At 38.9% G+C, this 72,089-nt stretch overlaps 2 protein-coding genes and 1 long non-coding RNA gene across 3 annotated transcripts in view; all 3 read left to right on the plus strand.

Annotated features, from left to right (window-relative positions):
- LOC118489683 (probable receptor-like serine/threonine-protein kinase At4g34500) overlaps positions 1 to 4,745 on the plus strand; it is a 13,780-nt gene extending 9,035 nt beyond the window's left edge. Inside the window, exons 2-3 of the mRNA XM_035987211.1 lie at positions 3,469 to 4,368; positions 4,599 to 4,745. Coding sequence (XP_035843104.1) covers positions 3,469 to 4,368; positions 4,599 to 4,739 — 1,041 coding nt within the window. The 3' untranslated portion in view covers positions 4,740 to 4,745. The remainder of the gene's footprint in view (positions 1 to 3,468; positions 4,369 to 4,598) is intronic.
- A 12,958-nt stretch (positions 4,746 to 17,703) lies between these two features.
- LOC118489684 lies at positions 17,704 to 22,917 on the plus strand. Its single transcript, XM_035987212.1, has one exon. The coding sequence runs from the start codon at positions 17,704 to 17,706 to the stop codon at positions 22,915 to 22,917; it is 5,214 nt and encodes a 1,737-aa protein (XP_035843105.1).
- Positions 22,918 to 52,582: 29,665 nt separating this feature from the next.
- Positions 52,583 to 53,789, plus strand: LOC110891452. The gene is made up of 2 exons (XR_002565356.2): positions 52,583 to 52,905; positions 52,999 to 53,789. It is a non-coding gene; the product is annotated as an uncharacterized LOC110891452 (long non-coding RNA).
- Positions 53,790 to 72,089: the final 18,300 nt, after the last annotated feature.

Consider the following 72,089-nt stretch of genomic DNA (forward strand, 5'->3'; position numbering starts at 1 on the left):
ATCGACGGTAAATCCACAACGGCTGGATGTCAGTTCTTAGGAAATCGCCTAGTTACATGGCAGTGCAAGAAGCAGACGTGTGTAGCTACATCAACATGCGAAGCTGAATACATTGCTGCCTCAAGTTGTTGCTCCCAAGTTCTTTGGATCCAACAACAAATGCGGGACTACGGTTTTGAATTCCTAACTACTCCTATTTACGTTGATAATTCTGCTGCTTTAGATATCACTAGAAATCCTGTGCAGCATTCAAAGACCAAACACATCGAAATCAAATATCACTTCATACGTGATTGCTTTGAGAAAAGGCTAATCGATGTTGTTAAGGTCCACACCGATGACCAACGTGCCGACTTATTTACCAAAGCTTTTGACAAATCTAGATTTGACTTTTTATTATTGGTAAACGGCATTAAGGTCAAGCAAGAGTAAAACCAACATCGGAAAATCATTTTTGTAAATATCTTTGTGTGTTTTAAATTTGTCTTAGTTTATTGATTTTAGGGGGAGTAAATCCAAAAATCGGAAAATACAAAAACATCGAAAAATTTCAAAAACACAAAAACAATAGAAAAACAAAAATGAGTTTCCTGGCGAGCAAAAGAGAAAATGATAGTACATCAGTGGTCTATCCAAACTTCCTTAAACCTTAAATGAAAAACGATAAGCAGCTCTATATAAGATGTATCGGTAGGCTCACAATCATTTTAAAGTGTGCAGGGTGATATAAATCTTAATCGACTGAAGACCAGGTGGGAACCATTCATTGGCATATGGTCTTAGTACCGAAATTTCGTTTGATAGATTGCCGAGGTTCTGAGATATTCGGTCTTTATGCTGCTTATCATCTGGGTATCATGGTTGTATCTTTTACCGAAAAATAACGGGGACGCAAGTCTAGATCTTCCATGATACTATACATACGTGTACATATTGCATACTGCATTTGACCTCAATAAGTGATAAACAATCACATGTCCATATCAAATAAGTGATAAAATATCACATTTATCCGGGTGTCAAGTTCGTCTCTCTGCTGTACGGAAGTACTGACCTGTTCACGGACTTGCACCTGTGCCCTCATGCATATGAAAATCAAGTTCCTCATCAATAAGTGATTATATCACATAGGGCTTGTTTTCAAATCAAAATAAGTGAGTATCTCACAATTTATACGGTCAAACAGATGATAATCGGTATACTCACCGGTTAGATGAACTCTCGTGCATACCTTGATACGGGAATGTGTCGTGATGTGGATGAACACCGGTCGGTAAGTATAAATCATACCTTAACGTATCCTCTAAACATGATTACATCTGATAAGTTGAGCTTAAGTGGACAACAATACCGATAATTGTTATAGGATGCTTATCTTAATATTAACTAACTGAACAACAAGAGTGTTTTGGCATGACCGTACACTGATATGATTCTCTTACCCTCGAAACTCGCAAAAAGAATGTTTGTATATATTTATTTACTGCTTAACTTTTATTATTTCTTTTAAACAGTTTCGTCGTTTGGTGCATATCAGCACGACATTAGCGGTGATGTCGTTTGATAACACTCAAAGGATTTTAAATTGTTGTCTTTTAATTCCAAAAATACCAAAAAGATTTTAGGCTTGTTTTAATATAAACTTTATAAAAGCCAAAAAGATTTTCTTTCTACTTTATTTTCGATCGTACGATGTTGGAGCTCAAGTCTTCGTTACCTGAAACCTGACTGAAAACCGAACTGACTAAATCTTCATAAACGGTCAAAATTTGCATGTTTTGAAAGTTAAAATTTAAAATTGATAAATTTGAAAAACTTTCAAACTGTCGGACGGTGTTTGATTATGACATGGTCATTCGTGTGTCATGTGTTTATGTTAACTATATTCCAAGCAGTTGTTCTCATTATGCGTTTAGATTTCTTGCATGTGCAGATTCTAAAGGCTAGGAGAACATGGTCGATGACAAGCTTTGGAATGAAGACACGACGAGAAGGCGCTCAAAAGATGAAGATGATCGAGTTGCCGCTGGCCATCATCAACACCTCAAGGATCTTACTTCATAAAGTTAAAGTATTTCACGAGCATAACTCAAGGGGGAGCTTATGTTAAGGGGGAGTTTTTCAACACACTTCCTACATGATACGGGTAGTTTGTTGATACACTTCCTGCTTTCAAGACGTGAAGACTTTGAAGATCCTCCGACATTGAAGACATGATAGGACATCAGAGTCTTGAAGACCTGAAGACCAAAGACCGTCGAAGTTCAAGACGAGTCTACACTTTTAGAAGAACAAGACGAAGCTTAGAGATCAAAGACAAAGCTACAGCCAAGGGGGAGTTTGTTGGTGCACTTGTGTCTGTACTTTGTCTGTTTTCGGTCTGTATGTAAACGATGTCCATGTCAGTACTGTAAGTTGACAAAGTCAACCATCCTCCGGTTTGACTTGGTCAACAGTTAGAAAGATGTTTGTCTGGATCGAAGGATAGCCTCGAAGGATACAACTGATCCTTCGAGATGCTCGAAAGATATGGTTCGACCATTAGACCTCGAAGGATGATCCTTCGAGGTCCATGCTGATCTTTCGTGTAACATGTGGTCGACAGATGATCCTTCGGACCATCTGTCGAATCCTTCGGACATAGCATCTTGGGCTGGGTATAAATACCCATGCATGTGTTGAGTTTCATAGGACACATAGACAGAAAGACAACCGAGAGATAGAGAGTTTCTTTGAGAGCTTTCTGTCGGAACTCACACACACACACTTGAGAGTTTACATGTTAGATTTGTAAACATTGTGCTTGTAACCGAAACCTTCATTTGCATTAATACGACTAGTGTTAATCGGTGAATCTTTGTGTGGTTGTGTTTATACTTGTCTCATCCCGGTTTGCCTACTAGCTTGGATTCCGCACTCGCTAGTGGGTTGGTATAACAAGGTATAGGTTTGTTCTCGATCCTCCGAGAAAAGGGACCTACATCAATGCCTAGAAGTAATCTGTGTGATGGTTCACTGTTATATAGAAAACAAATTTGAATGCTTTATGAGGTTGGGTTCAAATTATATAAAATTCATTGTTAAAAATCCTTTCCACCTTATAATGTCTAGCATCAACCTATCAAGTTTACTTTTTAGACATTGTGGGAATTTATCAATCCTACCTTTTTGAATATTAAGTTAGGACCTTGCTAGAATTGCTTATACGTAAGTATAATAATAAATAAAAGTTCAATCCAAAACATTTAGAAAACACAATACAGTGCATATTTATAAGGGACATTTATCATCATATTAAAATCATGTTGTTCAGTGTTTGTGATCAATGATGTGACCCAATTATCAATTTACTCATCATTTATAGTTTTTCATAATATTTAAAAAAAGATAATACCAATTTAGTTTTCTATTACCACTTTATTAAAGTTATTAATATATTTATTTTATTTGGTGTGTCATGTTTGACAGAACAACAACAAGGATAACCCCAAAATATCACTTGAAGACATAAAACGGGCGACACATAACTTTCACCATGACAATTTCATCGGTGGGGGAGGATTTGGTAAAGTCTACAAAGGAAACCTTCAAGATGGAGATGGAATTAAAACCATTGTTGCAAAGCGATTGGATACAAGGTTTGGTCAAGGAGAACAACAATTCTTTAGTGAGCTCCAAATTCTTTTGGAGTATAATCATGAGAATGTCATTCGTCTTGTAGGCTACTGTGATGAAAATGATGAAAAAGTCCTTATCTATGAGTATTTGTCCAAGGGAAGTCTTGATAGGTATTTGAATGATACTTCTCTTACATGGGTGAAACGACTTAATATATGCATTGATGTTGCAAGAGCGTTGGATTTCCTACACGGAGGAGTAGGAAAACAAGCAAAGGTGATACATAGGGACATCAAAACTGAAAACATCCTGTTAAAGAATGATTGGAAAGCAAAATTGGCTGATTTTGGGCTTTCGCTAATATGTTCAATAAATCAGGAAACTGACTATATCATCGATCATGCGTGTGGCACAAGAGGATACGTGGACCCACTTTATAGACAATCGGGATTCCTAACCATAGAGTCTGATATTTACTCGTTTGGTGTTGTTTTATTTGAGATTTTGTGCGGGAGATCAACGTTTGCAATCCACAAACATGAGGGTCACTATCTACCGGATTTCATTAAAAACAAATTTGAAGAAGGAAAGCATGCTGAGGTGGTGTTTGAACAAATCAAGGAACAAATCGTGCCGCAATCGTTGACTACATTTCAAGAGATTGCCTACCAATGCCTACATCTTGAACGAGAAAAACGACCGACCATAAAAAAAGTTTTGGTAGAACTTAAGAAGGCATTGGAATTTCAAGTAAGTTAATGATCATAGTTATCATGTAATCTAGCCATGTTTGTTTAATGCATAAACCAAAGCTTTAACTTCTGTTCATGTAATGAAATAAAAATTATGTCTGGTAACTTTTTATACCATTATCCCAATCGAATTAGAAAGGCCAGACAAAGTTTCCTGGGGCTGCCAATCCTATTCCGTCATTTTCTAATCTCGATTTTAATTTTTGTTTGGCTTTCTCATTGCCCCAGTTGAATTCGGAGGTTTCCATAATTGAGACACAAGTAGTTGAGCTATCCAGTGAATTGAACGATATGAACATGACTGGCAAATCTGAAAATTCTGAAATACATAACAAGGAAAAGATGTTACTTGACCAAACCGATGACTAAGCTGAATCTGACTGTTGTAAGTTTGCTTTGTTATAAATATTTAAAATGATTTTATCATGTGGAGTTTTAAGCTGCTGACAACCTTGATATGTGAGTTCAGGAAGATTCTTAGGAAGACTGCTACACCTTCTCGACTGAATATCTCATGAACAAATGCACGTATATGAAAAGGAGGCTTAGTTGCAGGTATTTTTCGTCACTGTATTAGGTGGGGTGGGTTGAATAATAGATTCGCGTTCATATGGGTCTTGTTTCATATATATGTTTAAACAGGCAAGTTAGATTGAGTTGCACACTTGCACTGTTTTTTTTTTTTTTGTTTTTTTTTTGTTTTTTTGCATATAACTTAATTTGTTTGTATAAATGAATGTCATGTTGATGCTTCTTTAGCTATTGTTGGTGCACTTGTGTCTGTACTTTGTCTGTATTCGGTCTTATGTAACGATGTCCTGATTTGTATTGTAAGTTGACCAAGTCAACCATCCTCCGGTTTGACTTGGACAACATTTGAAAGATGTTCAGATCGAAGGATAGCCTCGAAGGATACACCTGATCCTTCGAGGTGATCGAAAGATATGGTTCGACCATGGTTCGACCATTAGACCTCGAAGGATGATCCTTCGAGGTCCATGCTGATCTTTCGTGTAACATGTGGTCGACAGATGATCCTTCGGACCATCTGTCGAATCCTTCGACCAGACATGCTGAGCTGGGTATATATACCCATGCATGTGTTGAGTGTGAGTTAGTTCTGGAGTTCTGAAGTTCTGCCATTTGCACACCCGAGAGATAGAGAGCATTGAGAGCATTCTGTCCAGAACTCACACACACACTTGGAGAGTTTATAGAACACTTCTGTAAACACTGAGCTTGTAACCGAAACCCTCATTGCATTAATACGACTAGTGTTAATCGGTGAATCTTTGTGTGTTTGTTTCTCTACTTGCCACTAACTCGGTTTGCTTGCTAGCTTGGATTCCGCACTCGCTAGTAGGTTTGTTTAACAAGGTTTAGGTTCGTCATCCTCCGCGAAAAGGGACCTACAAGTGGTATCAGAGCTTGGCTCTTTACCTTGTTTAAAACCGGGTTTTTACAAGTTTTGGTGTGTTGAAACACTTGGTTTTGCACCTGTTTTTACTTGGTTTCTTGCATTTTCTTTGAGTAAAAACGTGTCTAAACTAACCGGGAGTGTTTAAAGTGGGGTTGGGTAACTTGAAAAATTGTTTTAAGTGATTTTGAATTTTCCGGCTATATTCCGGTTCAAAATTCCGGTGACTGGTGTTGTTGTCATTTTTGGCAAACTTTCAAAGTTGGTGGTGAAAGGACAGCCTGCACATCCTTTCTGCCGAAAGTTGACTTACCTACCCATCACCTTTTCACCAACCCGTCACATCTGTGTCAGTGTGTCAGTGCCCATTCGAAAGATATCCTTCGACTTCGAAAGATATCCTTCGACATCGAAAGACCATCCTTCGATCAGTGACAGCTCGATAGATAAACATCTTTCGAGTAGTCCTTCGAAGTTCGAAACATATCTTTCGATCAGGGAATCTTTTCGAAAGATAGTTGTTTTATCTCGAAAGATAAGGATCTTTCAAGTGTGAATCTTTCGAGATTTTGAGTCTTTCGAAGCCAGTGCTCGAAAGTCAACAGTGATCCTTCGAACACTGTTGATCATTCGAACAAGTGTGATCCTTCGGAAGTTAGCTATTCGAAAGATAAGTGTCCGAAAGATAGGGATTTGACTCGAAAGATAAGGATCTTTCAAAAGGGAATCCTTCGAGTTCTTGAATCTTTCGATATTATTGTTCAAGACTCAACAGTAATCTTTCGAGTACTGTTGATCCTTCGAACAATAGTTGATCTTTCGATTGTGGTCAGTTTATTGTTAACAAGTTTCTGTGATCTCAGATCTTGCAACCAGGATCCTTCGGCTGTGTGATCTTTCGGGTGGCTATTATCCTTTGAGACATTGATATAGTTTTCATTTTTCTGATCAAAAATGAATCCAGCATGGGGTAATCCGTCAACTGCAGAGAGCAGTACGTTTTCTGCAAGATCCAGTGTGCCATGCAATTCTGATATGTATTTTGGAACTTCCAGTACTTCGTTTGCAAGACCCGTTTCACATGCTCCATTAAAAACGGAGTACGTCACAATCACAGATTGTTTTGGCAATCCAAAACTAGTTCCTGTAAAGCCAGCTCCCACCACAGACATGTATGGAAATCCATTACCCCCAGTTGCCGTGCAACACCATTATTCTACTGTAGAATCGTCATTTCTTAATCCCAAGAACAGTAGTCAGACAAAAACGGCGTTGTATGCTGAAATTGTCAAAGATGTCAGCAAGGGTGGATCCTCGGGGAATGATGACAGTTCTGAACATGTTAGAAGTTCAGGTGAAGATGTTTCAACTTCAGTGGAAGGTGATACAACTTCAAGTTCAAGTGAGGATGGATCTGAATGTGAATCATCAAGAGAGATTGTTGATTCTGATGCAGAAAGGCCAACACCTGAGAGTAATTCCAGTCAGGTATGTGTTGATGAACCAACTGCTGTAGATTGTGATAATTGTGCTAGATTAAAGGCAAACATGTCTGAGTTGCAAGGCAAACATGATGCTTTACAAGCTAGTTTGTTTGACTTGCAAGACAAACATGTTTCATTGAATGTCAAGTGGTGTGAATTGCAAAGCAAACACGAAGCTTTGCAAGAGAAATATGATGTGACATTTATCCACAACCAGAAGTTGACCGTGGATCTTTCAAAATGCACAGAAGCCAATATGTTTTATGAAAACCATGAAAAAGAATTTAAGTCAATGATTGAGACGTTAAAGAAAGATAAAACTGAATTGACTAAAATGGTTTCCAGAAAACAAACGGAAATTAATTTGTATATCTCACGTCTTGAAACAATGCAAAAAGAAATGGCTTGTGTGAAAACCGAAAGTGATGCGATCCAACTTAAGCTAGATAGTTATTTGAGCTCTAGCTATGTGTTGGATCACATCATTGACGTTCAGAAAGAAAAACGGGATGTCACATGCATAGGATATAAGAAATGTCCACCACCTGTGAGACACAATTATGATGCGATGCCTGACGAGGAGGATAGAGTGTTCTTTGAACCATCTGTTCCTCTAGATGTGAAGGAGTTTGCAGAGGGACTCGGATACAAGAAAGATGTATCACCAGACTCAGATACTTCAGCAGATGCCTGTGTGTCTTCTGCTGAACTGAATCAGGATTCTCCAGTCATCATTGAGGATGCTGATTCTTCTGATGATGAATCTGATGATACCATCCCAGCAAAGTCTGATGCGGAAGTCAAAGTTGGGAACATACCTCTCGAGAATTACATTCTATGTGATCCTCCTGCAAAACCCGCTAAGACTGTTGCAATCGAGTCCTCGTCTGCAAAAGAGTCGGAGGGTGTGAACTTGCTGTACACTCTCGTTGGTGATGATAAAATCTACTCGGACAAAGATTTTCCTATTAAAAATGTTAATCAATCTTTAATAAGTAAAGTCTTTGAAGATTCGACAAGTAAATTTTTGGGAAAGACAGGACCACGTGTTACAGTTACACAGTGTCCTCCTATTCCAAAGGCTGAAATTCGAAAACAATTTGGGAATAAGAAATTACCAACAGTACAAAAACAGCAAAATCATGCCAAACCTAAAGGAAAGGCACCGACTCAGGGTCAGAAGAAACAGACCCAAAAGAAAAACAAGAATGTGAACTTTGTGAAATCTAAGGGAACGGACAAAATCGGAACTTTTGAGAACAAATCTAACTTAGATTTTGTTAAACAAGCAACAGTGTTGAAAAGAAATGATCCAAACTGTTCAAAACCTAGTACCTCGGGATCACAAAGTTCATCATCGTCGGCAAGACGATCACATGATGCTTCGGGGATTGTTGAACGAAGATATTGTTTTGAGTGTGGAACAATTGGACATATCATTCGAAATTGTCCATATCTTCATAAGCTGAAAGCAAAGGTTGATGATCCCCGTGAACAAAATCATGCCGCCCAAGAGAATAGTAAAGGCAAACAGGGCGAAAACAAGAAAAAGGTTCGGAAGATAAACCTCGTGAAATCAAGAGGGACTGATAAAATTGATACTTCCAAAAACAAATCCAATAAGGATTTTGTTAAACAAAGTAAAATTTTGAAAAGAAACAGTCAAAACAACTATACACAACACACAAACGGTTGTGATGTAGGACCAAGTACCTCAAGATCACGAAGTTCATCATCCGGCTATTGCAGTTATGATACTCCGAGGTTTGTTGAGCGGAGATCATGCTTTGAATGCTGTGAGTATGGGCACATCATTAAGAATTGTCCATATCTCACCAAAAGACAGACAAAAATTGATGCCCCCCATGGTAACAATTACCATAAAAGATCTGTTTCACCAAAACAGGACCCTCGTCTTGTTAAACAACGAGCAAAGAAACAGAAAAAGAAACAAAGAAAAGAAGTTGAAAAGTTTTTAAAACCGGAGATTATCCAAACAAAATCTGTTAAATCAGATGTTAAACATGAAAAACAGAAAGAGATTTGGATACCAAAACCGGTAACTGTTTCAGGGGGAGCTACATCAATTCCGAATCATCGGGAAATGGATGTTACAATTCTCGATGATGACGGACGACCCAAGTCTGTGAAGGCTTGGGTCCCACTCTCCAACTAATCTCTGAGTGAGTGTGCAGGAAGTTCCAGGAGGAACTATTGATAGTCTTAGGATTGTTGATAGTGGAATGTCCTTGCACAAGATAGGCGACAGAAGAAATTGTTGCCTTTGATGGTGAGAGAGAAAAGAAAAAGAAAATGTGGCTGAATGAAGATGCAAAGTCGACCAAATGAAGAACGTGCCGAAAATTTGGTCTTTCTGGTTTTGATCGGGTCCACAGGAACGAATAAAGTGAAATGTGTGTCGATGCCTTGGAATGCATTGAACATCCGCACACCATTTCTGAAAGAGAAAGTCAAAGACCTTCGCTGGTGAAATGTGGAAGACCAGCCGGACCCGGAGGTTTATGAGCTTATTGCTGTCAAGAGACTTCTCAGCAGTTGCAAATTCGATCTTGAAGTCCACACCGGGTGGATATCCAGTTGGGAGAGTGCTTAGATTCCTTGCAATGCACGGAACAGTTGCAGGATACGCCTTTAAATTCTTAATCTCTCCTATACTTGTCGATATTTTAGCTGCTTTGTGAACTGTTATTATCTCATACAGCACTCTTTGACCTGACACGTTGATCTCGGATATCACCTCACACGTGATTGTTTCAATATGAAACTCATCAATGTTGTCAAGGTCCGCACCGCTTACCGACATGCCAACTCATTTTTCCAAATTTGTTAAATCTTTTCGGATAAAACTTAATTTTGGTAAACGGCATTAAGGTCAAGCACAAAAGTAAACCAACATCGGAAAATCATTTTTGAAAATATCCTTGTGTTTTTAAATTTATCTTAGTTTATTGATTTTAGGGGGAGTAAATCCAAAAATCGGAAAATACAAAAACATCGAAAAATTTCAAAAACACAAAAACAATAGAAAAACAAAAATGAGTTTCCTGGAGAGCAAAAGAGAAAATGATAGTACATCAGTGGTCTATCCAAACCTCTTTAAACCTTAAATGCAAAACGATAAGCAGCTCTATATAAGATGTATCGGTAGGCTCACAATCATTTTAAAGTGTGCAGGGTGATATAAATCTTAATCGACTGAAGATCAGGTGGGAACCATTCATTGGCATATGGTCTTAGTACCGAAATTTCGTTTGATAGATTGCCGAGGTTCTGAGATATTCGGTCTTTATGCTGCTTATCATCTGGGTATCATGGTTGTATCTTTTACCGAAAAATAACGGGGACGCAAGTCTAGATCTTCCATGATACTATACATACGTGTACATATTGCATACTGCATTCGACCTCAATAAGTGATAAACAATCACATGTCCAAATCAAATAAGTGATAAAATATCACATTTTTCCGGGTGTCAAGTTCGTCTCTCTGCTGTACGGAAGTACTGACCTGTTCACGGACTTGCACCTGTGCCCTCATGCATACGAAAATCAAGTTCCTCATCAATAAGTGATTATATCACAAAGGGCTTGTTTTCGAATCAAAATAAGTGAGTATCTCACAATTTATACGGTCAAACAGATGATAATCGGTATACTCACCGGTAAGATGAACTCTCGTGCATACCTTGATACGGGAATGTGTCGTGATGTGGATGAACACCGGTCGGTAAGTATAAATCATACATTAACGTATCCTCTAAACATGATTACATCTGATAAGTTGAGCTTAAGTGGACAACAATACCGATAATTGTTATAGGATGCTTATCTTAATGTTAACTAACTGAACAACAAGAGTGTTTTGGCATGACCGTACACTGATATGATTCTCTTACCCTCGAAACTCGCAAAAAGAATGTTTGTATATATTTATTTACTGCTTAACCTTTATTAGTTCTTTTAAACAGTTTCATCGTTTGGTGCATATCAGCACGACATTAGCGGTGATGTCGTTTGATAACACTCAAAGGATTTTAAATTGTTGTCTTTTAATTTCAAAAATACCAAAAAGATTTTAGGCTTGTTTTAATATAAACTTTATAAAAGCCAAAAAGATTTTATTTCTGCTTTATTTTCGATCGTACGATGTTGGAGCTCAAGTCTTCGCTACCTGAAACCTGACTGAAAACCGAACTGACTAAATCTTCATAAACGGTCGAAATTTGCATGTTTGAAAGTTAAAAGGCTAAAATTGGCAAATTTATTAAACTTTCAAACTGTCGGACGGTGTTTGATTGTGACATGGTCATACGTGTGTCATTTGTTTATGCTAACTATATTCCAAGCAGTTGTTCTCATTACGCGTTTAGATTTCTTGCATGTGCAGATTCTAAAGGCTAGGAGAACATGGTCGATGACGAGCTTTGGAATGAAGACACGAAGGCACTCAATGAATGAAGGTGATCGAGTCGCCGCTGGCCATCATCATCACCACAAGGATCTCACTTCATAAAGATAAAGTCTTTTCACGAGCATAACTCAAGGGGGAGCTTATGTTAAGGGGGAGTTTGTCAACACACTTCCTACATGATACGGGTAGTTTGCTGATACACTTTCTACTTTCAAGACGTGAAGACTTTGAAGATCCTCCGACATTGAAGACATGATAGGACATCAGAGTTTTGAAAACCTGAAGACCAAAGACCGTCGAAGTTCAAGACGAGTCTACACTTTTAGAAGAACAAGACAAAGCTTAGAGATCAAAGACAAAGCTACAGCCAAGGGGGAGTTTGTTGGTGCACTTGTGTCTGTACTTTGTCTGTATTCGGTCTTATGTAACGATGTCCTGATTTGTATTGTAAGTTGACCAAGTCAACCATCCTCCGGTTTGACTTGGACAACATTTGAAAGATGTTCAGATCGAAGGATAGCCTCGAAGGATACACCTGATCCTTCGAGGTGATCGAAAGATATGGTTCGACCATGGTTCGACCATTAGACCTCGAAGGATGATCCTTCGAGGTCCATGCTGATCTTTCGTGTAACATGTGGTCGACAGATGATCCTTCGGACCATCTGTCGAATCCTTCGACCAGACATGCTGAGCTGGGTATATATACCCATGCATGTGTTGAGTGTGAGTTAGTTCTGGAGTTCTGAAGTTCTGCCATTTGCACACCCGAGAGATAGAGAGCATTGAGAGCATTCTGTCCAGAACTCACACACACACTTGGAGAGTTTATAGAACACTTCTGTAAACACTGAGCTTGTAACCGAAACCCTCATTGCATTAATACGACTAGTGTTAATCGGTGAATCTTTGTGTGTTTGTTTCTCTACTTGCCACTAACTCGGTTTGCTTGCTAGCTTGGATTCCGCACTCGCTAGTAGGTTTGTTTAACAAGGTTTAGGTTCGTCATCCTCCGCGAAAAGGGACCTACAGCTATAATAAATTTTCATTTAGTAAAAAAAGCATCAAATTTCGTTGTAGGCCCCGAAATAGAACTGGACGCCCCTGAACTTGCTCATAATAATCTAGATTTTATCAGTGAATGTTTTGCCTCATAAATGTAGTTAAGAAATATGTAATCACGTGTAGATATCAGAAGGTAGAGGTGTACAAATCGTTTTTTTTTTTTTTTGAAAAACCGGTTTTTTTAATAACCGGTTTCGGTTACTAACCGGTTTTTCAAGTCCAAAACAGTAACCGGTGTAACCGGTTGGGATCGGTTTTTAACTGGTTTTTGCCAAAAAAAACCGGTTTTAACCGGTTCTTTTTTAAACCTATTTCGGTTATTGACCGGTTTTTCAGATCAAGAATAGTAACCAGTCACAAACCGCCGGTTCGGTTCGATTCTAAAACCGGTTTTAAAAAAAACGGTTAAAAAAACGATCGGTTTTTTTGTACACCTCTATCAGAAGGTGATTGAGCTTCAAGCATAAGTACTTTTAGAAATTGAAAGTCAACCAGGTCCGACACATATAATGAGTGTATTCTTGTGAATTTGAAACTTGTAATAGTTACTAAAGAACGGTGAGAATACATATATCAGAAAATTTCTAATATATACTGCTAAAATATACTGTAATTAATCTAGACTAACATGTTATTATTATTATTAGATACTATAGGTTAAGGGAATTATATAACCAAGTGCTTCCTCCAAAGCATATAGTTGAGAATAAAAAGTAACACCAGTGTTTACCTACAATAACAAAATGGGTTTTTAAGGTTTGTTTTCATTGAATCAGCCTCCCCTGGTACAATTATCCTGAAAACGTGTCAGAAGCCAGTTCTGACCTGAACCAAAAGAACCCCTTAATTTAAATAACCGGTTCCAACCTGAACTCAACGCAGCCCCAACCCGTTCTGACCTGTCACTGCACCTCACACGACCGTCCGTTTTCCTAGATTTAGTTTTATCCACAAGTTTTCAATTTCATCAGGATCCATTTGTGGGTTTTTATTCAACTTCTAATATGAGAATTCCCTTGAAATCAAATCGATTTTCAAGCCCTATCCAATATCCATACAGAACAACTATGTTATCGCGTTTCTTCCTTTTACTCTTGTTGATTACTGGATGCAAACACAATGTTAGTGAAGATTATTGTTTAACTACAGGTGATGCTCATTAGCCTGTTAACTTTGATTTTTTTTTATTGCAAAGCCTATTAACTTTGATTTTTTTTTTTATTACAAAACCGCATAATTCATTTTTGCGACAAAGATCAACTGATGCTCAACTTCATTTACATTCACTTATTTTGTTTAAGTTGATCCAAAATGTATACAAATTATGCAGTTGAAATCAGAAAACAATTTATCTATTTTGACTTATCTAAGAGTTGACGTATCTTTAGTCCACTTTGGTGAAAAGGTTCCCTCTTCAGCTATGGGGGTGTGGTTCCCTTCCCCACCTCCAGATCACCTCCACCTCACCACTTCTTCTTCCCCTTCCTCCATCAAGGGGTATGGTCTCCCCATCCATCCCCTTCCAATAATATTAAAAGAGAGAGAATCAAGAGATAAAATTTGATCGGGGCAGACGGGAGGAGATCCCGTGGGCACCGAAATTGGAACGGTGGGCGTGGTGTTCCCCGTTAGGGAAGCCTTCAACCTCAGCATCCCGAGGTCCTCCCCGAGACCTCACCCCTTGGTCTTAGCTATGAAAGTCTTCAGGGGAAAGTTAGTGACATGCACTGGACCAAGTAAAAATGCAAAAGAAAAATGTATCATGTGAGAATTGATAAACTAATTAGAAAACAAGTACTCCATTGTAAATGGTTGCCGCCGTATCGTGCGGGTTTCCCACTAGTTTACTCTAATGTATAAGAAATTGTTTGATGTGTAATTTGATTGTATGAAGATCATAACCCAATTCATAAAGATTAGGGTTCCAAATTCCAATTGCTTATAATGAATTTCTCCTTATTTTTGGGCCTGAAACGTGTTGAGCCCAACATGAAACCCCATCTACTATTCTCCTCCGTCTTCAGTTAACTGGCTCAACACATATTCAGGCCCAAAAACAGTGGGTGCATAGTAGCCAACATGTGTAAAATATCTTCTGAATGAGACACTTCTTATCACCATTGTAAAGTATGATTTGGTTTATTCATGTTTAATTTTCAATATTTCATTAATTTATAATCATGCACTGATGCACACCACCTGTTTGATTAAATGCCTTTGTGAGTTCTTGCTTCACATTTGGTTCTACTTTTCACTTGTTTCCTTAGAACGGGTCATATAAAAGTTAAATAATTAATGGATGTGAACAATGATGAGATGGATTTAAAGTTCAAAATTTGGTTGTTGCACTTTCGGAAGTCAGACAGGTTTCATACCCTTTTATTAACTTTTGGTGAATTGTTTGTTATCAAGTCAACCGTTAGATAGTCTTTTGATTTTGTCTCCTGATTATATTGGTAATTTTGTGACATGGAAGTGGTTAAGGATGAAGCAACAAATAATGTCCTGGTTCCAATATACAATAAACTTGGATTACAACTTCATAGGAGAGATAATCACCCCCTCATTAATGCAATCTATAAGTATTTTGAATCCAACAATAACAATAGGTTTCATATGTTTGATGATTTGTGCCCTATTGTTACCACTAAACAGGTATGCCCTTAAAGTTTCTACAAAGATAATTTATACTTTTTGAGAGTGTTGGAGTATGATCACTTAAATGAGAGAACCATTGATTTGCAAAAGATTTGGGATCCTTTATAAAGTTATAAATTTTACCAGGGGTACTTCCCCCTTTACCCAAACAAATGTAGATACACTAATTTGCTAAAGATTTGGGATCCTTTATTTCAAGCATTGCGAGGCCTTGTGGTCCTGATTGATTCTAACATTCTTTTATCTTTTTTCAGATGATTAGATTAGCTTTTGTGCATTTTGTGTTTAAATGGCATGGGTTCTTCGATATTAATTATGTCAAAGTGATAATCTGCTATGCGCAACATCTCTTTGATGAAATGCTTGAATGAAACCCACTTCAATGAGATATGAAGTATCGATTGTTTTGTTTCGAACCTGTTCTAAATCTGCAAAATGTAAAATTCTTGATTTTCTGTGTAAATGATTTTAGGAACCCAGAAATGCTTTGTAGGTTAATTTCAATTTTTTCATATCATATAGCAGAATATACATATATGCTTCTGTTTGAGGTATGGGTTTTATGAATTTTAACAGCAACTACTTAGGAATTGTTTATCAGCGGGGTGGTAAATACTGAATACCCGGGGCACTTGTAATTCGTCGGGTATCTTATATACGGCCTCAATCTGCCTCTGTGAACATACATTAGCAATCAAACAAGTTGGAATTATGGCTTAATTGGCAACTTCATGACTTTTTATCTGATTGCCCATGAGTCGATCTGTGTGACCCTTGCCATGCTGGCAATCAAACACAAACAGATCTTTAATCCGAGCCATGCGCTCGTTAGTGAGGTGGTTATCGATACGTGATGATGGATGGGATGTTAGAGATGGTTATAATAGATGTCATTTGTAACTAACTTGTCGGGTTTAGAGGAGACAAAATTAACAACAGCCATCAAGATAATGAAGACCTGCTGAATATAAATTCTGCAAAAAATTAAAGTTAACTTTTGTACAAAGTTAACGTTGACTTCGACGAAAAAAGTCAATATAGTCAACAACAGCAAAAGATGTTTTTATAATATGCTACAAGCACCCACGTCTCCATTACCACTACGTGCAACTTTATTCCATTTTTATTTAAGCATGTTTAATGCAGTTGTTTTCAAAGCTTTCATAGTTGTACTTTCAGCATCTTCAGTAGTACTTTAATTAGTTTCAGTTCTTAAAGGTCTTTTACCAGGACGTGAGCAGTCAAGATCTCCTATATGCACTAAGCAAAGTTGTGACGACCTTTATTGGTGAGAACTTAAAACTTCCAAGCAAGGCCCTATAGCGAAGTGATGAGGGCAATGAAGGACGTGAAGATTGGTGAATGGAAGAATGCAGTGAAGTTGTTCGACGTAACGCCCAACAAAAATAACATCATGTCTTGTCATTGGAGGGTTTCTGCAAACTCGGGAATTGGATCAACCGCACAGCAAGGTGTTTGTTGCAGACGACTGGGTCAACACAACATGGTGTTTGTTGGTTTAGGCCCCAAAATCACACACTCAAACTCACAAGTAAATTGCTCTCAAATATAAAGAAAAGAACTCTACGAGAACTTGTAGAAATGAAAAGCTTCTTTATTAAAATGTGAAAGATGGATACATCACAATTGAGATAATACTACTATTTATAAAATAAATATAACCATCACATGCAAAAACCAAGTCCACTTTCTCCTTAAAACCAGCTAACAACTCAAATGTTCAGCTTGCTCCACACGTGCACATCTGTTTTACTCGGTCAAGCTACACCAAGTTTGCAACAACCTAACTGAAGACACATGTCCGAAGCCGAACATGGTCCCAGAGACGAACCGGACTACACTCGAGCGGACATCCACAGCATGTCCACCCACACCAGAAGACTCCGAGGACGAGCCCCCGTTCAAGTGCGTCCAGACGGATGACGTCATCTCAGTTGACTACTATAAATACCCCTTCAAGTACAAATCCAAGTACGATTTCTCTGAACCTTCGTCCCTATTTTCTCTCTCTATTTTCTCTCCCTACCAATACTTATCCTCACGCCGGAGGGTGGTCGCAGAGTGGCCCTCCCATCTCTGCGGCGAGCCTAACGGTTTTCTCTTTTGCAGGAAACTCTCTCAACCTTCAACAAGATCCAGATCTTCATTTACAGGCTTCGGCCTGAACTTGACTTCCTGGTTCTTCAATTGGCGCCATCCGATCTTAAAGCTCTTAGTCCTTCACTCTAGTGAACTTCTTGAGCAAAGAACTGACAAATGGCGGCCCCAGGTTCTTTGAATTTGGGATCTACGGCTGTTAGCACGCAAATTACTGCACCAGCAAGTATCGTCTCTACGACCTCAGCTACTTTAAGCTCAGGTCCGGGAACAACCTTGCCTTTCATCTTACTCCCTACTTCGCAAACGTCAGAGTTCGACGCAGAATTTCTCGCCAAAAACGCAAGTCTTCTACGAAGATTAAAAGCGCAACAGGCCAGAGATGAACAGATCCTCGGTTTGCGAACCAGGCTCTTTCATGACGAAGCACCAACAGGGACTATGGGCCCGACAATGATCACTCCTACATTTTCCACAGTCGTTACTTCGGAAGCCTATACTGGATACGTACAAGGTTCCTCCGGACCTTCACCAGTAATGGCCACGCGAAACGATATACAGATGGATGTAATTGGCGATCCGGAACTCACCAAGCCGTACCATCCAGTTTCTATGACAGCCAAGTCAAAGTTTAGTGCTCGTATAACACATGCCAAACTTCCTCCAAAGCTCAAAATGCCAACTACGGTGAAAAAGTACGATGGCACAACTGATCCGGATGATCATATGTTCGATTTTGACGGAGCTGCACGAGTAGAACAATGGCCGATGCCAGCATGGTGCTTTATGTTTGCACAAACTCTAACTGGAGCCGCACGAGTATGGTTTGATGCGTTGAATGAAGGTGAGATCAACGACTTTGAGGAGTTCCGAAGATTATTCCTCCAAAATTTCAGCCAACAAAGGCACTACTCTAAGGAGATTACCGAAGTCCACAACATCCGGAGAAAAGACGGAGAGTCTTTAGACAGTTTCATTGACCGGTTTAACCGGGAAAGCATGCAGATCAGTGGGGTAGTTGATCAACTGCGGATCTCCGGATTTTGTCACGGCGTTCGGAATAATCAGTTAGTTGAGAAATTGCACGAAAATCTACCGAAGACGATGGAGGTACTAATGGAACGGGCCAGAGCTTTCGCTCGAGGCAAGAATGCATGTAATCCTACTCCAGAGTCGGATCACAAGATGTCTTCATGGAAGAAAAATGGTGGATCGGTGTTTGATAAGATTCCACCAGGGAGCAGGGGACGATCACATCCTTACGGTAGAAACGACAGACCTCCAAGAGGGAAAAGCTCCGGATCACGATTTTACAATTTATCGGATCTCTCCAAAACTCCCAGTGAAATTCTCAGTGCGGAGGGGATGAATTTCCCCGCCCCACCAAAACTTCGGAACCCAGGAGACAAAAATTCAAAGAAATATTGTGACTACCATCATGCTCGGGGTCACAATACAGATGACTGTTGGTCTTTGAAGCAAGAAATAGAAAAGGCAGTACGGTCCGGGAAGCTATCGCACCTAGTCAAAGAAGTAAAGGAAGGAAAATCTTCCGGAAATTCGGGAGAAAATCCGAATAATCAACCGGCAATTTGCATGATCCGCAGGGCAAACAACCAAGGCATCAAGCGGACCAGTCAGCATTTGGCCGCCTGGATGCAGCAACCCATTGGTTTCCCACCTGTCAGCTTGGAAGATGTCAAGGACGGACCGGTCATAGTGTCCGCAATCATCGCAGGACACAAGGTTCGGAGAGTATATGTCGATAGCGGAAGCGCCACCGAGATTATGTACAAGCAGTGCTTTCAACAATTAGCCCCACAGACTAAGGCGAAATTGCTTCAAGTGTCAATGCCTCTGGTTAGTTTCTCCGGAGAAGTGGTTCAGCCTTTGGGCCAAATCACTCTTCCAACAACGATGGGAGAAGGGAGTTTGGTTCGAACTGTCAACTTGACGTATCTAGTGGTTGAAGCACGATCCGTTCACAATGTCATACTCGGAAGACCTGGTATGTGCGCCTTCGGAATGATCAGTTCAACTATACATGGAGCGTTAAAATTCCCCACTGAAGCCGGAATAGCAACACTATACTCCGAATCAGCAATCGGTGTAGCTGAAATACGACAAAGCGAGGGTAATGCCGAACTTCCTAATACTCTCACAGAAGAATGGGCCATACACCCACATTTTCCAGAGCAAAAAATTGCAATCGGAGCTCAGCTTCCCAAGCAAACTAAGAAGAAGTTGTGGAAACTATTGTCCAATTCACTTGATGTGTTCGCCTGGCAAACCTCTGACATGGTTGGAGTTCCCCGGTGTTTGGCCGAACATAAGTTAAACGTGTCACACTCAATAAAACCAGTAGCCCAGAGAAAAAGAAACATGGCTCCGGCTCGTAACAAGGCCATCTCCGAAGACGTACGAAAATTGTTGAGCGCCGGTATTATAAGAGAGGTGCGTTACCAAACCTGGGTCTCTAATCCAGTAATGGTAACCAAGAAGGATAAAACATGGAGGATGTGCGTTGATTTCTCGGACCTAAACAATGCGTGCCCAAAGGATTGCTATCCTCTACCGGAGATTGATTTGAAGATAGACTCCCTCTCAAGTTTCCGTCTCAAGTGCTTCTTGGATGCGTATAAGGGTTATCATCAAATCCAAATGGCTTCAGAGGACGAAGATAAGACCGCGTTCGTAACAAACGAGGGACTGTTCTGTTATACCAAAATGCCATTCGGTCTAAAAAACGCCGGAGCCACATACCAGAGATTGATGGATAAAGCGTTCAAAGCTCAGATCGGAAGAAACTTGGAGATCTATGTCGATGACTTGGTCATAAAAAGCCGAGAGGAAGACGACATGATAGACGACATACTCGAAACCTTTACAAGGCTTCGGAGTATCAACCTCAAACTCAATCCCAAGAAATGCTCTTTCGGCTTGGAAGAGGGAAAATTCCTAGGGGTATGGGTCACACGATCCGGAATCCAGGCGCACCCGGATAAAATCAAGGCAGTAGTCTCCATGCAGTCTCCTAAAACCATCAAAGAGATCCAGTCCCTAAATGGGAAACTCGTCGCTCTCCATCGTTTTGTTTCAAAAGCGGCAGACCGCTCCATCCCTTTCATGAACGTATTAAAAAAGCGAACGGCAAAAGGCCAAATAGAATGGACGCCAGAAGCAGACTCGGCATTTCAGGAGTTAAAGGTATGCCTCGGGTCCCTGCCCACTTTGACCGCACCATCTACCGGAGAAACCGTCACGGTATATCTATCTGCGTCCCACTTTGCGATAAGCGCAGTACTCGTAGTACACCGGAACCAGGCACAAATCCCGGTCTATTACGTAAGCCGCATCTTGAAAGACTATGAAACTCGGTACCCGATGGTAGAAAAATTGGCACTCGCCTTGGTACATGCTTCCAGACGCCTCCGAAGGTACTTCCAAGCTTTTAATATAGAAGTACAGACCGATCTCCAGATCCAGCAAATCCTCAAGAAGCCAGAGGTCTCCGGGCGTCTCACCAAATGGGCAATAGAGCTCAGTGCCTTTGATATCACCTATCGTACCAGAGGTCCAGTAAAAGGGCAGGCAGTAGCTGATTTCCTCACAGAGGTCCCGACCGGAGAAAGCATCAAAGGACAACCCATCTTACCGAAGGTATGGAACCTGTATACGGACGGGGCTTCCAGCAAAGAAGGGTCGGGAGCAGGGTTAATTCTGATAGATCCGGAGGGAATAGAGTACACTTACGCATTGCGTTTCGAATTCAAGACGTCAAATAATGAAGCAGAGTATGAGGCTCTCCTTGCAGGCTTGCAAACCGCAGCCAAAGCAGGTGCAACCTCCGTATTAGCTCATGTCGATTCATTACTGGTAGCCAATCAAGTCAGTGGCGAATACGAGGCACGAGAAGATAATATGGTTCGGTATCTACAGCAGGTCAACAGTTTAATCTCCTCTTTCGATTCTTGCAAAATAGTGCACATACCGAGAAGCAAAAACAAAAAAGCCGATGCTTTGAGCAAACTGGCATCCGTAGCATTCTGCCATCTATCAAAAGAGGTTCTAGTCGAGACCCTGCAGACTCCGGCCATCCAACAGACGAGGCCGGTCATGTCAGTTTCCGTGGCCGAAAAGTCTTGGATGACTCCGATCGTGGATTACTTGAAAAATGGTACGCTCCCAGAAGACAAGACTCAGGCACGGAAGTTAAAAGTAAAAGCACTGCAATATCAGATACACGATGGTCAGCTCTACAGGAAAACCTTTTTAGGCCCGCTCCTAAAATGCCTAACCCCAGAGGAAGCAAGTTACGTTATAAGGGAAATACATTGGGGAATATGCGGCATCCACGCGGGGCCAAGGATGGTTATTGCAAAAGTCATGAACGCTGGGTATTTTTGGCCAGGAATGCATCAAAGCGCAGTAAACGAGCTCCAGTCATGCGAAGACTGCCAACGCCACGCTCCTGTGAGTCATCGTGCCAAAAACAATCTCGTACCTGTAACCTCGGCTTGGCCATTCCAGAAATGGGGAATTGACATCGTAGGTCCTTTCCCCGTCTCCACCGGAGGAGTAAGATTTCTACTGGTCGCCATCGACTACTTTACTAAATGGGTTGAAGCTAAGCCCCTCCGGACGATTACAGGAGACCAAGTGCTGAGGTTCGCATGGGAAAACATAGTGTGCAGGTTCGGAATGCCTCTTTGCATAGTGAGCGACAATGGTAAACAGTTTGCGGAGAAGCCGTTTAAAACATGGTGCCAAAGAATGAACATCGAACAGAGCTTCGCTTCGGTGGCCCATCCCCAGGCCAACGGGCAAGTGGAAAGAACCAACCGAAGTATCGTGGAAGGAATTAAAAAACGGTTAGGGAAGGAAGGCGTTTCATGGGCAGACGAACTTCCGCATGTCCTATGGGCACACCGAACCATGCCTAAAACAAGCAACAAAGAAACTCCTTTCAGCTTGACATACGGCACCGAAGCTGTCATACCCGCAGAGGTAGGGATCCCCACGCCCCGCATACAATTAAGCCAGCAAGAAAACGAAAGAGAACTCCGTTTAAACCTCGATTTAATCGAAGAGAGGAGGGAACTCGCGGCAATCCGGGAAGCCAAATATAAAAAAGAGTTGGAAAAACACTACAACTCCAAAGTTAAGGAAACCCGGTTCAAGATCGGAGAATATGTTATGCGGAACAATGAAGCAAGTTTAGCTGAAGGAACAGGGAAGTTAGCCCCCAAGTGGGAAGGGCCCTATCAGATCAAAACAGCAGGAAAAGACGGCGCATACACTTTAAACAAGATGGATGGAACCTCCGTTCCGCGTACTTGGAACGGAGTGCACCTTAAAAAGTGTTATCTTTAGAAGGTTTTTAAACAAATAATTGTAAAACGGAAGCTATGAGCTCCGTCATATTTTAATTTTCCTGTAAAGCAGATGTTTTTTCCCGCACCAGTTAAATTACAAGAACCGCGGAGGGTAGTACCCGCGGATTGATTAAAAATATTTCTTACTTTGCATCCATCGGAAAAATTCAAGTTCCGAACCTAATAAATAAAATGTTAAAAAGTTGCAACTCACAAACACTCATCGGCCGAACCCAGGGATCTAACCCTAAAAGGAAAAGACGAACTGGCATTGTTCGTATGACCTTCAAGTTATCCTTAATAAGACAAAATCGGATCCGCATTTAACAAAAGAACGTTCTAGAAAAATTCAAAATGTACACCATTAACATGGACGCATGTGAAAAGTAGTTACATCAAATATAAACCGGACATAAGCAACCGGAATAAGTTTTAATACCATTCACAAAAGGATAACAAACAAACAAAAGTAAGAACATCATTACAAGTCCAGAAAAGCAGGACATCTGTCAAAACGCTGGACGAGCTTTACATTCATCTGGACTACCTAAAAAATATCTAAGGTGCATACCCCAAAAAACCGGGCATGTCCACCTCATTCATTCGGCAAGTCACCGCTAGCAAAGCGAAGGGCCTTCTTAATTTCAGGAAGGGGCGCGTCACTAAGCTTCGGAAGGTCTTCTATTACTGGGAACTTGAGAGTATCAAAACAAGCGACCGCCACCTTCAGCTCCTCCGTAGCATTACGATTCAACAGTGGAATCTCTTTGAAAGGAGTCTTTTTCTGCAAAGCATGAACGTAGCCGGAGTGCAAGCCCGAGTTAATACCAACCGCGCTCATCGCATTATTAACCCCAGCCACGGCAGCAGTCATCTCCTTGCCTTTGTGAATATTCTTCGCTAGAAGCTGGGCACCTTCCGTAAGCATCCAAACCTTCGTCTCACGGAGGTCCGTGACTTCCGTTCTCAGAGAAGCATTCTCTACCTCCATCTCCTCCAGACGACCCTTCAAATCAGCTTCCCCTGTTTTGAACACATCACGCTCTGGGAAAAAAGTTAGAGAAAATAGAAGAAGTAAGAATTTAGTAAAACGGAAATACGAGCGTACCAGCCATCATACTCTCGTACGCAAGACGGGCACCGCTGAGAGACTCCTCCATCTTCACCAAAACCGCTTTGTGCTCTTCATCCTTCTGTTTCATGGACTCAGAAAATACCTTGAATTCCGAAGAGATCTTATCCCTGTCCTCAGCAGCGGCCGCGGCAGCCGCCTGCGATGATTGATTCTGAGCCATCAAAGATGCGACCTTTTCTTGTTGAGTCCGAAGGTCTTGAGTTAGCTGGGCTACCTTCTTTTCCACCTCCGGGCTCTTAAGAACTTTACGCTTCAAAGAACGGACTTCCTTCTCCAAATTCTCCCGCACAGACTCCGCTTCAACCCACCTACGATAAAGTTCTGTCACGAATATGTTAGACTGAGCTTGGTTAGTCAAAACCGCGGCCCCTAGATCCGGGTTTTTCATCTTCCGACTTCGAACATGGTCCATCGGAGTATTTATGTTGAAGAGCATCATCTTAGCGGTCAAAACATCCAGGACCGTATCTTTGTTCCGAATGTCCCAGTCGGGTATAAACTTCTCCTCAGCAGTGGATGGGTCAATCTCCATATCTTCTGAGAACAGATCTGCATATCGAAAAAAGGACATCAACTCAGGTCCGAACCAAGATGAGGGAAGCGAAGACACTTGATCTTCCTCATCATCCATAAAAAAGTCCGGACCCAGAGAAGAGCCCAAGTGCGTACCTGAAAAAGTGACCACCTTCGGCTCACTATGGGCTTTACCCTTATCCACGCCCACCGGATTCTCCGTCTCCATACTCTCCACCTCGCTATCAGGGACAAAACCACCTGAATAAGCCGGAGTCGGTCTACTGCGGGCTAAGGCCGCTTCTTCCCTTGAACTCTTACCCCCAGAAAGATGTTCATCGAGCTCCTCCATAACAGTGCCTTCAGAATAGGAACTCCCCTTCGACTTCTTCAATCTTGGCATGGGGAGAGAATCAAAAGAGCGTACCTGAGCCGATTCACCCTTTCTCTTGCGGGACCGGATCACCAGATCAGTGTCCGCTCCAACATTTTTACTCTTCAGAGATAAAGGCTGATTCAGAAGTGCCTCGTCCAGACTGCGTATCTCCGGATCATCATCCACGTCGTCAAGAATGGACTTTTGCCCAGCATGAGATCCGGACGAACCTCCCGCCTCCTTAGAAGATGCCGGCATATGAGAAACCGCTTCAGCAATGGCTTGTTTAGAAGAGTCCTTCGGAACAGAAGAGGTCGTTTCAGCAGCAGACGATACGGGTATGTTCGTATCCGCCTGACCACGAACGGGATGAGCAGAGGGTGCTACCTGCTTCATGAACGGAACGTCCTCTTGCTGCTCAAAATCAAAGTCGAAGGAGTCCATGCTCGGAACCTTTAAGGCATCAAGAAGCGACATCGCAGCACCTGCATTTCCAAAGTAAACAAAGAGTTAGCAAAACCATCAAATAAAAGAGCCGAAGGGGGTATAAAGAACCAGAACTTACGATCACTCTTCCGGCGTATAATCGGCCAATCCTTATCCCCCCGGGCCCACGAAAAACTGACTCGACCTAACCAAAGGAAATGCTCGGGAAGAGGACGAATAGGGGACTGATGCTCAATCAAAGCACGGACTAAGCTTTCGTTAAAAACAAAGTTTTCGTCAAGGTCAAACGACATAGACTGGTCCTTAAAACGCCACCTCATGTCCTCCGGAAGACAACGGTCGTCTAACCAAAAGAAGTTATCTTTCCAGTTTTTTAAACTAGACCGCTCGTTGGAAGACGGAGATGGGACATTCTTCCGGTGTGCAAAAGTGTACCAGTCTCCGGCCGAGATAAACTCATAAAAGTACCGGAAAACGTTCAAATCCGGTTTCTTATCGAGGGCTCGACAAGAAATCTCAAAATGGTTAACACGGCTAAGGCCGAATGGGTTAACCTGACAAACGTGAACTCTAAAAAACTGCAAAACCCTAATCAGAAAACGCGAAAAAGGAACCCTATAATTGGCAAAGTTACAGACGCGGGTGTAAAAGGGGAATTTCCCTTGACGAAAGGGGTATATGGCTTCCGTACTAGAAGAGAGGACCGGATGTAGATCTAAGGGAATCCTATATTCTCTAATAAACTTATCCAACTGACGTTGGGTAAGCACGCTCACACTCTCCGAAAGGTTCTCCTTACCCGGAGCCATAACTGTAAAAAGTAAAAAGGAACAAAGACGCACCTTTTTTCTTTGGAGAAGAAGAAGATACTAGAGAGGGTAACAGCAGAAGAGAATGAAAAAGAGAGGAAAAAACAGTAAAAATGAAGTGGTGAAAATTGAATTTATAGAAAAATGTAAGTCGGTTGGGGCCAGTCACATCAACCGTCGCTTCCCACGATTCCCAACAAGGGTTCCGTTACCGTCACATGTAGGTGACCGACGGCCCAAGTAGAGAAGGTCACCCACACCATACAAAACACGCCACGTAACCAATTTAAAACTACTCCAACCGTGACACGTCATCTGAACGGGATAAAAAAGCTTGGAATAATAGTTTGTCAAAGTCTTCATAAAAAGACTTCCCAAACTAGGGGACTTGAAGACACATGTCCGAAGCCGAACATGGTCCCAGAGACGAACCGGACTACACTCGAGCGGACATCCACAGCATGTCCACCCACACCAGAAGACTCCGAGGACGAGCCCCCGTTCAAGTGCGTCCAGACGGATGACGTCATCTCAGTTGACTACTATAAATACCCCTTCAAGTACAAATCCAAGTACGATTTCTCTGAAACTTCGTCCCTATTTTCTCTCTCTATTTTCTCTCCCTACCAATACTTATCCTCACGCCGGAGGGTGGTCGCAGAGTGGCCCTCCCATCTCTGCGGCGAGCCTAACGGTTTTCTCTTTTGCAGGAAACTCTCTCAACCTTCAACAAGATCCAGATCTTCATTTACAGGCTTCGGCCTGAACTTGACTTCCTGGTTCTTCAAACTCGGGTTTCTGCAAACTCGGGAATTGGATCAACCGCACAGCAAGGTGTTTGTTGCAGACGACTGGGTCAACACAACATGGTGTTTGTTGGTTTAGGCCCCAAAATCACACACTCAAACTCACAAGTAAATTGCTCTCAAATATAAAGAAAAGAACTCTACGAGAACTTGTAGAAATGAAAAGCTTCTTTATTAAAATGTGAAAGATGGATACATCACAATTGAGATAATACTACTATTTATAAAATAAATATAACCATCACATGCAAAAACCAAGTCCACTTTCTCCTTAAAACCAGCTAACAACTCAAATGTTCAGCTTGCTCCACACGTGCACATCTGTTTTACTCGGTCAAGCTACACCAAGTTTGCAACAACCTAACCGACCCGTTAATGCTAAACTCGGTTTTGACCCGTACCCTTCACCCAACTTTGACCCGATCAAGATTATACCCAACAGTGTTGACCTGTTTAGCTAAACGTATTCACATAGTTGACACAAGACTAACCCGAACCAGTTTAGACTATAAACTAGTCACTAACCCACCTATTTTGTAATGGATTCGTATTTTGTTGTTTTGTGTCAAGAAATTACTGGCCTTAATCTGAAAAACTAAAATGCAAATTTTGTTGAAAAAGGTGAACCAAAGTCGGCAACTAATAGCCCAAAACTGAGTGATTCGGTTCATTTCAAGTCAAAATGAGTGGCTGCTGCAAAAAAATAGTTTTCCATCACTTCTTCATTTCTCTTCCTTCATATGCATTGTTGACATTGGTCAACGTTGGGAACTACATTTGACTTCCCACAGTTCACTTTTGTTTTTTTTTTTTTTGGACGGCAAAAAATACTTTATTCAATCACCATAACAGTACATACAAAATTTGCACCAGCAAGGTGCTAGCACAAAGTTACAGAACACCAATTTGCCCAGCTTAAGCCTTGTTCTTTCGCCCTATGCTTCATCCACATAAATGGCGTCGCCTGCGTTTCCCCGAAAATCCGATCGATTGATGCCCACTTGCCTGAGAATATTAACTCATTACATGTTTTCCATATCGCCCAACATGACGCTATAAAAATCAGTCTTAGCAGACTACTTTTGTGACCCGTAACATCGCCGGCCTTGTATAAATTGAGCAGATCCCTTACATTAGAAATTGGATTCCAAGGGACCTTGCACCAGGTGCACACCTTATGTCTCACCACTGTAGCAACGTAGCAAGATACCAAAAGATGGTCCGCGTCTTCCTCCGCTTCACCGCAAAATCTGCATAACGTCGAGCCACAATGAACATTACGTCTTTGCAAACCTTTAAGTGTCGCCAATCGGTTTTGTTCAGCCCGCCATGCAAATATGTTGACTTTCTTTGGGGCCCATTTAACCCAATCGAAGAGGGCAAACGAGACCGAAAACCTGCACATCAAATCTCTGCACGACGAAACCGAGAACATACCATCTGAAACCCTTTCCCAGACCCGGCGGTCCTTATTATTGGTAAGTAAAACAGATCCCAAAACAGTGTTGAGCTGGCCAAACTGATCCACTTCCACAACAGTCAAAGGCGCCCGCTTCCAATCCCAATGAGACTTTCTCACAGTTGACTTTTGTTATCTTTTCTTTTTGGTGCCACTGGTGTCATAAATGATGTAGGCTAGAAAATGTCAGATGTTGCTACATTTGACTTCCCACAGTTGACTTTTGACTTTTTTTTTGTCAATTGTAAAGTTTCGGCATCAGTTGAAGCTATAGTGAGCACTGAAACAAATATATAGATATAAACAAGATTATGGCTGTTGTTGACCTTTTTGTTGTACTATAACTTGATGTTTTGAGCATTTTTTCCAACTTGTGTGCACCAAGATCCTCCTTTTCACTCAAAACTGAATCGGCTTCTTCATCAATGGATTTGGATGCACCAAGATCCTCTTTTTCAGTCAAAACTGTGTCAGGTTCGTTCAGGCTTTCCTACAACTTCATGGGTGTGATCGATTGATTGTTTTTCTCAAACTGGGGTCCCCCAAGATCCTCCTTTTCAATCAAAACTGCAATGTGTTCGTCACAGGTTCTTCGAACCTGTTCTCTTGAGCCTTTTTCTAATTCGGGTGCTTTAGGATTCTTTTTTTTGTTTTCGGTCAATACTGCAACAGGTTCCTTGGCAGCCTCACGAATCTGTTCACTTGGTGCACCCCTTGAATGATTAATTTTGTGCTTGATATCTTCACCGACACCCCTTGAATGATTAATTTCAGATCCTTTTACAACTCCTCTAGCAAATTTCATGATCCAATTCAAACTTTTCAGTCTTCATTCTTCAACACTTCGGAAACACGTTCACAATCAGAAATGATCTCCTGCCTGATTTTATCACTAACCTCTAGCAAGGTGTTTGTTGCAGACGACTGGGTCAACACAGTCTGGTGTTGGCCCGTTTAGCTAAACGTATTCACATAGTAGACACAAGACTACACGAACCCATTTAGGCTTTAGACTAGTCACTAACCCGGATATTTTGTAATGGATTCGTATTGTGTTGTGTCAACAAATTGCCGGTTCTAATCTGAAAAACTAAAATGCAAATTTTGTTGAAAAAAGTGAACCGAAGTTAGCAACAAAACTGAGTGATTCAGTTCATTTCAAGTCAAAATGAGTGGCTGCTGCAAAAAAAAAGTTAGCAATCCAATTCTCAGGAATAAAAAAACAGTAGAAGTGTGCCTTATTTCTGTCTCCCACTATATCTAGGGATGTTCATTGGTTCGGATATCATTTTATAGGGTTTACAAACTTTTTTGGGCCTAACTAATAACGAATCGGAACTAGAAATGTGTCCAACCGAACCGAATTCAATTTCAACTGATTAAACCGGTTATTATTTGTTGTACTCGATTGGATAAGCAAGATTTGTGGAGCTGATAAGCAAACCAAAAACTGAACAAGCAATTTGGCTACGGTTAGGATCCAAACCGAATAAAGCGCATTATAAAGCCCCGAAACCAAATCTCGATTATTCGTGCATCCCCTTATGTTTAGATACCATACGACTCCTATAACATGTCAGAATCGTTCCCATAAAAATAATTGTTCAAACGTTGACCAAAACAACAATCATTAGTGAAGAGAAATACAAATAGGAATTTTCTTTTGATCTCACACTTAAAGCAAACATTTAAGACAAATTAAAATCAGTAAGATGGATCATCTAGCTAATATTCATCATCATCATCCTCATCCTCCACATAGTATGCCTCCGGGTTAACCGGCTTGAACTTCTTTCCAACCATACTCACTCCGACATGCTCCTGTTGTTGATTATCATTATCCGCCTCAGCTTCATCCGATTCTCCCTTGTTGCTCTGATCTCGTTCAACAGTAGGGGTGAACGTGGGCGCTTTTGCTTCACTAGCAACTTTGCTGGCGACTTCATTTGCAGACATGTTATTGTGCACTTCACCTGAACGCCCCGGTGGTTGACCATAACTGGTTGAATTCAACCCACTGTCGCTAATTTGATTAGCTGACTTCATCGGTTGGCGTACATCTTCTTGTCCCGGAGGCACCAAGCTCTGACTAGTTGCGGTCAACTGAGGTTCGGAGCGTCCATTATGAACAGATGAGGCGGTCGGAGCTGTTGGCTCGGATGCGTAGCTGACGTGCTTCGTGGGATCGATGCTGGGCGAGCGTTCAAATATAGCCGAGGGAGCTGGAGAGTAGCCGCTGTAACTCATTTTTAGCTGGAGAAGAAGGTTTTCCGATGATGTGGGGTGTGATGAGTTTAGATAAGTATGTGTATGTGTATATATGAGAAGTCAAGGTCAACTTAACGTGTTTCTTTTTATATTTGAACAATTGAAGTATTTACAAGAAACTTCCTACATGTTTATGTAATCGGTTATATAAAATAAGAGAAAACACATAAATATTTTACTTGGTAAGTGGTGTATACATGCCATAATTTATAATATTTTCCTCATCCTCTCAACACCCTTTAATTTTGTATTTCTTCTCCTCGAATAAGATTTCTACATTAGTGTCTTGCTAATTTCATGATGTGCATAAAGTACGACACATATATTATGATTATGTCGCCTTGTGTTGAGATATATTTTTATGGATGAAAAACACCAGTTTCATTGGTTTTTCTATGGATAGTCAATGTGCTCGGCGTTTAGACTCGAGAGGGGCTATTATCCCATGGAGTTGGGGCAATTTCACCAATTCTATAAATAATAAATAAATAAATCCAGATTGATAGACCAAACTTAGTTATCCCCCACTTGTGGCTTAGTGGTAGGAGGCTTGAGTTTTCCAATCGAGACTCTCAAGTTCAATTCCCACTTGTGTCATTAGGGCTGCAAACGAACCGAACGAACACGAACAAGACTTTGTTCGTGTTCGTTTGTTAAGAAATATATGTGTTCGCGAACCGTTCACGAACACTTATCGAACGAGATTTTATGTTCGTGTTCATTTGTTAAGGAAATGAACTTGTTCGTGTTCGTTTGTGTTTGTTTGTTAATTTTAGGTAACGAACAAAAACGAACGTTCACGAACAAAAATGAGCACAAACTAATGTTCATGAACACAAATGGAAATAAACAAACACAAACAATCGTTCATGAACAGAATATATAATACACTGACACTTATTAGATATTTAATTTGTCATAATTTTGAAGTATTTAAATAAATATAAAAACTAAAAACACTAATGAACTATCGAACACAAACGAACACGTTACCGAACGTTCACGAACATAAACGAACGAACACGACATCTGTTCATGTTTGTTCATTTAACTAAACGAACGAAATTTCTTGTTCGTGTTCGTTTGTTTAATAAACAAACGAACACAAACGAACTTCCCGCCGAACGGTTCATGAACTGTTCACTGAACGTTTGGTTCGTTTGTAGCCCTATGTGTCATATTAGGGCGGATATAGGCAATAAAGGATTTGGACTAAGCCTTGTGTGAGGTTGTCAGCTCGATTCCCGAGCCCAACCGGGTTTTCGTCCAACCGTGTGTTGCGTCAGAGAGTTCTGCTTGTGGTGGCACAACGACTGTCAAGTGGCAGCCGGCAGTATGGTTTCCTGGGGTAACGCCCAAAAAAGCCAACTTTGAAGGCAACGTGGGCCCGGTTAAGATAACATAGTCTAGACATAGTGGGGCAATACGGGACTCTCCGATTTGAAGAGTTTGGTAACCTTATACATGAAGTTCACTGTTCAAAAAAAAAAAAAAGACCAAACTTGAAACAAGTAAATACTTAAAATAATAATTAAAATGTTAAACGACACAAAGTAGGGGTGTGCAAAGTCGGCTAACCGCCAGTTCGGTTAACCGCTGGTTCGGTTAATCTAAAAGTGTTAACCGTATCCATAACCGATAGGTGGTTAACCATGGTTCGGTTAATTGGCAGTTATGGTTATTTCGGTTAACCGATAAGTTTTTTTGGTGTTTTTAGATAAAAAATATGATTGTATTCTTGTATATGGTTTATTGATGTTTCAAGAAATAAAATCTAATTATGTTCTTATGCAAGCTATTTTAGCTTATAGAGCGTGTATTTTACACTGAAAAATGAACTACTTAGTTCATAAGTAACTAATATAACCATATTTTGGATATAGATATTTAGTTTGCTAACGCAATAAATAAAATAAAGAGACAAATAAATAGAGACAAGAAACTAAGAGAAAGATGATAAAAGAAATAACTCTGATACTTTCTAAACATTTAACTTCGATCGTAAATATAAAAAAGAATCACAAATAAATATAAAAAAACAAGGTTCGGTTCAGTTAAAATCGGTTAATGAAGATACCTTAACCGTAACCGAAAGGTCGGTTAATTAGATTCACCTAACCATAACCATTCGGTTTGAATGGTTTCGGTTAATTTCAATTAACTATTCGGTTTCAGTTGTGGTTTGTTTTTTGCTGGCCCCTAACATAGAGTAATTAAGCGCAAGTTTACATTTCTAAAGTTTGGACCTGGGAATGCATGCTGATAGAAGATAGAAAACCACCCAATAGAAAATCATTTGCGTATTTCCAGTGCATTGTCAATTGTACCTTCTGCTTCACAAGTTGTACCCAAAGTGAAAAGCAGTTTTCTTTATGCTCTCACTCATATGGCAACATAGTAGAATTCCAACTTTGACTATATAATTCATGTTGTTTTGGAGTGTTTTCTAGCATTGACTTCTCATGCTTCAATTGTTGACTTTTGACTGCATTGACTTCTTGTTGACTGTGGCCCACCTTTTAGAAGCGTTGACCAAATCCAGATGATCAAAACTCAGATATGTTCTACATTCACTGCCCTGATCAGGGTCATTCATCCCTAGTCCGTATTTTACTTTCAGATAACTTATTAACCTGCTTCTCCCTTTACCATTTTCATAGCAAACTTTGACCCAATAACTCCCATAAACTTGACCATTGACCACAAGCATTTGACTTCTATTTTTTTTTTACCTTTGACTTGAATTGACCTGCTTAAGTAAGCCAATGTCACAAGTAAAATAGTAGATGGCAATCTGAAAGAATTCCCAACCTTCATAACGTAGCCAGAGACGCTAATGAACAAATATATAAAGCGCCAGTCTTTAAAGCTTTTACTTGATGCAACACCGCCATAACACCCCTTGGCACTATCCATTTATCTATTTAGCACGGTAAGTTAAACGTGCTATGAGTATCATAAACGGGTTGAACCCTTTTGGATATGTTTTTCATCTTGGGAGTAATGTGTGGTCCTAAACCCATTTACCCCAAACACTAACCTGTTTAAGCTTGCAGCTCCGACCATATAATTAATCAAACACTCACATGGGGTCCTGAAACGTCAACAAAAGAAACGGGAATTTCCAGTAGCACATAAGTTATTTTTTCCTTGTATAGCATGTAGCAATTTGCCTCTTATGATTATCAAGTTTCATATAAGCAAAATATGTAAGTAGAAATATAACACGTATGACAGAAAGATAAAAGTTGTAGCAACTAATATTCTGCATACTAAAAGGTATGAATGTTAAGAAAAAATATAACACGTATGCAGATTCTACGACATACTTAACAGCCACTGTTTGATATATATTTAAGAAACTGCATAACTTCTGTTTCCCAATGACACATAGTCACATAGAGCTAGGAAACAATGGGTGGAGGGCCAAAGTCAACAGCAGTTGGAGTATAAAGTTTGTAGTAGTCAAAATCAGATTGCTGCTAGCCAATATCTGATGTATATGGCAGGAAATCTAAATAATGATATGGTAAATTCAGGTCATAAGCAAAAGTCAACTAAGAAATCAAATTGGGCTTATTATCAGACGTTTTGTCGCATTGTGCAAATGGAACCAAATGATTACAAGTGGATCAAGTTTGGTATTTTTATGACAAGGGTGTCACACTTCTATCTAATGTTATTTTTGCAGAACACTTTGGTGTGTTAATAATTTTTTAACTGTTACAGTTACAAGTACTTGTAGGCAACTACAACTGAAATGTTGATTTAATGGATTGAATACCAGTTGTTCCCTAACAAAAGTGTTGAATAGGCTGCCTCATGAGATGATTGATGTTAGAAACCAACATAACTTGCGTGAAATGGATCTCTTGAAAAGAAACGAATTGCCTCCCTAATGATCTTTAGGTTCATTTTGTGAAAACATACAAATAATTTATTTTATATTGCTTCGTTCAAATGGTAGTTTTGTGATACAGATCCTCCTTGACCGGGTCAAAAAACCACCTCGTCCATGCTTCCATGATCACAGATTACCCACGTTTCCATTGAAAATCCTTTTTATTTTCATTTACGGCAGTTAATCATGTGGTGGGTTAAAGCATTAGGTCCATGTTTTCATTTCTGTCATGCACATGCACGTTTCCTTCTTGTAAGCCTATATAAGACCTTTGGTTTTATTGAATGTTAAGAAGAAAATTGGTAGTAAAAATGTCTCTTCTTCTTTATCTAATTTTTGGCAATTAAATTTGGTTAAGTAATGTTTTGGTCCAAAAACTGCTGGGTGGAATGGTGGATAAAGGAAAGTAGAGAAACATGTTTACATGTCAAAAACATGATTAAAGACAATAAGAGGAATGGAAACTAAACTCAATCTAGTACTCTGTGTGCTAAGGATAATAAGGTTAGTTGATTCCATTGTACTGTTTTGCTGATACCCGGTTTTGATATTCTTGAAATACTGTAGACGTTATACGTATTTTTTCTGTAGCAGACTGTGCACGAACCGGAGAAAGAGGTATCAGACGCAAAAAGAAGCAAATCAGATGAAGAATGGAAAAGGACAAGAAAAGGGGAATCAGAAACCTACACTGGAAAAAGCAAATATACGAAAGCCGCCAAAGGACTTAAGCAAGAAGGGTCATCTACCTGTCGCCGTCGGTGCCACCACAGCAGTAGCCATACCGCCATTGTCACTAACCTCCGTAAAAACAAATATAGCACGGTAACCCACTTTGACCCACCCCGTTTTGACCTCAATCCATTTGACATGTTTTTCTAAAAGCTGCCGATTCAGAGACCCAACCCAACCCGTCCTGACAGTTTGGACACATTACACAACCTGACCTAACCCACCGTTTGCCAGTCATATTAATGACATTCTAAGACATGTAAAAATGAATTAGACCTTAATCACACCTTACACCTATTCACATAACTGTTACGAACTACCATGCTGCACAAGACTGACCCGACCCGAGACCTCGAATGACGTGGAAATTGGAAACGAGAACCGGACCCATTTTGTAACTTCGCTGACTGGTAAAGGACCGTGACCAATAAGGAGCTGCCAAACGGTGTATGGAGCAACAGTAGTGAGCTGAATTATTAGAATTCTATTGAATTGAGCTTCTGCACGCATACCACCTGTTTGATGAAAATCCTGTGAGTTTTGACTCCACTTTAAATTAGCATTGCTGGGTAAGCAGTTTCTGTAACTTTCATTGAGGGATGTGGGTAAGAAGTATGTGGCTTGGTGTTACGAACAGTTTCGTAATAACAGTAGATGATCGAAAGATAGAGAAGAAGAACACAAGAGAAGAGGAAAACTCAATTCAATCGATGGTTAAGTCTGTTACAACGCACACACTATATAGCCACTAACTACCAATAACCCCCTAGACTATACAACAATTACATATAGGCCCCTTTACTTATTTTGACCCGTAACAATACTCTCCCCTTATAAGACTTTTGACCTCAAAAGTCAAAATAATAATAAGATACCCACTAATCACAAGTATCAAAAACAAATGCATGTGCTTTATTCCAACAGTGAAGACCACAACAGTATCCGCCGAAGGTAATGCAGTATGAGTTGTCCAAATAATCCGTCATGTCTTCACCTATATTTTGCTCCAACTTCAATAGCATTTGACATTGTTGCATAAAGAATATCATCTTAATAGCTTCCCTAATCCACAGTTGGAGCACAAGCACACTCAAAAGTTGCAACAACAAACTGATCACTCTATCATTCAAAGTCAAGAAGCAGTGGTAAAATTTCTTCACTGTCATCTTAAAACAGAAATAAGTACCTATAGTACCAAATGAACACAATATACCAGAAGTTCCAGAAATGTATAGAATGACCACACTGATGTCATCTCTATCTAACGTACCCACCAGATACAAAAAAAATTTCTTGATTTCCTTGAATTTAACATAATTCCAGACCTCATCACATGCCATGTTTACAGTCTTCAAACTCTTTTTGAACAATGAAAGCTGGGTATTGAATTGAATTTGGAAAAGAAATGCCTGTAACTTTGATTCCGGCGGCACCATCATGAGCTCCAAGAAGAACTGTTCACACTTGCCCGACAACTCCTTGTCACCTATATAACTCCTCATTCTTCTCTTCCTTTTTAGACAGCTCTTTGAACCAATTTTGGGCCACACCCATCTGGATTTCCATTCATGCCACTTTTGCAACATCCCAGTTACAATTTCCTCATCTACACCTTTTACTTCTACATTATCACCAACTTCCCAAACCATGTTTTCATCTACATATTTAAAGCACGCTTTAAACTGAACAATCACACCACCACTACATTCCCTATTGTAAACCCAACCGGTATCAGTCCAATGTAAGTGTTTCTTTATTCTACTCATTTTCTCCTCATCAACGATACATACATATGTTGATTCATTCACCCCTTTTGTTTGATTTAATTGCTCAGATTCCCAGCCCACATCTGCATTTTCATCATCAAAAATTACCACCGAAACTGACCCACTATTGAGTACTAACTGATTTTCTGGTTCTTTTCTCTGGTATATAATATTTTTGTTATCTACTTCACTTCTAAACTCACCAGGGCTTACCAATTCAACTTCAGAATTTTCCTCACGCATTTCAACAAACACTTCGTCTACAATCGTTTCTTGAACAATACCAACTTCTTGAATCTTCCCATTCCTAAAAAACTCATTATCCATCATTAACTCATCAAGAGTAATTTTAATATCAAACTCCAATCCTTCAATGTAAAAAGAAGACTTGGGATCGAATGGAGAAAAAGAATCATGCAGATTGTTGGTATCTATTTTCAAAGCCAAAGATATTACATCTTCCACCTTAAGATAGCTATATTGATGCCATTCGACAAAGATATTCCTAATTCTTGGTTCTAAACCACATATGAACAGGTAGATAGCATAGAAATCAGACATTTCTTCAGAGTTTCTAACCTGATCGAACAATAAGAGGAATGAATCGCAATAATCTCTGACAGTACCTTCTTGCCGTATTGACATAATCTTGTCCAAAGCCAATTCCATGTTGTTTCAATAATTTCTTGATTGCTGGACACTGTTGTGAATCACCAGAATCGGTGGTTGAACCGTTTCTTGCCCTAATTCGAAGTCACCCACATCTGATTGTTGAACCCTAATTCGATTGCTGCAGTAGAACACCGTTGTTACCCGAATCTTAACCCACGGTCGTGAGGAAAGATTGCTCTGATACCATTGTTACGAACAGTTTCGTAATAACAGTAGATGATCGAAAGATAGAGAAGAAGAACACAAGAGAAGAGGAAAACTCAATTCAATCGATGGTTAAGTCTGTTACAACGCACACACTATATAGCCACTAACTACCAATAACCCCCTAGACTATACAACAATTACATATAGGCCCCTTTACTTATTTTGACCCGTAACACTTGGGCTCAAAATAAAACAGAATCCGATTATCTTTGGTGGGCAAAGGGTCTATGGGCAGCCCAACATTAAGCCCCATCTGTTCTTTGACTGGCTCTACATGTTTTTAGGCCGAAAAACAAGGTGTGCGTAAACAGCCTACGTGCGTAAAATATTTTCTGAAATCTGACTAATGAGACGCTTCTTATCACCATTGTGAAGTATGATTCTGTTTATTCATGTGTAATTTCTAATATTTAATTAATATATAATCATGCATACCACCTGTTTGATTAAATGCATAGGTGAGTCATTGGTTCCCATTTGATGCGCAAGACTTCAAATGCTTTATTTTTTTAAGATTGTTTTATCTCTTGTTTTGATAACTAGATTAGATTTTGTGCATTTTGTGTTTATAGGGCATGGGTTCTTCGATATTGACTATGTCAACGTGATAACCTCACAAACCCTGACAAAAACATATGGTCCCTAACTATGATTCATAGATGTCCCAAATATAAAACACGTCCAATATATGTTACAACCAAGCTCTTCTACTCACTTTATGACTACTTCACACTTCACAATTTTGATTAGTTGATAATGTTGATTAGTTAATTGCACTCCTATTCACTTTGATTGCAAAAGGGCTCATATATATATCAGGAGGAACTAAGTGATAAACTCAGCTCAATTCAGCTCGGCTTATGAACAACCCTAAATATATCTTCCGACCTCTAATAAAACATGTTTTAAGAACATTTCCATATATTTACGTATGATCTCCATAATGAAATCATTCCGTTGTGTATGGTGTATGTTACTGATCGTTGAAGCATATATCTGAACCTTCAATTTATTATTATTATTATTATTCATATTTTTATTTAAATTTGTGATTGCAATTGCAAATCCTATTGTCTGCATATATAGCCAAAGTAGGTCCTGTTGGAGGAAAATTCCTAATAACCCCCAACTATACAAATAAAACCAAGAAAATGTAAGCATCAGCCAAAGATTCCATAACTTTAAGTTACAATCAATGCAAATAAAACAATGAAATGTGAGCGTCTGTGAAAGATAAAATTATTTATACATGGATTGTGACCGGTGAAGCAATTAAGAGGAGTTAATAGTATGTGGGCTTGCAAATGTAAGCATCGGTGAATGATAAACTATTTATGTGACTAATAATGACGTGTAATACTATATATTGTTAGTCCCTCCTTGATTGACTTATCTATTTCTGTGCATGTTTATCCTTTCTAAACAAACGTCCCTACAATATTGTTCTATCAATTGGTCATCATAATATATACTTCTTGCAAATATGTATATCAAGTGAACAAACAGATAGATTTTCACAAGATCCAGGTAGGGAAGTTAGGAAGATAACTGATCTATGATCTATCCAAGTCAACCTTAATGTTTTCAAGATCAAGAATCGTTATAGTGAACTTGTTGAATGCAATTTCAAGTCCCAAATGGTGTCTTCATCTATAAGTGATGTTTTGATATATGTAATTAAGATAACTGCCTATGCCTTATGTAAATTACATAGGATTTAACGTCAATTGAATGGCTAATCCTTCTAATTTATGCATGTTATAAACAAATTATTATATAAAATAATTGTTATATAAAATATTGTAGTGTGTGTATACATACACAGAGGTAAAATATTAGAGGTTCCCCTTCAATGAAATTTCTTTGAAACACCACTTAGATTAAAGGAAGAAAAACGACACAATGTAAGTGTCACTGGGATATAAAATTAATTCTATACCTAACCACATTAACGATTTAAAAATTTGAGTAAATTGTTTGTATTAATCCATACGTGATATAATACACTGAAGATAAAATTACTGTATACCTAATCGCACTAACAATATAAAAAATAGTGACTTTCAAAAAATTCTGTATATATATAATAGTAAATTTGTTTGTATTAATCCATAGGTGATATAATATTACTCTTTTTAACCAGAAAACAAAACATATTTATCTATGTCTATTGTATACTTACTATATAATAAATTAAACTATTTGGTGACACTTATGGGGAGATCTCAATTGTTTTTTTCTGGCTAAATAAATAGATAGTATTAACTAATTTAAAGTCACTATCCATAAGTTGGTTGAAAACACAAATTTTAGAGATAAGAATAACTTCTATATATTATTTTAATCTTAAACAATTTAAATTTACTAATTTAAAGTCATCATCTCTAAGTTTGTTGAAAACACAACGTTTAGAGGATAAAAATTAACCCCTATTAGGTCTATATTTTTAACTTTCTGTGTAAGTGATTTTAGGCATCTGGAGAAGTTTTGAAGTTTCATTTTACCTTTTCCATCTATTATAGCAGAAAATATATACCAGGAAAGGATATTTGTTTTTTACATTCACATATGCTTTAGTTTTAATGTTGGGTTTTGTGGATTTTAAAATAGTCTAACCAACATATATAAAGACACCGGAGAAGATTTTGTGCATGTATATTGTATGGTAAATTTCATATCTGGATGAAGTGATCAACATCATCAGATTTGCATGTTACTTTTTACAGTGTAAGAGTCCATTCTTATGCTATGTTGTTGTTTGTGTGATGTTCTTACAAGGACGGTTCAACCTTCTGAATTGGATTTTTTCAGTTTTATGAGATGATATAAAATGTGTTTTAGATTTTTGCATTCTAAATATTTCGTTTTGTCCTTTTAAGTGTAATAGTTGAGTTGAAACTGATTCTTAGATTTAACTCGATCATCAAGACTAAGAATAATGGGACGCTACGCTTTTGATTAAGATTTTTGACTTCTCTAGATTTTACAAAGTTGTCTAGGAAGGTATAATTAATTACCTCTTTAAAGGTCTCATAGAAATGTATGTGTTTTAAACATCATCAAACCATCACTAGTGCTCTAGTGATGGCCACAGGTGTGACAACCCGAACCTTACCGAACTTTATAAGATAGTATCGTTGTCTTAACAATCTTAAGATCTTCATCGTTTTATTTCATTATTCACTATTTCATTATACGTACTAACTTGAACCCTCACATGTGAATTGGGCCGAACACTAATTCATGAACATTGGGCCGATAACCAGCTTACACGTATAGGGCCTTCATATAACATATTCATGTGGGCCGATATCTAGTTTAATCATGTATGGTGTCTTCTTTTAAAGAACCGGCCCAACTCTTATAATAATCGTTTAGATTGATTTAATCAGCCCAACAACCCTTGCCCCTATAGGAACGTGAATACGTATCATCATCTAAATCAAATCCTGTTAGTTTAAAAAGCATAACAAACTCTACTCTCTATCTCTCTCTCTCAATCTACATACGGCGACAGGAAACCCCCCCCCCCCCTCTCAAGAATACGCACGGCAGTAAGGATATTTCCCCTCCTCAATCGAGACATCACCCTATTGATCGTGGATCTTGGTTAGCAAATCTATATTCGTATTAATTTCAATTTGGTTGTTCCTTAAGTGATCATGAATTGCTAAACGAATTATAATATGTTGATTATTCATTGATGATGACCATGCTATACGAATAATGTATTGGGTTGAAAACCCGATTATTAGTTAATGTATATCAACTGAGAAGGTCTATTAGTGTTGGTTGTGATGGATTGATAAAGTATGATGGAACTGTGATTGTCAGGACTATATTAATGTGTACATGTATGAATGTGATGGTGATCTTAATTGTTACCAGTCATCTGTCTAATATGTGAATCATTAAGTATTTTGATATAATAATCGGTCCAATAGAATAGAAGTTAGTGGTTGAAAAAGGTTTGGTAACCTTGAATATGCAAGTGGCGGCTCATGTGTGCTGATATTGTTAATGATGAGTGTTGTCATGGGGGTCCAATGAGATTTAGGTTAAAGATACAATTGGCGGCCATGTGACATCTTGTTGAGTGAGTAGAGTGGCCATGTGTTGATTGTTTAGTCGACCAAGCAAGGGTCCAATGGGGGGCGGTTTGTGTGTTGATAATTGTGATTAATATATTAACTTATTGAATGATTTTGTACCATTGGCTACTATAAATTCATATTAGGGGCTTACTGAAAGAATGGTTTATGTGTGTATGAATGATAATTCATTAGGTTAGTATGTTAATAATAGTGATTGTTGCTGAAACAAGTTGACAAATGGGCCGATATTTGATGAGGTTAGTTGGGCCGTATAGTGAGTTCAACTCTGATCCTTTAATTTCTAAATCGATGTGGAGTTTTTATATAGTTATGGCTGTGTTCTCTTTTTATTTTATATAGATGTCTTGTTAAAAATTATGGATGTTATTGTATTGGAGAGGCATGTTAGTTAGTGAAACTGTTATACAAAGTGTTAATGGGTTTGATGATATATGATGATGTATAGTGAGGTATGGTCATAAACTAAGGTTATAGAAACAAATGGAGTAATAACTCGGACTGTACATGCTAATTGGGTCAATTGAACACAGGAATTAAACACACTATTAGATTGGGCTCCTTAATTTAATCAAGTGATACCTGAATGTGGTGGGGCCGCATAACAGGCTTCGAAACAGCCGGACTCCCGAAGAGGGCTGGGCCTGGGTAGGTCAGTCGTTCTTTTGAGCCCTGATGGGTTAGCCATGTTCCTTGGGTTCTTGACAAGTTTTGGTTGTAAGTTACAGTGGGCTATGACAAGTCTAGATAGTAAACTAGAATTAACATTGAGTTATGCTATAAATTGAATCTGGGTCGTACGCTATAAACGGGTCGCACACTAGGGTGCAGACCGTACACTCCCTAAATGGACTATAGGAGAATGGGCCGCGCATTTATAGGGACTATAAGATGTCAGTAGACTGTTAGGGTATGTGATTAACTGTTAAAACTCGTGTGAATGTCAATACGTGCATTTCTTATACGCTACTTGTCTAATGTGTGTATTAAATACGTGACTACTAGTACGTAAAACTGATTTCCATTGGTAACTCTTTTAGGACGTGTTTGATTAACTGATAAAACAAGTACTTGATCTTACCGAGCAAACCAAAGGTGAGTTCATCTCTTGAGCATGCGTCCCGGTGGTTGGGACAGTCAGTGGGAATCCTGGGAAGGGATAAGTCTTTTGGGTAAAACGGGAATGTTGGATAATATACTCTTCCTATCACCTTTAAAGTCCCTCCGTGTTGTTTGGTTACCTGGAAGGTAACATGGTATTAGTTAGTAGCGCTACTTAGGTTTGGCAACCTCACCCCGTATCTGGGAGAACGGGTGTTGAACTAATGACCTAGTCATGACCAATGCTTTGATAGGAGCATTGGAGAAAGGGCAAAATAATCAGAAGCCGTCTTGTATTGGGGTATTATCAACGTTATTTTCAACATTACTTTCGGAATTAACTGCAATGGATTAACTAAACACTTGGTAACCAACGTTTTCGTAAAACTATGAACTCACCAGCGTTGTCTGATACACTTGTTGCATGCTCGCAGGTCGTTGGGTATTTTGGATCTGGGAACTTGCTGTCTGCAGTAGCTGGAGTGGTCGTGGGTCGACAGGAAAGATTTATGTGACTGATTTCTTGATACTATACTTTGGTTTTGAAACAGTTTAATTTCGTTACCTAGTTGCTTCCGCTGAACTTATTGATTTTCGTTTAAACTTGTTGAAGATGTTTTATTAATAATGGGGATTTTATTTATAACTTGTATGGGTTCAATGTAATTGGTGGCTCGTTATTGGTATGTCACACGCCTAACAGGGACACTCCCTATGTGGTAATTTGGGGGTGTGACAGTTTGGTATCAGAGCCATTGGTTATAGTGAACTTGGTTTTAAAACGTTTTCATAAAACCAGACTATAACCGAACAGTACCGACATCGACCATGACACTCAGCTCCAGACTGCAAGGTTCGTTTCTCATTTACGATTACATAGTATATCTAGTGTACACTTATGTATAACATTACACGTGACTGCACACTTGGCACAACAGTATGAGCCCTTATATTACCAACCTCTGTTAATTGAACTGTTAGTGTGACACTACCCTTGGACTATTGTGATTCTTGATCCTGTAAAAACCTTTTGTTGCTATTTGAATGTGGGGAACCTTTTAGGGCAAGTTAAGAGGCACTGAGATAAGCATGCAAATCGCCTTATTATTATGGGTGCACACATAATAATAACGCGGGGTGCATGCAAGTCCCAGTGAGGCTTAACGAGCGTGGGAAGGGTTCTGCCCTATTGTGTGTAAACTTGATAGATTGTAGGTTTCAACGTGATACTCGACTTTTACCTCATTTCGACCCTTAAGATTGTTCCCTTCTCTTATATAGAACCATGAGTGGACGTGGAGGAGGCCGAGGTGGTGGACGTGGTCACATTGCTATGACCCAGGCCGAATTAACCGACTTGATCAACACTCGTGTAGCTGAAGCCCTAGCGGCTTACCAGGCTGGTACGATATGTGCCAATTACTTTCTATCCTTGTGTCGTATACTCGAATCTTACCGTGCGTCTTACTTCCTTCGTTTTAGGTCAACCTGCGAATCAAAACCATCCACCCGCTTGTACGTACAAGATGTTCATGGATTGTAAACCACAGACCTTTAGCGGGACTGAAGGGGCTGTGGGACTCTTACGTTGGTTCGAGAAGGCTGAATCGGTATTTGCTATGTGCAACTGTCCCGTGGGGGACCGTGTGAAGTATGCTACAGGCACTTTGGAGGATGGTGCCTTAACCTGGTGGAATGCCCAAGTGCAAATGCTGGGTATTGAGATGGCGAATGCAACTACCTGGGATGATTTCAAGGAGTTGATGCGAGAGGAGTATTGTCCTCGTGATGAGATTCAGAAACTGGAGAACGAGTTCTACAATCTGAAAATGGAGGGATCTGAGATTGAAGCATACACTAGGAGGTCTAATGATTTAGCAACCTTGTGCCCTAACATGTCTCGACCCCCATCTAGGCGAATTGAGTTGTATCTCAAGGGTTTAGCACCAGCTGTTAAGGGGTACGTTACTGCTGCAAACCTAGACAATCTGCCCCGAATCGTTCGTTTGGCACATAAGATTACTGACCAAGAGGTCGAACGTGGCAGCCTGCCACCACGTGTTTCTGCTACTACCTCGACTGCTACAGCTACCACACCTGCTAGTGATCACAAGCGAAAATGGAACGATACTGACAAAACAACCAGTGCCAGCCAATCTCAAAAAAGGGCAGACAACAGCACCCACCGTAGTTTCAGCCAGACATCCTCTGTGAACCAGAATCAGAGCAACAATTCAAATCAGGGTTCTTACGCGGGAAAGTTACCAAAGTGTGATAAGTGTATGTTTCACCATCGCGGACCGTGCACCCGAGTATGTCATAGGTGCAACAAGGTGGGCCATATGGCCAAAGATTGTAGGGTCTGGCTCCCAAAGCCGCCGCAGCAGCAACCACAGCAGCAGGAGAGGCAGCAGCCCCAACAGAATCGGGGAAATCAAAAGGGGTGTTTTCAGTGTGGTGATGAGGGTCATTTTAAGAGGGATTGCCCTCAGCTTAGTCAGAATGCTGGCAACAACAACAATACTGGGAGCGGCAACAATGGGAACAATGGTGGGAACGGAGCACGTGGAGTAGTGTATACTATTGGCGCTAGGGGAGACTCGCAGTGATGGCGATACCGGTACGTCTTCTTTGAATGATCTTTTTCTGCTTCTGTTTTATTTGACTCTTGTTTCGATTGGAGTTATGTGCCTTAGGGTTCAGTCGTCAATTAGGACTGACTCTCACCTTCCTTGTAAATAAGCATGTCGTAGAATTAACTGATAGTAAATCGATAGAAGCTTCACATGTTCTTTTGGTTGTAAACTTGATCTCGTGGGTCAAGTGTTCGACATTGACCTACTTCCCAATACCCTTGTGAGTTTTGAAACCCAACCCTACAACACGCGGAGCATCACTTCTATTCGGGAGTACCGATGATACAGCGATATACCATGATGGCTTAATTCAGAGTCCCAGTTACACGCGTCTGTCGTTTTGGCAACACAAATCCTTACCCACCAAACTCTGTTTTGGACAAATGATACACTCGCGCGACCGCAATGTAACAAACTTCCCTGTTGTGCCATGCCGCCATGTACCACTACTGGAAATTATTCCTAGACAACAAATTTGCTGGCCAAATCCTTCGGATGTTTAACGGACCCCTGTTTCGCTCGATTCCTCGTACGAACCTCATTAATTCCCTGTTTCTTGATTGGCAACTGATATAACAAAACGCTAACCACCATACCATGATCTCCACCGATCACAAGATTAGCCCCTCCCAGGCGTTGTAAAGTATCTATAGATCGAGTTCGTCGGAACTCACTTCAAGCCATTGTTTTAGATCAATTTTCGGGACGAAAATTCTTTCAAGTTGGGGATGATGTGACACCCCGCGAAAACGCTTAACAAAACTAGCTTCCTCAGTGACCGTTTGCTAAATTTCGGGACGAAATTTCTTTCAAGTTGGGGATGATGTGACAACCCGAACCTTACCGAACTTTATAAGATAGTATCGTTGTCTTAACAATCTTAAGATCTTCATCGTTTTATTTCATTATTCACTATTTCATTATACGTACTAACTTGAACCCTCACATGTGAATTGGGCCGAACACTAATTCATGAACATTGGGCCGATAACCAGCTTACACGTATAGGGCCTTCATATAACATATTCATGTGGGCCGATATCTAGTTTAATCATGTATGGTGTCTTCTTTTAAAGAACCGGCCCAACTCTTATAATAATCGTTTAGATTGATTTAATCAGCCCAACAACCCTTGCCCCTATAGGAACGTGAATACGTATCATCATCTAAATCAAATCCTGTTAGTTTAAAAAGCATAACAAACTCTACTCTCTATCTCTCTCTCTCAATCTACATACGGCGACAGGAAACCCCCCCCCCCCTCTCAAGAATACGCACGGCAGTAAGGATATTTCCCCTCCTCAATCGAGACATCACCCTATTGATCGTGGATCTTGGTTAGCAAATCTATATTCGTATTAATTTCAATTTGGTTGTTCCTTAAGTGATCATGAATTGCTAAACGAATTATAATATGTTGATTATTCATTGATGATGACCATGCTATACGAATAATGTATTGGGTTGAAAACCCGATTATTAGTTAATGTATATCAACTGAGAAGGTCTATTAGTGTTGGTTGTGATGGATTGATAAAGTATGATGGAACTGTGATTGTCAGGACTATATTAATGTGTACATGTATGAATGTGATGGTGATCTTAATTGTTACCAGTCATCTGTCTAATATGTGAATCATTAAGTATTTTGATATAATAATCGGTCCAATAGAATAGAAGTTAGTGGTTGAAAAAGGTTTGGTAACCTTGAATATGCAAGTGGCGGCTCATGTGTGCTGATATTGTTAATGATGAGTGTTGTCATGGGGGTCCAATGAGATTTAGGTTAAAGATACAATTGGCGGCCATGTGACATCTTGTTGAGTGAGTAGAGTGGCCATGTGTTGATTGTTTAGTCGACCAAGCAAGGGTCCAATGGGGGGCGGTTTGTGTGTTGATAATTGTGATTAATATATTAACTTATTGAATGATTTTGTACCATTGGCTACTATAAATTCATATTAGGGGCTTACTGAAAGAATGGTTTATGTGTGTATGAATGATAATTCATTAGGTTAGTATGTTAATAATAGTGATTGTTGCTGAAACAAGTTGACAAATGGGCCGATATTTGATGAGGTTAGTTGGGCCGTATAGTGAGTTCAACTCTGATCCTTTAATTTCTAAATCGATGTGGAGTTTTTATATAGTTATGGCTGTGTTCTCTTTTTATTTTATATAGATGTCTTGTTAAAAATTATGGATGTTATTGTATTGGAGAGGCATGTTAGTTAGTGAAACTGTTATACAAAGTGTTAATGGGTTTGATGATATATGATGATGTATAGTGAGGTATGGTCATAAACTAAGGTTATAGAAACAAATGGAGTAATAACTCGGACTGTACATGCTAATTGGGTCAATTGAACACAGGAATTAAACACACTATTAGATTGGGCTCCTTAATTTAATCAAGTGATACCTGAATGTGGTGGGGCCGCATAACAGGCTTCGAAACAGCCGGACTCCCGAAGAGGGCTGGGCCTGGGTAGGTCAGTCGTTCTTTTGAGCCCTGATGGGTTAGCCATGTTCCTTGGGTTCTTGACAAGTTTTGGTTGTAAGTTACAGTGGGCTATGACAAGTCTAGATAGTAAACTAGAATTAACATTGAGTTATGCTATAAATTGAATCTGGGTCGTACGCTATAAACGGGTCGCACACTAGGGTGCAGACCGTACACTCCCTAAATGGACTATAGGAGAATGGGCCGCGCATTTATAGGGACTATAAGATGTCAGTAGACTGTTAGGGTATGTGATTAACTGTTAAAACTCGTGTGAATGTCAATACGTGCATTTCTTATACGCTACTTGTCTAATGTGTGTATTAAATACGTGACTACTAGTACGTAAAACTGATTTCCATTGGTAACTCTTTTAGGACGTGTTTGATTAACTGATAAAACAAGTACTTGATCTTACCGAGCAAACCAAAGGTGAGTTCATCTCTTGAGCATGCGTCCCGGTGGTTGGGACAGTCAGTGGGAATCCTGGGAAGGGATAAGTCTTTTGGGTAAAACGGGAATGTTGGATAATATACTCTTCCTATCACCTTTAAAGTCCCTCCGTGTTGTTTGGTTACCTGGAAGGTAACATGGTATTAGTTAGTAGCGCTACTTAGGTTTGGCAACCTCACCCCGTATCTGGGAGAACGGGTGTTGAACTAATGACCTAGTCATGACCAATGCTTTGATAGGAGCATTGGAGAAAGGGCAAAATAATCAGAAGCCGTCTTGTATTGGGGTATTATCAACGTTATTTTCAACATTACTTTCGGAATTAACTGCAATGGATTAACTAAACACTTGGTAACCAACGTTTTCGTAAAACTATGAACTCACCAGCGTTGTCTGATACACTTGTTGCATGCTCGCAGGTCGTTGGGTATTTTGGATCTGGGAACTTGCTGTCTGCAGTAGCTGGAGTGGTCGTGGGTCGACAGGAAAGATTTATGTGACTGATTTCTTGATACTATACTTTGGTTTTGAAACAGTTTAATTTCGTTACCTAGTTGCTTCCGCTGAACTTATTGATTTTCGTTTAAACTTGTTGAAGATGTTTTATTAATAATGGGGATTTTATTTATAACTTGTATGGGTTCAATGTAATTGGTGGCTCGTTATTGGTATGTCACACGCCTAACAGGGACACTCCCTATGTGGTAATTTGGGGGTGTGACAACAGGTATTTAAGTTTCACTTATGGTGGGCCCGGGTGAGTTTTACCCTTCAGGTCTAAGTTCGAGTCTGGGTGATAGGGGTTTAAATTAGAGATCTATTGTACGAGGGGGCTCTCTAGCACGGACCCGATAAAGACAACGTATGCTAGACCTCCGACATTCGCGAATAATTCACACCTTTAAAAAAATCAAATCTCACCAAATCAAACCTCTTTAACCTCGCATCATCTTTTGAATGCGATTTTAAGTCTTATAGTTTTGAATGGTGTTGTCATTTATTAGTGACGTTTATTTTGTGGTATATGAAAGTATATTTAGGATTTGTCACTTGAATGGTTAATATCTCTAATTCACATGTTAAAAAAGTATTATACACAGTATTGAAGCGATAGATATCTATGATTATATATTAGCCTGAGTAGGTACTCTTGAAATAAAAGTTACTAGAAACCCTTAGCCCACTCATCATGATTCCCACTTTTAGACAAAACGAAGAAAACAACAAAATGTAAGCATCACTAAAATATAAATATTTTTGATTGTGACCCGTGAAGACATTGATTATGAAGACCAATTTATGTCTTGCAAATGTAAGCATCAATAAATGATAAATTATTTATGCATTGATTATGACTTACAATACTATATTACTTGATTGTTTGTCCATGTCTGACTTGTTTGTTTTGTAAATTTCAACAAAAAGGGCATGTGCACCATAGTTGACCATCTGGGAGCCAAAGTTACAGCTTTTAAACCAAGGGTTAGTGTGCATATCAAAATTAGGGTTTGTGTTCCACATATCACCCGGACAGATAATAAATGATTGTTAAGAGAAACCATTTGAGATCTAGAATGTGTTTAACCAAAACCAAAAGATTATGCAATCGAGAGGAGTATTCCACTAGCAATGGTTTCATGAATGGAATTTATGTGAAATGTGCCAGGCTAACTTTAAGAATTATGTTTAATGGAATAAACAAAACTAAAAAAATTTAAATAAAACGTATACTTTTTGACACATTTCATTCGTCACAATTAAGAGAATTGTTGTAGCTCAAATAAAATAGTAAACGCAAATGCCTATTTTTTTCAGTGATAAACATGTGATATTAAATCGTATGCTACCACTAACCATTTATTGTGTAAAAATCATCACTACTTGATAGATAGGAATCTCTAGTCGATTATATATGCTCTTTTACTTTCATCTTATTTTTTTTTTTTTTTTTTTTTTTTACTATTTAGGTGATAAAAGATTAGACTAATTTTCACTACGGATCCATGAAAGATCACGAGAATACAGTTTGAAGATAAAAGTTCTGGATGACTTTCTTTTGAAATGTCTTTGTATTTCTTAAAATTATAAACCAATAAAACGAATCACAGAACAATACTCTTTAAAAACTAATATAAATAAACTCACAAGTCATAATAATTTAAGACTTCTTAGTTTCTAATTACCTACTACACGGAAAACATTAAAACAAAAAATGTAATAAAAAATCATGAAAAAACATTGAACTTTTCATTGGTTTCACAATAAAAGAAAGTGAGCGGTGGATGGTCAATTTATAATATTTCTGAAAAAAAAAGTAGAAAAACTTTTTGGTGGTTGATTAAAACTTAAGCCATTTATAATATATTACCCTGATAGGTTGAGCCAAAAAAGCAGATGTGTCTGAAAGTGTCTAATGAAAGATTAATGACATCAACTCACAGCATATAAAATTATAAATCCAAAGAAACAAGGAGGAATTTAAATTGATATAAATCAAGATAAACATTACAGTAAGTTAAAGACTTAAAAGTACACTAACTTAATTTTGGTTTCCTATGAGTGTATTCCTTTTAACGCATAATAATCATCGGTAGTGATCTTGAATGCAATTTCAAGCCTTCTAGTCCTGAATGGTGTTGCCACTTATAGGTGATGTTTATTTTGTGATATATGCAATTATATTTATGTTTTAACCTCACTTGTAGGATTAATCTTTCTAATCTACACATGTTAATCTAATTATTATACACAATATTAAAGTTATTACATATCTAAAAGAGTGAATTGCAAGTTTTGTCCTTTATCTATATACCAAGTTGCAGGCGGTGTCCTTTATCTTTAAAATTAACAAGTTTTGTACTTATTGTTTCAAAATCATACAAGTTATGTCCTTTAGACCTAACTCAGTTAATTTTTTCTTTTAACTCAGATCATGTGCAAACACATGAGGGTGTAATTGTTTTTTTACCCTATTCTTTAAAATAACATCTTAATAAAAAAAAAAGAAATAAAATATTATACATCATTTCTCGGTGGGTATTGAAGGAGGTCCTACTAAATTTGACCGGTGGGTATTGAAGGAGGTCCTACTAAATTATTTACCGGTGGGTCTTAATAAAATATTTACCGGTGGGTATTGAAGCAGGTCTTAGTAAATTTGACCGGTGGGTATTGAAGCAGGTCTTAATAATATATTTACCGGTGGGTATTGAAGGAGGTCCTACTAAATTTGACCCGGGTCCTTTGCATGATCTATACACTGAACAATGGCAAGACTCTTACCAAACCGTTCCCTTAACCCCGACCAGGTAGCCAACATACCTCCATATAGACCGTGGAGATATGAATGGTGAAAATCTTTTATTTTATATAGACAGTAAAATAATGCCAAGACACCACGGACAAACGATAAGGAAGAATGACCTTCAACATAAGAAACTAGTAATTAAAGTCATTAATACAAAACCAATTAAAAAGTGCAAAAGATTAAAAATAAAAAGTATTACACTAGACACTTGTCTTCACCAAGTGATGTAAGAGACTTAGGCAAACATGGCCTTTGATTGTCAAGAACGCTTACGATCAATCTTGGATCCCGAGACGACTCACACACTTTACGATGGACAATGGATGATGGTGGTGGATGATGGTGTTGTGATGGTGGTGGGTGGTGGATGAAGTGTGAGAGAGGTGGTGTGTCAAGGGATAAGTTGCAAGAGCTCCAAGCACTCCTATTTATAGGCAACTACAACTGAAATGTTGTTTGCTTCTTGTAAGCCTATGTAAGGCCTTTGGTTTTATTGAATGTTAAGAAGAAAATTGGTAGTAAAAATGTCTCTTCTTCTTTATCTATTTTTTGGAGCCTAACCCACTCAACGGGTCTGTTGGGAGATTAGCCATCTCGAATCGGCTTATAACATTTGTCAATTAAATTTGGTTACATGTTTTTTTTTTGTCCGAAAACTACTGGGTGGAATGGTGGATAGAGGAAAGTAGAGAAACATATTTACATGTCAAAAACATGATTAAAGACAATAAGAGGAAAGGAAACTAAACTCAATCTAGTACTCTGTGTGCTAAGGATAATAAGGTTAGTTAATTCCATTGTACTGTTTTGCTGATACCCTGTTTTGATATTCTTGAAATACTGTATGACGTTATACATATTTTTTTTCTGTAGCAGACTGTGCACGAACCGGAGAAAGAGGGATCAGACGCAAAAAGAAGCAAATAAGATGAAGGATGGAATGGAAAAGGACAAGAAAAGGGGAATCAGAAACCTACATAGGAAAAAGCAAATATACGAAAGCCACCAAAGTACTAAAGTCATTTTAAGCAAGAAGGGTCATCTACACAGCAGTAGCCATGCCGCCATTTTCACCCAACCCGTTTTGACCCCAATCCATTTGACATGTTTTTCTAAAAGCTACCGATTCAGAGACGAACCCAATTTGACACTTTACACAACCGAACCCAACCCAACCCAACCCGTCCTGACAGTTTGGACATATTACACAACCTGACCCAACCCACCGTTTGTTTGCCAGTCATATTAATGACATTCTAAGACATGTAAAAATGTATTAGACCTTAATCACACCTTAAACATAACTGTTACGAACTACCATGCTGCACAAGACTGACCCGACCCGAGACCTAGAATGATGCGGAAATTGGAAACCAGAACCGGACCCTTTTGTAACTTCGCTGACTGGTAAAGGACCGTGACCAATAAGGAGCTGCCAAACGGTGTATGGAGCAACAGTAGTGAGCTGAATTATTAGAATTCTATTGAATTGAGCTTCGGCACGCATACCGCCTGTTTGATGAAAATCCTGTGAGTTTTGACTCCACTTTAAATTAGCATTGCTGGGTAAGCAGTTTCTGTAACTTTCATCGAGGGATGTGGGTAAGAAGTATGTAATAACGTATTATAAATGTGGCTTGGGCTCAAAATAAAACAGAATCCAATTATCTTTGGTGGGCAAAGGGTCTATGGGCAGCCCAACATTAAGCCCCAACTGTTATTCTCTGATCCATTCCAGTTACTTGACTGACTCTACATGCTTTTAGGCCGAAAAACAATGTGTGCGTGCGTAAAATATTTTCAGAAATCTAACTAATGAGATGCTTCTTATCACCATTGTGAAGTACGATTCTGTTTATTCCTGTGTAATTTCTAATATATAATTAATATATAATCATGCACACCACCTATTTGATTAAATGCCTAAGTGAGTCATTGGTTCCCATTTGATACCTGAGACTTCAAATGCTTTAGTTTTTAAGATTGTTTTATCTCTTGTTCAGATAACTAGATTAGATTCTGTGCATTTTGTGTTTATACGGCATGGGTTCATTGATATTGACTATGTCAACGTGATAACCTCACAAACCCTGACAAAAACATATGGTCCCTAACTATGATTCATAGATGTCCCAAATATAAAACACGTCCAATATATGTTACAACCAAGCTCTTCTACTCACTTTATGACTACTTCACACTTCACAATTTTGATTAGTTGATAATGTTGATTATTTAATTGCACTCCTATTCACTTTGATTACAAAAGGGCTCATATATATATCAGGAGGAACTAAGTGATAAACTCAGCTCAATTCAGCTCGGCTTATGAACAACCCTAAATATATCTTCCGACCTCTAATAAAACATGTTTTAAGAACATTTCCTTATATTTACGTATGATCTCCAAGAATGAAATAATTCCGTTGTGTATGGTGTATGTTACTGATCATTGAAGCATATATCTATCTGAAACTTCAGTTTATTATTATTATTCATATTTTTATTTAAATTTGTGATTGCAATTGCAAATCCTATTGTCTGCATATATAGCCAAAGTAGGTCCTGTTGGAGGAAAATTCCTAATAATCTCCAACTATACAAATAAAACCAACAAAATGTAAGCATCAGCCAAAGATTCCATAACTTTAAGTTACAATCAATGCAAATAAAAACAATGAAATGTGAGCATCTGTGAAAGATAAAATTATTTATACATGGATTGTGACCGATGAAGCAATTAATAGTATGTGGGCTTGCAAATGTAAGCATCGGTGAACGATAAACTATTTATGTGACGTGTAATACTATATTGTTAGTCCCTCCTTGATTGACTTATCTATTTCTGTGCATGTTTATCCTTTCTAAACAAACGTCCCTACAATATTGTTCTATCAATTGGTCATCATAATATATACTTCTTGCAAATATGTATATCAAGTGAACAAACAGATAGATTGTCACAAGATCCAGATAGGGAAGTAAGGAAGATAACTGATCTATATATGATCTATCCGAGTCAACCTTAATGTTTTCAAGATCAAGAATCGTAATATTGAACTATAGTCCCAAATGGTGTCTTCATCTATAAGTGATGTTTTGATATATGTAATTAAGATAACTTCCTATGCCTTATGTTCATAGGATTTAACATCAATTGAATGGCTAATCCTTCTAATTTACGCATGTTATAAACAAATTATTATATAAAATAATTGTTATATAAAATATTGAGGTGTGTGTATACATACCCAGAGGTAAAACATTAGAGGGTCCCCTTCAAAGAAATTTCTTTGAAACTCCACTTAGATTAATATAAAGGAAGAAAAACGACACAATGCAAGTGTCACTGAGATATAAAATTAATTCTATACCTAACCACACTAACGATTTAAAAATTTGAGTAAATTGTTTGTATTAATCCATACGTGATATAATATACTGAAGATAAAGTTACTGTATATCTAATCGCACTAACAATATAAAAAATAGTGACTTTCAAAAAATTCTCTATATATATAATAGTAAATTTGTTTGTATTAATCCATAGGTGATATAATATTACTCTTTTTAACCAGAAAACAAAACATATTTATCTATATCTATTGTATACTTACTATATAATAAATTAAACTATTTGGTGACACTTATGGGGAGATCTCAATTGTTTTTTTCTGGCTAAATAAATAGATATTATTAACTAATTTAAAGTCACTATCCATAAGTTGGTTGAAAACACAAATTTTAGAGATAAGAACAACTTTTATATATTATTTTAATCTTAAACAATTTAAATTTACTAATTTAAAGTCATCATCTATAAGTTTGTTGAAAACACAAAGTTTAGAGGATAAAAATTAACCCCTATTAGGTCTATATTTTTAACTTTCTGTGCAAGTGATTTTAGGCATCCGGAGATGTTTTGAAGTTTAATTTTACCTTTTCCATCAAGTATAGCAGAAAATATATACCAGTAGAGGATGTCTGTTTCTTACATTCACATATGCTTCAGTTTTAGTGTTGGGTTTTGTGGATTTTAACATAGTCTAATCAACACATAAAGACACCTGAGAAGATTTTGTGCATGTATATTGTATGGTAAATTTCATATCTGGATGAGGTGATCATCATCAGATTTGCATGTTACTTTTTACAGTGTAAGAGTCCGTTCTTATGCTATGTTGTTTGTGTGATGTCGGTTCAACCTTCTGAATTGGATATTTTCTGTTTTATGAGATGATATAAAATGTGTTTTAGATTTTTGCATGCTAAATAAATTGTTTTGTCCTTTTAAGTTTGATAGTTGAGTTGAAACTGATTCTTAGATTTAACTCGATCATCAAAACTAAGAATAATGGCATGCTAAGCTTCTGATTAAGACATCTGTTCAGGAAGGTATAATTAATTACCTCTTTAAAGGTCTCATAGAAGTGTATGTGTTTTAAACAGAAATTATTCATGCATCAAATCTCACCAAATCAAACCTCTTTAACCTCACATCATCGTTGAATGTGATTTTAAGTCTTATAGTTTTGAATGGCGTCGCCACTTATTAGTGATGTTGATTGGATGGTTAATCTCTCTAATTTACAAATGTAAAAACAATTATTTTACAATATATTGAAGCAATACATATCTATGATTATATATATTAACCTGTGAGTAGGTACCCTTGAAATAAAAATTACTGGAAACCCCTAGCCCACTCATCATGATTCCCACTTTTAGACCAAAGGAAGAAAACAACAAAAATGTAAGCATCATTAAAATATAAATATTTATGGATTGTGACCCGTGAAGACATTGGTTACGAAGACTAATTTGTCCTACAAATGTAAGCATCAATGAATGAGAAACTATTTATGCATTGATTGTGACTTGTAGTACTATATTACTTTGATTGTTTGTCCATGACTGGCTTGTTTGTTTTGTTAATTTCAACACCAAGGGCATGGTGCACTATAGTGGACCAATTGGGAGCCAAAGTTATAGCTTTTGAACACAGGGTTAATGTGCATATAAAAATTCGGGTTTGTGTTCCACACATCATCCGGACAGATATCAAAGGATTGTTAAGAGAATCCATTTGAGATCTGGAATGTGTTGACCAAAAGATAATGCAATCCAGAGGAGTATTCCACTAGCAATGGTTTCATGGATGAAAATTACGTGACATGTGCCAGGCTAACTTTAAGAATTATGTTTAATGGAATAAACAAAACTAAAAATAATTTAATAAAATGTATACTTTTTGACTGGCTCTACATGTTATTAGGGCCGAATAACAAGGTGTAAGCATCGGTGAATGATAAACTATTTATGTGACGTGTAATACTATATTGTTAGTCCCTCCTTGATTGACTTATGTAGCTCAACACATGGGAGGGTTAAATAAGTTTGAAAACAGTGCTAATGTGTTTCCATGACCTGTTCGTCTAGACCAGTGATGCATGATTTTGAGGGTTAAATAAGTTGAAATCCAGAAGGTGTTGACAAAAAAGATTATGCAATTGGCCAGGGGATCGGATTTCACTTGTGAAATTGATAACCACATCTTCAAATTCATGCTGATATTCATGGTGTCACTTTCTGTTTCCATGGGAAGTTCAAAGTACCCAAAGCAATTGGCTATAATGAGGGTGACTTGTTAGAAAGAGTACAATATTAAAACAACAAAACCAAACCTATTTATTTAGAAAATACAAAGCACATGCAAAAAGAATATTACCCATGACCCATTAGCTGATGGATGACCCATTTACCCGTTGAGCTGTGACCCGTTATGTTATGGATCGAAACCATTGCAAGGTATGGGACTTGTCCCACATCGGTTGTATGGGCAATCAATGTAGGGTTTATACACCAAATGGGCTCTCTCACCCACCAGACTAGTCTTTTGGGTTCAGTTCTCTCGTTTGTTATGTAACACGTTAAACCAACTGATTAACCCAACATACCGTGTATCGGCCAATATTATCTAGTGTTGGATGATGCAGGTGGCAGTTGGTGCCAATATTATTTGCAGTTGACTCATTTGCATGATGTTGGGTGTTCTTGGATGGGGGCTGTTTATTTTGAATCTGGTGTTATTGTACAAATTTTGGGTTAATGATGGCAATTGGGATAGTCTTGACAGCCTGCAACTCATTATTTTATGGAGAAAATATGGCCACATTTTGATAAAGGTCAAAGCTGGTCAAAGTAGCATAACGACTGTGCTTGACCATATTTTGTTGTTGATTAGTAGGGCTGCAAATAATCTATTTCTGGAAAAAAAAAATCGAAGAAAGTCAAAGTCAGAATTTGGTCTTAGTCCTAATGGGCCAAATTTGTATACTATGCTGATGCTACAGATTGTGACAATTATAGAAAGTCAAAAGCTTCTGATAGGTCAAAGTCTACAGCAGCTTGTGATAGTTGGCAGCTGCTGAGGATGTTGATATTCTGGGTAAAATCTAGGTGTTTCTACGAGTTATGATGGGAGTCGCTGTTGGTCAACCATTACTCGAAGGTCAAAATCAATGGCAGTTGGATCACAAGAAATGATGGTGATCTGTGTGACACGTACCATGCTGGTAATCAAATACAAATAGATCATTGACCCGAGTCGCGTGTTTCTTTTGTAATACTTTAATTAGTTTCAGTTCTATAAACAAATTCTAAAATTGATGAAGTGGTAAATGTTGACGCAATTGGAAGTCTAGTGTGTCTAATGGTGTGTGTAAGTCCAAATAAAAACTATGTTAGTGTGGTTAACAAATACTTTGCAAATATAGGAAAGAGGCATTGGGAGGCTATTAAGTGGATCCTTATATACTTAACTAAGGATGTTGGACTAATGTCAAAACTTGTTAATACACATTACTATTTAAAAATATTTGTGCTCAGAAACTTCATCATATTTTAGGTACATAAATATAATAATACATTTTAAAAATAACTTGTTCAAACTAGACTTTATATTAAAACGTCAACTTAATTGTAGTGTTAGCTAATGGGTCACCATGTGAGTTCTGACAACTCATTATTAAATTCAAAAACAAAAATCAATACTTAAATGAGCATGAATGAAAGAACACATAGCAATGTCATCTTTTATCTAACATACTAGAAGCCCAAGTAATGGGAACAGAGTCGGCCCGTTAGTGTAAAAAGGTAGGCCTTTGGCCAGTGGGCCTGGCCCAATAAACGATTATTTGTTTGATTCTATTTCATCTCACCCAACACCATTCATATTGATTAGATTTTGTGCATTTGGTGTTCATATTGATTATGTAAACCTGCTATGCACACCATTTGTTTGATGAAATGCTTTAATGAAACCCACTTCAATGAGATATGAAGTATCCATTGTATTGTTTTGAACCTGTTTTAAATCTGCAAAATGCTTCTGTTATTTGTGTGATGTTCTTAAAAGGACGGTTCAACCTTCTGAAATTGGATTCTTCAGTTTCATGAGATGATATAAAATGTTATCTTTGCATGCTAAATATTTCTTTTTGTCTGTGTAGCAGGGCCGGCCCTAGGGGTGGGCGAGCTTCACCCCCGGCCGAGGCCCGTTTTTTTCGAGGGCACTAAATTTAAAAAAAACTATATTTGATATATACATTTCGAGCCTTTTTTTAAAGAAAAGTAATGTTTGGCTTGGTGGCTAAGTCGCTGCCTTCATTTTTCGTAAGGCCCAGGTTCGAATCTGCCTCCTTTCGTTTTTCCTTATTGCTATAATTTTGCAAAGCTGCAAAGGCCTCATGTATTGTTATAATTTTTCAAAGCTGCAAAAGTCTCATTTACTGTTATATGGATTTCCAAAATGTTTGTTTAATACATGGTGAATTTATTTTATAAAATTCTGATTTCGTAATAATATAATATTTTTTTCGTAAACAAAAGTTAATTGAAAGAATTTAATTTTGATTTATCATGTTTTCGTAAATGAAATACTTCCAAAAAAACCTAAAATTTTATATAAACAAACTCTTATTTATATAAAAATTAGAGATATATACAGTTTTAAAATATCGGATAGTATAAAATTAACTTATGTTACACCTAATAATTTTGATTAAAAAATACTACTATTCACTAAAATGTCATACAAAGTGAAAATACCATCATGGGTTAGAGATATTACGGTAAAAAAAAATTATATAATCGTTAAGATCTAAGGGCCTTTTCTTCGGCTGGTACAGGGTACTTAAATTCTCAGGACCAGCCCTGCTGTGTAGGTTTGATCGTCGAGGTCAAACTAGTTCTTAGGGTGTAAGGGGCGCTTCCCTGGTGGGGAGTTGTAAACTCTCCAGCCAATCATCTCTACTTACCATTTTGCACTCAAACATTAGGGGTGCTCCCCTCGTGGGGAGTCCATTTTTTTTTCTTCTTTTCTTTTTTTTTTAATTTATGCATCAATAATTAAAACATTTTTTAAACAAAATAAAATTACATTATAATAAAAAAGACATTGCATTAAATTAAAAAAAAAGACATTACACTAAATTAAAATAAATAAAGTCACAATAAACTAAAACTAGTAAAAAAAAAAAGACGCGTCCCCTCGGGTTTGAACTCGGTCCTCGACTAGCCAAGCCTTTTTTTTTTCTTGGCATCACCCTTGTTTTGTTTATCCATGGGGTATGAGGTTTGTAGTTTGGTTATGAATGTTTTTGAGTTATGAGAAAATGAAATGTGAGAGAGGAACTAAATAAAGAAAACAAATTAATTTCTTTTAAGTTATAACGGGTATAGAGCCATTGGAGATGAACAAGGGTCAAAAAAAAAAAAGCATGGATTTTGTGCGGTGACTAATACCCGAAAGGGCAACACACTTTTTTCCATGATTATAGACTTCTCTTGATTAGACAAATTTGTCTCTACTTATCACCTAGCACTACAAAGGTCTCCTGGAAGTGCATGTGTTTTAACCAGAAATCATTCTTGTCGCCAAATTTCTCCAAATCAAACCTCCAATTAATATCATCATCATTGGCACTGTGACCTTGAATGCAATTTCAAGTCTTATAGTTTCAAATGGTGTCGTCATTTATTAGTGCCCTTTTTTTGTGATATATGCAAGTATATTTAGGTTTTCTCGTCACCTGAATGGTTAATCTTTCTAATCTATACATGTTGAACAAATTATTATAATATTGAAGAAATACATATCTATCATTTTATATTAGCCTGAGTAGGTACTTTCGAAAAAACATTATTGGAAGCCCGCTCATCATGATCCCCCTTGGACTCAGGGAAGAAAAACAACAAAACGTAAGCATCACTAAAATATAAATATTTATTGATTGTGACCCGTGAAGACTTTGGTTATAAAGACTAATTTTTCCTGCAAATGTAAGCATCAATGAATAATAAACTATCTATGCATTGATTATGACATGTAATACTATATTACTTGATTGTTTGTCTATGACTGACTTGTTTGTTTTGTTATTTTCAACACCAGGGGCATGGTGCACCATAGTTGACCAACTAGGAGCCAAAGTTACAGCTTTTGAACACAGGGTTTGTGTTTGTGTTCATATCTACGAGTTATGATGGGAGTCGTTGTTGGTCAACCATTACTCGAAGGTCAAAATCAATGGAAGTTGGATCACAAGAAATGATGGTGATCTGTGTGACACGTACCATGCTAGTAATCAAATACAAATAGATCACTGATCCGAGTCGCATGTTTCTTTTGTAGTACTTTAATTAGTTTCAGTTCTATAAACAAATTTTAAAATTGATGAAGTGGTAAATATTGACGCAATTGGAAGTCTAATGTGTCTAATGGTGTGTGTAAGTCCAAATAAAAGCTATGTTAGTGTGGTTAACAAATACTTTGCAAATATAGGAAAGTGGCATTGGGAGGCAATTAAGTGGATCCTTATATACTTAAATGGTACTAAGGATGTTGGACTAATGTCAAAACTTGTTAATACACATTACTATTTATAAATAGTTGTGCTCAGAAACTTCATCATATTTTAGGTACACAAATATAATAATATATTTTAAAAATAGCTTGTTCAAACTAGACTTTATACTAAAACGTCAACTTAATTGTAGTGTTATCTAATGGGTCACTGAAGGGGTATGGTCCCAAAAAGCCGCGCAAACCTCCATCAAGGTTGCGCACGGGACCATACTCCTTGATCAATAAATTTCCTGCCACGAGCCTTGCGCGAGAAGCGCCATTCTCCTGCCCTAAGTCGCGCGAGGGCTCGTCCACAAGAAGCTCCGATATCAGTACTTAGCATGCTGAAGGAGCACCCAGCCACTCTAACCCCGCGCGGGGTAGTTAAATGCTCAGCAAGGATCACACAAGGAAGCCGCGCAAAGCTGCCCCAGGTGGTACACAAGGTACAAGTGGCAGTGGAAAAGAGCCAATGAACGTCCAGCAGGCTCTGTTCAATCGTGCGCCACGATCATCTGACGAAAAGGACTTAAGGACGCCTACGTGGCACCAATCATAGGACGGAGACATCTGTCCCACGATCTCCACTTGTCTGCTGATGGCAGAAGGACGACAGGGCCGACAACAATGACACGTGGCTCCAATAAAGGCGCGCCAGCGCCGAAGAGCTTCTGGAAGCCACTAAACGGTCGACACCAGTGAGACAAAGAGCATATCCATTATGTTGTCAATCACCGGCCCAAGGCCCATAAGCCCGTATCCTCTTACACATCTCCGGCTATAAATAGAGACCTCATTCCACAGGTTAAACATTCTATTCCCTCTATTCTCACTCTTAACACTTAATTAGCCTCCCAAAGCAGTCGCTTATTCTCACGCCGGAGCCCGGTTAAGAGGGAAACCCCCACATTCCCCTCTTGACGAGTGACGGTGTTCTGTTTTGCAGGATTAAACATCAAGTCGGAGCTCAGATAATTCATTAGAAGATTAACCACTATGGTAGAAACATAAACCAAACTGATTAGTTGCCTAATTAGTTCCGTGTTTCTTCATTGGCGCCCACCGGTTTTTCTACAACCATCTTCATCTTCTTTGTTTTCTGAGTTTTTGACACCTTTTTTCCTTTGATCATGACGGGTCAAGGAATCATGCCAGAGTTCGGCTTCGGAGCCAACTCTAATGTGGCGCTGGGCGAAGGAATCCAAAACATCCAAGCCCACCAATTCGAAGAAATTGGTGAAGTCGAGGTAACTAATACTGGGGGCCCGCGCGGGAGCATCACCCGCATCACTCAAACGGTCACCCCAGGAAACAACGGCGAGGGACCTTCGAACCCAGCACCACCTCAGAACGTTTCAGCGTTGCTAGGGCTACTAGAAGGCGAAACTCCAGCCTCATGGTACGCCAAGAATATCGCCATAATCAACGCAACGTACCAATCTCTGATTGCGCAGCAAGCAGTCTTGACGGCAGAATCGTCCTTAGTCACTCCTCAAAGTCAGGGGGCGCGCCATATGCCCCCACCGCCAAATCTCCAAGGCAGAATTAACAGGCCTCCCCCTACCAGACGTTTAAGCGTACACAACACGCGCGACACAAGGGGAGAAAAGGAAAGTTACTACGTGTTGGTGCAGTTGTCTGTCGACTACATCTTCGTTCGAGTCTTAGGGCAGAGCTGATTGTATAGTGATAGGAGAATGAGAAAGCCAGGAGTTGATTCATTAAATTGAATCACAATTATTTTGGTTTGTGATAGAGTGTTTGAGTTTTGCAGGCTTCTGATCCTGTTGCTACAGAGAAAGCAAGGAGTTGATTTCAATGGTGATAACGATTTCCAGACAGAGATCTCAGCATTATGTTAGGGGGAGTCTGATGAAAGTTAGAGCCAGAGAATGATCCAGGCATATGATTTCAGGAAGAAGTTTCTGTAGAAGATTTGATTCCAGGCTGAGTTCCTGAAGAAGACCGAACAAGAGTGAAGAGCTGGAAATGATTGAAGACTCTCACTGAAGATTCCGTCAACATTCAAGGGGGAGTCTGTTGGTGCAGTTGTCTGTCGACTACATCTTCGTTCGAGTCTTAGGGCAGAGCTGATTGTATAGTGATAGGAAAATGAGAAAGTTTGTATAGAATTGAACTTGTTGGACCGCTCATTAGTCCAATTAGGTTTAGGATCGCTCGAGCGGACATGTGGATGAACCGCTCGAATGACATGTTAATGGGCCGCTCATGTGACATTATGATTGGATCGCTCATTTGTCACAATGTAGGACCGCTCATACGTACATGTACGTATGAGCGACCCTAGATGCCTATAAATAGGTCATATGAGCGATACTAGTAGTAGTTAGTCCGGAGGTGTGTGTGAAAAGGCGAAGCTCTGCCCGTTTGTCTCCGAATCTTGTATATTTGACAGATTATCAATAAACGAGACATTAAATAGTGAAATCAAGCTTTACGAAGACTAATTCAATGAATTCCGCCTCTGGATTAGTCTAAGCACTCTTCTGAACGACTCGTTAGGTCAGCAAACGATCCTACATGTGGTATCAGAGCTCAGGAGGAAGAGTTCTTGCCGTTTAGCTCGATTTTTGCTCGAATTTCTCACTTCTACACCTTCTTTTTCTGATTCGAAGAGATTTCACGGTCAAAATTTACTGAAAATCTCAGGGATTGTGCGCAATAGTATCGTGACAAACCCTGGAAAGTTTCAGATCAAAATTCGTAGTTTAAGTGGGTGAAATTTGGTGTTCGCTTTTTGGACCGCTCGAAATTGACTATCTTTGGACCGCTAATCTGTACATTTGAGAACTGCTTATCCGGTCGGTTGACTTGAACCGCTCCAAAGTGTTGTGAACCGCTCATTAGGACAAACCTTTGGACCGCTTATCCGGATATTTTTGGATCGCTCATTTGGACGGATTAGCCTTGGATCGCTCCAAATTAAGTACATTGGATCGCTTATCAGTACAATCCTGAATCGCTTATTGATCAAATAACCTGGTCCGCTTCAAATCAACATTCATTTGGATCGCTTATTCGGACAGTTTGTTTGGACCGCTTATTCGACAAACTTTTCTGGGCCGCTTATCTGACCAATTGTTGATTCGCGTTTGTGTTCACAAAGTATTTGTCGGGATATTTTGAAAAATGACAATGAGGTTTGATGTGCAAGAGAACAATGATCTTGAGAGAATGAATAGTTGGTATCGAGGATATCTTAGTAGTTCTTATCAGAAAATATCAAAAGAAATTTGGTATGAACGTTTCAAAAGCTTTTTGAGCAAGAAAGATGAAAAATTGGATGATCTGGAGAAACGTTTTGAACGTTTGTTAGACTATTTGAAGGAAAATCAAATAGTGATATCAGAAGCTGAGATGGTATCAAAGTTCGCTAATGGTTTATCAGTTGAATGGGATGATGTTTTGAAAAATTTGAAAGGAAATTCTAATTTTTCAAAATTAACTCTGAATAAATTCATCAGCGAACTTAAAAATCACGATTATGAGAATTATCAAAAGAAGAGAGAATTATTGGATAAGATAAAAATAAGTTTGGAAGATTTGAGTTTAGAAGTGATAAAAGAAATAAACAAAAGAATTAATTTTTGTTTGGGAACAAAAAGAAAGTCGGTGTATGATATGAAAAGAGGCTGTTATATTGATGATAATAGAAATCCTCTTGATCTTGTTACAATCTTTGGTGCAGGTACATATAAGATAGATAAAGAACAAGTGCCGAAGGTTGAAGAATCTGTGAAGCATGAAACTTCAAGCTCTGCATCAGTTTGTTCAAAATGTGACCGCTTCAAGACTGAAAATGACAAACTCTTGAAGAATGCGGAAAGTTTGACATTGGAAGTTAAGAAGCTAGAAGATGTGAAGAAAACTGATGATAAGCAGATTCTTATAGTTCAGGAAAATTGTGAAAAGTTGAAAGTTGAAAATGACAAACTGTTAAGTAACTTGAACAGTTTGACATTTGAAAACAGGAAGTTGAAAGAAAATATAAAGGTTTTTGAAAACAAACAGAAATCGTCAGAAGATGAGGATTTCTGGATCAAACTTGAAAACAAAAACCTGAAAGCCAGTGAATCAAAATTTCAGGAACAGATAAAAATTTTGGAAAATGAAAAGACTGTTCTTGAAAACTTGAAGAATGAAAATGAAAATTCAATCAAGTCTCATCTTGAAAGAATATCTCAGCTTGAAAGTGAAGCTGAGAATTCGAGGAACAGAATTGATGAACTTGAAAAGAAGTTGATCGGTTTTGTGACTTCATCTGACAAGTTGAATATTCCTTGTCCAAAACCAATCAACTCTGTTCCAATAAGTGACGATGTCACAAACTTTGACTCTGTCAAAGTTGAAGATTGTGATGTAAAATCTGATGATGAACATATTAAAATTGATAAACAAAAATTGTTTTTAAATTTAAAAGAAAAATTTCAGAAAACTGTTCTACAATCAACTGAAAAAGGTGAATGTTCTAAACAGAAACCTTTGAAGAAGAAAGTGGAACAGAAACAAAAAGATAATAAAAGTTCATCGGATCGATCATCCAATCAAAAGAAAAAATTAAAAAAAGTAAAAAATGAAAACTCAAAAATTGTTGGTAATAAGTGGTGCAGGTCGGACTACAGTGCTTCAAAGCCAAATCCAGCAAGTTTGAGAAAAGAATATCACCAAGCCAAACAATGCTTTGATCTGAGCGTTTGGACTCAAAATGGTGATAGGTACGATAACAGAATGTGCTACAGCTGCGGCTATCATGGACACATTGCTGTTAACTGCCGGTACTGGAGATATGAGACCAGGAGATGCTTTAATTGCAATATCAAAGGTCACATTGCCAGAGAATGCCCAAGGAGATCGAATGAAAGATTGAGGGCTAAGTCTCAGAAATTGGCAAAGATTCCAGTCAAAGTCATGCCCCAGGAACAGAAGGTTCTGAAACATAAAGTTCCAGTACAGTCAATTCAGGAAAAGAAAGTTAAACTTTCACAGGGGCAAAAAGACCGACTGAGGAAAAAGAGAAAGAAGGCAAGAGAGTATTTAGAGAGAATTTTGTCCTCGGGTTCACCGGACAGAAAGAATAAAAGTTCTGATGAATCAACTCCCTCAGTTGCAAAGACAAGCAAAAAGAATTCATCAGATACAAATCTGGGGACAAAAGAGGAAAAGAAAAGGAAGAAAATGGTCGGCGATGAATCTGACAAGTCAAAGTCAGACAAGCCACCTGTAGGCAATGATTCTGGTACGGTAAAACCAGAGGAGCCTTTGGTTGTGGTAAAAAAGGAGAATTCAGCTTTAGCAATGGATGATGCAAATTTTCCACCATTGTTGAACAAGAATTCGAAATCACCCAACGACCGTCAGGCTTGGGTGAATCTGTTTTGTAACACCCCGTGTTTTCCAAAAGTCAAAGTCAAAGTCAAGTGTTGACTGTTATTGGAATTAAAGATTAATAAAGATTAATTTCATTTTAGTTTCATTTTGATTTTCATATCATTTGGAGTAAGTGTTGAATAATCAAACTAATCGACCGATAATCGAACTGTGAATCAACGACCGACTGTGAATGATAGGAAGTAACAACGCAATAAAGCTAGTCAATCAATAATCAAGCTAATCAAATCAATCATCGAACTCAAGTGTGGGGATTTTAGTACTTTTATACGTGTGTGTGTGCCTTATGTGTTACTTGTGCATGTTCACTTTTATGTTAAAGTGTGTGGTGAATCAATCAAATCAATCAAGACTCAAGGTGAATCAAACTCAATCGAAATCGAACCCAAATCGTGGTGTAAGGATGCTTGTATGTTAGATATAGTAGTTAGGACTAAAAGTAATTTGATTAGGAATTCTATCATCCTCAAATCATCGCTCATCGAACTCGAAATATCAAAAATCGTCGCGAAACACTCAAAACCAGGCAAGCCGATCGAACAGGGCAACCTGATCGAACAGGCTAGCCGATCGAACAGGGCAACCTGATCGAACAGGCTAGCCGATCGAACAGGCTGTTCGATCGGACAGCTGCTCGATCAGGGATGCTGTTCGATCAGCTGACCCTTTCCTCTTTTGGAAGCCTATAAATAGGGCTGTCTTTGTCAACCTTTCCACTTTTGGAAAAGCTCTGACCGACCAGCCTCTTCTTCTCACTAAATCCCAGATTTCTCTCAAACCGGTAAGTATTTCACTCTAATTCTTGTACGTTTTTGTTCATTAATCGATTCTCCACCTTTCTATCTTTCAAAATCTGAATTTCATCCATGAAATCACCAAGATCTAGGTGTTCTTGAGTGATGTCATCATGGTGTTCTTGGTGTTCATCAAAGAACTTCATGTTCTCGACTTCATTCAACCATGAATAAGCTAGATCTAACCGATTTCCACATCAATAACTTAAAATCTACCAAAGATCTTAATATTTCACGGTGGGAAAGGATTGGAAGATGGGTTTTCATCTATCTTTCAACTCTTTTACACTCAAACCGGTGAAAACGAAGCTCGAACCGATTTATAAACCATCTAAACAAACACATGGTTCAAGATTCGGGTTCTACCGAGAGATATACCGATTTCGGGTTAAACGTTAAACTTAGGTTCCAAACCGCCTCTGGCCGAGCTTGGGTGATTCCTGCTCGAGTCAGTAGACTAAGTAGGGACTTCAGTTTTGTGGTTCAACTCGTAGTCAAAATATCTCTAAAACATCAACAATTAACGGGAAGAAACAAGTATTAAGTGATAGGTTAACCGAATCGAGAAGCTGGCCGAACGGCTAGGCTGTTCGATCGAACAGCCCAACCGAACGACTATGCCAGCCGATCGACTAGGCTAACCGATCGACTAGCACTTAGTCCCACAAGCTCATGAAGTGTAGTATTGACGAGATACTGTTCGATCGACTACGCCACTCGATTGTAATCATTACTGCTCGAATCATGAGATACTATACTTCAAAACACTTAGACTTTTCGAAACATTGGAATGTCACCCGATCGAACATGCCAACCGATCGAGTGACATATTTGAAAAAAAATGAAGTGCTAGCCGATCGGTTGGGCTAACCGATCGAACAGCTGTTCGATCGGCCAACTTGAAAGGTAGTACAAACCATCAGACACCAACACATCCTTCTCATCAAAGGAAGAAACAACCCACTTGAAGGAACCAGCCGATCGAGCCAGCCAGCCGATCGAATGGATGTTCGAACGGACTTTCAAACCAATCGAACAGCCCACTCGATCGAACTGCTGTCCGATCAAATGGCCTACTCGATCCAAGTACATTGTTTACTTTTTCCGCGTTACTCATCGTTGTGTTATCGAACTATTCAGGCTAACCTATTCTCAGTGCTCCCTTCAATCCACGATCAATCACTGTGAGTATACTCGATCCCTTTTTGCTTTCAGCACTTTTGGGTGTTACATACGTAATCTATCAAATTCACAAACAACACAAACTATTTGAACGCTAACCTACTTGCATGTATTACTTGTCTAAATGATTGCTGTTTATTATGTTTACACGTGGAGTGCTATCTGCCTGCTTTAGCAACGTAGTACTATAGTTTGGACTCAGCACCCGTTCACACGGGGGTTGCTAAGGACAATTACTTGCATGGATTACAGTGGTAATCATGTATCGCGAACTGTCTCGGACAGTCAACTCGAAGTCGTTGGTATCGATGGTCCCATGTTGATAATTTACATGCATCGTTTGCCCTTGTGTACGTGCTTGGTTATGCGTAAACTATTCGAACTCTATATGCTATATCAAACTTGTGTACTCACCTTTACATTATATGTATTGACTTTTATTTTAACGTATGTGACAGGTGTTTAAGCTACTAGCGTGCTAGGGAAGCGAGGCAATAATAAGCTTCTAGGAGCCAGTGACCTTAGGACAGTGTCCACGTACCTGCCCCAGGGCCATAATTATCTGTAGATCTTGTACTGGCACCTGTAGTCAGTAAGATTTACGGATAGCCGTCTAGAGGTCTTAAAACAATATTTACATTTGGTCTGTAATAATTAAGAATTTGAGTTGTCGGAACAGTTCCCATATTGTTTAGTTGATTTCTATGATAACTTGATATTATTTGGGACACGGTATGGGACGTGTTATATAACTGAATTGTATGATAGTTGTTGTGGAAACTTCTGAACAATCTGTTTCGCTCAGTGCCGCGCCCCGATGATTCCGCCATCGGTTGGGGTGTGACAGATTGGTATCAGAGCCATAACTATAGGGAATTAGGTTAGACACGATCTAGTCCGGATCGCTGTCTTAGAGACCTAGACTATAGTTAGGAACCAAGAGACCAAGTTTATGTGTTTATTCTATGTTGTTTCTTTCTATTCTATCATTACATCCGAACTCCGAGCCAAATTTTGTAATTTGGACGGGATTAGGAGTGAAACCCGCAAATTCCTGCCTAAATTACAAATTTTTGCCAATTATTTTGTGCGATTTTCTATCAACAAACGGGGGAGAATCATACCAAATCAGGGCTGAAACCCATAATTTGATGAAAACTTTCCTCTAAATTTTCTTAAAACAAGGAAGAAATTGCTAAGCTAGGGGTGAAACCCTAACCTTGGCAGTTATTCCAACTTAATTTTATCTCGCCAAGGCAATTGACGGACTCCAATGACCTGAACTCACGAGTATGGCCTAGAATGCGCATGCATAATGCCCAAGAATCGAGGCAGAAACATGTCCCCTAGAGTCGAAAGTGACGACAAGTCAACTGTGAATAGTTAAATTGCCATGGTTAGTCGAAGTCTAGTAGCCGCAGACAATCCATTTTCCGATTTTGAGTGTTGCTTTGTTGATTTTATATGACTTACCTGTTTACGTGTTTTAAGATTCGTTGATTGCTCCATTTGTTATCAATCTGCGTGACTTTTGTTGCTATCCTATCTCGATTCAAATCCCTGTTGATGTGATCTAAACGAAACCAGTGTGCTATGCTACGCTATACGACTAAGTTAGACGATACAATGTGATGCTATCCGATGCGCAAAACGAACGACACTCGACTTGTGGTTATAGGTTTCTGTTTTCTGACAACCTCTGTGATAAAATTTTGTACGTGTTTAGGAAATTAAGTGCTCTATTTGCTTAATTGCTTATGTGCTCTAATTGCTTCTGTGCTTATGTGCCTCTATGATTATGTGTTTATATGTTTATATGTGTTACGTGACGTGAGATGCGACGTGATTCTAAGCTTTAGTAAACTAAGACGTGCGAGATTCGGATTCGTTGTGTTGAGCCCTATGGCGATGTCTATTGCAGACCATGTCGTCATCACCAAAGCCTCGCCAACCTCTTACCCGTCAGGAAAAGAGAGATCGACGTCTCGCCGCGATCATCTCAAGGTCTGTGGCAAAAGCCGTCAGTGATGTGTTCGAGAACGCAAGCAAGTCATCTGAGGAATCCCGAACCCTCACGCCCAAAGACTCCAACAAAGCTACTTTTAGCTTCAAACAATTCAAGGCATGTGGGCCAAAAGAGTTTACCGGTGAAGATGGCCCTACGGCTCTGTTTCATTGGTTTGACTCTGTGGAAGTTACCCTTCGTCAAAGCGGATGCCCAGATCACCTCCGTACTCTCAATGCTACCGGTGTCTTCCAGTCGCGAGCTTTGGACTGGTGGACCGCAGAAAGGAACAAGCGCGGGAACGACGCTGCATACGAGCTGACGTGGAAAGAATTGAAAGCGATCATGATGGACGAGTTCTGTCCTCCCCACGAACGCCAAAAGTTGGAGGATGAGTTCTGGACTATCAAGCAAAAGGAGGGAGACAATGCTGGTCTCACCGCCCGTTTCAAGCAATTGAGTATCATATGTCCCGACCAGGTCAAGACTTCTGACATGACCATCAAGAAATACATCCGTGCTCTTCCGGATTGTGTTGCAGATTATGTGTTCGCCGCCAAACCCGCATCAATCGAGGAAACCTACCTACTCGCTGCTGAGATTAACGACAAGCGAGTTAAGGCTGGTGTCTGGGATAAGCCATCCAAGTCTCTGCATCAAGTCACCGCAG

The sequence above is a fragment of the Helianthus annuus genome, unplaced genomic scaffold, assembly GCF_002127325.2.
Source record: "Helianthus annuus cultivar XRQ/B unplaced genomic scaffold, HanXRQr2.0-SUNRISE HanXRQChr00c001, whole genome shotgun sequence".
In the NCBI taxonomy this organism is placed as follows: domain Eukaryota; kingdom Viridiplantae; phylum Streptophyta; class Magnoliopsida; order Asterales; family Asteraceae; genus Helianthus; species Helianthus annuus.

Bases quoted from the DNA above. Each gene is read 5' to 3' on its own strand.
- LOC118489684 (XM_035987212.1), top strand. From the start codon at position 17,704: ATGGCGGCCCCAGGTTCTTTGAATTTGGGATCTACGGCTGTTAGCACG.